Consider the following 51,865-nt stretch of genomic DNA (forward strand, 5'->3'; position numbering starts at 1 on the left):
CACCCCAGGCCGAGACCGACAGACACCCCAGGCCGAGACCGACAGGCACCCCAGGCCGAGACCGACGGGCACCCCAGGCCGAGACCGACAGGCACCCCAGGCCTCCCCTACACCCCAGGCCGAGACCGACAGGCACCCCAGGCCGAGACCGACAGGCACCCCAGGCCGAGACCGACAGACACCCCAGGCCGAGACCGACAGGCACCCCAGGCCTCCCCTACACCCCAGGCCGAGACCGCGTGCGCTGAAATGATTTTACACAGATGATGCATTTCACTGTGTGTGAATCTTTCCAACACAGGGAAGTCAAGCACCACGTTCAGTGGTATTGCCCTCAGCTAGTCCCCCCAGCATCAGCCTCCTTGTCATTACCATTCACAAGAAACGCCATTGCGCCTGGGTTCAAAAGCAGGTTGAGGGCTGGGTGTGGTGTGGTAGACGGCTCTCCTCCTGACACCGAATAAAATGCCACACCGACAAAGGATGCAGTTGTAGAGTGTGATGGAGTACTCTCCACTTGCCTGGGTGAGTGTGATGCTAGCTGGGCGGCAGCACAGAGCAGTGTTACTACACTATAACAGGGCCCGCGACCCTGGCTCAATTCCCGCCACTGTCTAAGGAGTTTCTACGTTCTCCCCGTGACCATGTAGGTTTCCTCCAGGTGCTCCGATTTTCTCCCACTTTCCAAAGACGTACACGTGGTTTCATTGGAGCGTAAAAGGGCTATTTATGTGTGGTATAATCTTTTAAAACTCTGACAGCTTGATGCTAGTGACCGACTAAACAAAAACACACTGAAGCTGTAACTGGGAGATGTAAATGGCTGTATTCAAAACAGCCTTTTTTCAAACTCAGTCAGCTCTGAAGAAGGGTCTCGACCTGAAATGACAACTGTCCATTTCCCTCCACAGACGCTGTCGGATGTATAGACTCCCTCCAGAGTTGTCTGTGACTCCATATTCAAAGCAGTGAATCTACCGTAGGCCTCTCCAGATTCAATGGTCAGAATCAAAATCAGGTTTTGATATCACCAGCATATGTCATGAAGTTTGATAACTTTGTGGCAGCAGTACAGTGCAATATGTAGAATTAGAGAAAAAGAAAACAATTATAGTAAATATATATACATATATATTAAATAGTTAAATAAGTGGTGCAAACAATCTAGGGGTTCAATGTCCATTCAGAAATGGGATGGCGGAGGGAAAGAAACATTGAGTATGTGGCGTCAGGTTTCTGTACCTCCTTCCTGATGGCAGCAATGAAAAGAGGGCATGTCCTGGCTGATGAAAGTCTTTAATGATGGGTACACCCTCTTTGAGGCTCTGCTCCTCGAAGATGTCCTGGATACTATGGAGGCTAGTCCCCATGATGGAGCTGACTAATTTTACAACTCTCTGCAGCTTACTTTGATCCTGGGCAGTAACCCCTGCACTCTCCGCCCACCACCCCCCATGACAAACGGTGATGCAGCCAGTTGGAATGCTCTCTCCAGTACATCTGCAGAAATTTGTAAGTGTTTTTAGTAACATGTCAGATCTCCTCAAATTCTTAAAGAAACATAGCTGCTGTCTTGCCTTTTTTACAGCTGCATTGATATGTTGGGTCCAGGTTAGGTCTTCGATATAGTGACATCCAGGAATTTGAAATTGCTAGCATGAGAAGATCTGCAAATACAAACAAGGGAAAGTCTGCAGATGCTAGAAATCCAAGGGAACACACACTAAATGCTGGAGGAACTCAGCAGACCAGGCAGCATCTATGGAAAAGAGTAAACAGTCAACGTTTCAGGCCGAGACCCTTCTTCAGGACTGGTGAATGGTCTCAGCCCAAAATGTCAACTGTTAGCTCATTTGAAATTGCTCATTCTTTCCACTTCTGAACCCCCTAATGAGGACAGGAGTGTGTTCCCTCCTCTTACCCTTTCTGAAGTCCACAATCAGTTCTTTGGTCTTACTCAAGGCAACACGAGTGAATCTGCAGATGCTGGAAATAAATAAAAACACAAAATGCTGGCAGAACTCAGCAGGCCAGACAGCATCTATGGGAGGAGGTAGTGACGACGTTTTGGGCCGAAACCCTTCATCAGGAGTGAAGTAACATGGGATGGTCGAGGGGGGGATAAGAAGTGGGGGGAGGAATGAAGTAGAGAGCTGGGAAGTGATAGGCTGAAGGGAAATGGGCTGGGGGAAGGTGGAGAATTATGGGAAATAAAAGAAAAAGGTAGGGCTGGGGGGGAGATTATAGTGAGGGGGGGGAAGAGAACCAGACTAAAATTATAGATGGGGATGAGGTAAGGGGGGGCAGGGGCATCAACGGAGGTCTGTGAGTTGAATGTTCATGCTGGCAGGTAGGAGGCTACCTAGGCGGGAGATAAGGTATTGCTCCATCGACCTGCGTGTGGCCTCATCTTGATGGTAGAGGAGGCCATGGACAGACATATCGGAGTGGGAGTGGTCTGTGGAATTGAAGTGTGTGGCCACAGGGAGATCCCGCCAGTGCTGGAGGACTGAGCGCCGGTGTTCAGCGAAACGGTCTCCCAGTCTGCGGCGGGTCTCCCCAATGTATAAATGGCCACATCGGGAGCACCGGATACAGTATATCACCCCAGCTGACTTGCAGATGAAGTGGTGCCTCACCTGAAAGGACTGTCTGGGGCCTGGGATGGTGGTGAGGGAAGAAGTGTGGGGGCAGGTGTAGCACTTCTTCCGTTTGCAGGGATGAGTGCCCGGAGGAAGGTCCGTGAGGAGGGATGGGGGGGGATGAATGGACAAGGGAGTCGCGTAGGGAGTGATCCCTGCGGAAGGCTGAGAGTGGGGGGGAAGGGAAGATGTGGCTGGTGGTGGGATCCCGTAGGAGGTGGCGGAAGTTACGGAGGATTATATGTTGGATCTGTAGGCTGGTAGGGTGATAGGTGAGGACCGGGGGACTCTATCCCTGGTAGGCTGGTGGGGGGATGGGGTGAGGGCAGAGGTGCATGAAATATGGGAGACGCGATGAAGGGCAGAGTTGATAGTGGACAAAGGGAAGCCCCTTTTTTTTAAAAAAAGGAAGACATTTCCTTTGTCCTAGAATGAAAGACCTCATCCTGAGAGCAGATGTGGCGGAGGAATTGAGAGAAAGGGATAACATTTTTGCAGGAGACAGGGTGGGAGGAGGAATAGTCTAGGTAGCTGTGAGAGTCTACTGATGGTTGAGTGCAACTTTTATACTTTTAAGCACAAAGACAAGAATAAATGATTAACAACAGTTTCAAAAGCTATAATCACTTATTTTATCTTTAATGCATTGTGCAGAATAATACATTTACATTTGTAACACTTCCCAACTAGCAGAACCACTTAGAATATTAAAGTGGTGAAAGAGAACCATACATTAACACATTGTTAAAGATGTATCTTAACGCAGGACATTGTTAAAAATGCCTCCCCTGATTTCACCCTGAAGTTTCCAATGGCCACCAATTAACATGAACATTCATCTGTTGTCTTCTCCTGAAGTTGTTTCAATGGGACAGATTCAAAATGTATGATATCCAATTATTAGTTTCCATGGTTTCAAGTATCAGTTGAAGTTAAATTGAGAACAGAGTTTAAAATCAGAATCAGGTTCAATATCACTGGCCTATGTTATGAAATTTGTTGTTTTACAGCAGCAGTACATTGCAATACATAATAATAAAAATGAAGTTATAATGAGTTTTAATAACTGGCCTCAATTGCTTCAGGCAATGAATTCCACAGGTACACCACTCTCTGGCTAAAGAAAGACCTCTTCATTTCTCAATGCCAGCACATCCTTTCTTAGATAATGGCCCCAAAGCCTACTCACAATGCACCGTGAGGTCTTAACATTATATCCTTACCACTATATTCTAGTCCTTTCGAAATGAATGCTAACATTGCATTTGCCTTTCTTGCCACCGACTTAACCTGTAAATTAACCTTTACGAGGATTCTCAAGTTCCTTTGCACTTTGGATATTTGCAGTTTGTCTCCATTCAGAAAATTCTCTATGCTGCAGCATCCCGGCTTCCTCAACACTATTTACCCCTCCACCTATCATCTGCAAACTTGACCACAAAGCCATCGATCCCATCTTCTACATTATTAACATATAACATAATAAGAAGCAGTCCCAACACAGGCCCTGTGGAACACTATTATTCACTGGCAGCCAGCCAGAAAAGGTTCCCGATATTCCCGTTCTTTACCCTCTGCCAATCAACCAATGCTCCATCCATGCGTGTATCTATCCTCTAATACTATGAGCACTTATAGGCAATAGACAGTAGGTGTAGGAGTAGGCCATTCGGCCCTTCTAGCCAGCACTGCCATTCACTGTGATCATGGCTGATCATACACAATCAGTACCCCGTTCCTGCCCTCTCCCCATATCCCTTGACCCTGCTATCTATAAGAGCTCTACCTAACTCTCTCTTGAATACATCCAGAGACTTGGCCTCCACTGCCTTCTGGGGCAGAGCATTCCACATATCCACCACTCTCTGGGTGAAAAAGTTTTTCCGCATCTCTGTTCTAAATGGCCTACCCCTTATTCTTAAACTGTGGCCTCTAGTTCTGGACTCACCCATCAGCAGGAACATGCTTCCTGCCTCCAGCGTGTCCAATCCCTTAATAATCTTATGTTTCAATCAGATCCCCCTCATCCTTCTAAATTCCAGTGTATACAAGCCCAGTCACTCCAATCTTTCAACATATGACAGTCCCGCCATTCCGGGAATTAACCTTGTGAACCTACGCTGCACTCCCTCAATAGCAAGAATGCCCTTCCTCAAATTTGGAGACTAAAACTGCACACAATACTCCAGGTGGGGTCTCACCAGGGCCCTGTACAGCTGCAGAAGGACCTCTTTACTCCTATACTCAATCTCTCTTGTTATAAAGGCCAGCATGCCATTAGCTTTCTTCTCTTGCCTGCTGTACCTGCATGCTTGCTTTCATTGACTGATGTACAAGAACACCTAGATCTTCTTTCACTTCCCCTTTTCCTAACGACTCCATTTAGATAGTAATCTGCCTTCCTGTTCTTGCCACCAAAGTGGATAACCTCACATTTATCCACATTAAACTGTATCTGCCATACATTTGCCCACTCACCTAACCTGTCCAAGTCACCCTGCATTCTCCTAACATCCTCCTGACATTTCACACTGCCACCCAGCTTTGTGTCATCAGCAAATTTGCTAATGTTACTTTTAATCCCTTCATCTAAATCATTAATGTATATTGTAAACAGCTGCGGTCCCAGCACCGAACCTTGTGGTATCCCACTGGTCACAGCCTGCCATTCTGAAATGGACCTTTTAATCGCTACTCTTTGTTTCCTGTCAGCCAACCAATTTTCAATCCATGTCAGTACTCTGCCCCCAATACCATGTGCCCTAATTTTGCCCACTAATCTCCTATGTGGGACTTCATCAAAAGCTTTCTGGAAGTCCAGGTACACTACATCCACTGGCTCTCCCTTGTCCATTTTCATAGTTACATACTCAAAAAAACTCCAGGAAATTAGTCAAGCATGATTTTCCCTTCATAAATCCATGCTGACTCGGACTGATCCTTCTACTGCTATCCAAATGTGTTGTAATTTCCTCTTTTATAATTGACTCCAGCATCTTTCCCACCACTGACATCAGGCTAACCGGTCTATAATTCCCTGTTTTCTCTCTCCCTCCTTTCTTGAAAAGTGGGACAACATTAACCACCCTCCAATCAGCAGGAACTGTTCCTGAATCTATAGAACATTGGATTACCAATGCGTCCACGATTTCTAGAGCCACCTCTTTAAGTACCCTGGGATGCAGACCATCAGGTCCCAGGGACTTATCAGCCTTCAGACTCAACGGTTTATCCAACACCATTTCTCGCCTAATATAAATTTCCTTAACTTAAGTGTTAAGTAAATTCTTAACACTTAACTTGTTAAGTATTTACATGTGTGGCACCTTATCAAAGACCTTTTGAAAATTAAAGTATACAGGATCCACTGATTCTCCTTTGTCTATCCTGCTTGTTATTTCTTCAAAGAATTCCAACAAATTTGTCAGGCAAGATTTTCCCTTAAGGAAACCATAAAGCCATAAGACATAGGAGCAGAATTGGGCCATTTGGCCCATTGTGTCTGCTCCGCCATTCAATAACCATATACCATATAACAATAACAGCACGGAAACAGGCCATCTCGGCCCTTCTAGTCCGTGCCAATGCTTACATTCACCTAGTCCCACTGGCCTGCACTCAGCCCATAACCCTCCATTCCTTTCCTGTCCATATACCTATCCAATTTTACTTTAAATGACAATACCGAACCTGCCTCTACCACTTCTACTTGAAGCTCAATCCACACAGCTACCACTCTCTGAGTAAAGAAATTCCCCCTTGTGTTACCCTTAAACTTTTGCCCCCTAACTCTCAAATCATTTCCTCTTGTTTGAATCTCCCCTACTCTCAATGGAAAAAGCCTATCCATGTCAACTCGATCTATGCCCCTCATTATTTTAAATACCTCTATCAAGTACCCCCTCAACCTTCTACGCTCCAAAGAATAAAGACCTAACTTGTTCAGCCTTTCCCTGTAAATTAGGTGCTGAAACCCAGGTAACATTCTAGTAAATCTTCTCTGTACTCTCTCTATTTTGTTGACATCTTTCCTATAATTCAGTGACCAGAACTGTACACAGTACTCCAAATTTGGCCTCACTAATGCCTTGTACAATTTTAACATTACATCCCAACTCCTATACTCAATGCTCTGATTTATAAAGGCCAGCATACTGTCATGACCCCAGCCCCCTCCTTTGTGAGAATCGCAAGAGAGAGAGAGAGAGCCTTACGGTTTGGAATGTGGGCTGGTCGCTCAGCCAGACAAAAGCCTTGGACATAGCCATTGTCTTGGGAGACACCTTTGTGGAATAAGGAACTGGACTACATGCAAACCCTCAGGGCAATGTGAGATGGGTGATGGGGGAAAGATTGCCTCCCCCCCACCCTGATTGACATCCACAACCCTGCCAGTCCAGATAAAAGGTGGGCTGCCGAGGCGGGGCCTCAGACGCACCAAGGAGACACACGAAGAAGACACGATAGCGCTTCCCGTCGGAGCGGGAAGCCATTCTGAAGGAAGCCACGTGCGTTAGATTCCGGATCGGGAGTCTGTGGCTGAAACCAAAAGGAAAAACCGCTTTAACTAACAACAGGGATTTGCTTCGCAAGGACGACGGGCAAGTGTTCCTTCTCTCTCTCTCCAACATGTGAAATGCCAGCGGTTCCCGAAACGGGGAAGCCTGCAGACTTTGAGTGACTCTTATATTCCATTGGACTCAGTATCCCCTAGACAACGATAGAGCTTATTTTTGATTGATTATTACTATACCTGTGCTTTAGATTGAGTTTTGATGATGTATATGATCTGAATGTTTTGTATTAACCATACGTTTGTGCCCCTTTATAAATAAAACGTTTGAAAATGGTATCATCAGGCTTCAGCGGACCTCTCTATCTTTGCTGGTAAGTCACCCGGTTACTGGGAACGTAACAATACCAAAAGCTTTCTTCACTACCCTATCCACATGAGATTCCACCTTCAGGGAACTATGCACCATTATTCCTAGATCACTCTGTTCTACTGCATTCTTCAATGCCCTACCATTTATGATGTATGTCCTATTTTGATTACTCCTACATAAATGTAGCACCTCACACTTATCAGCTTTAAACTTCATCTGCCATTGTTCAGCCCACTCTTCTAACTGGCCTAAATCTCTCTGCAAGCTTTGAAAACCTGCTTCATTATCCAGAATGCCACCTACCTTAGTATCAGCTGCATACTTACTAATCCAATTTACCACCCCATCATTCAGATCATTAATGTATATGTATATGATAATAATGGTTGATCCTTTTTTCCCCCTCCTCAGCCCACTCCCTGGCCTACTCCCTGTAACCTTTGATGCTATGTCCAATCAAGGACCTATCAATCTCTGCTTTAAATACACCCAACAACCTGGCCTCCACAGCTGCATGTGGTAACATATTCCACAAACTCACCACCCTCTGGCTAAAGAAATTTCTCCATATCTCTGTTGTAAATGGATACCCTCTCTATTCCTGAGGCTGTGCCCTCTTGTCCTAGGTTCTCCCACCATGGGAAACATCCTTTCCACATCTACTCTGTCTAGGCCTTTCAATATTCAAAAGGTTTCAATGAGATCCCTCCTCATCCTAAATTCCAGCGGGTACAGACCTAGATCATCAAACATTCCTCATATGATAACCCTTTCATTTCTGGAATCATCCTTGTGAAGTTCCTCTGAACCCTCTCCAAAGCCAGCACATTGTTTCTTAGATGAGGAGCCCAAAACTGTTCACAATACTCAAGGCGAGGCCTCAGCAGTGCCTTATAAAACTTCAGCATCACATCCCTGCTCTTATATTCTAGACCTCTTGAAATGAATGCTAACATTGCATTTGCCTTCTTCACCTCCGACTCTACCTGCAAGTTAACCCTTAGGGTGTTCTGCACAAAGACTCCCAAGTTCCTTTGCATCTCAGATTTTTGTATTTTCTCCCCATTTAGGAAATAATCTGCACATTTATTTCTAGTACCAAATTGCATGTTGACTTTGACCTATTTTTTCATGTGCCTCTAAATACCCCAAAGCCACATACTTAACAATCGACACCAACAACTTCTTTTACCTTTCTCCCGTCTGAAGGGTGAAGTGACAGTCTGCCGGAACCATGCCAGTATCTATTGATTCTGAAAGATCATTACTAATGCTTCCTCAATCTCTTCAGCCACCTCTTTCAAAACACTGATGGAGTACACCATCTGGTTCAAGTGATTTATCTACCTTCAGACCATTCAGTTTCTCAAGCACTTTTCCCTAGTAATGGCAGCTTCACTCACTTCTGGCCCCTGACACTCTCGAACTTCTCTCGAACTGCTAGTGTCTTCCTCAGTGGAGACTGATGCAAAATACTTATTCTGTCTGTCAGCCATTTTCTTATCCCCAATACTACCTCTCCAGCATTATTTTCCAGTGGTATGATATAAAATCTCACCTCTCATTTGCTCTTAAATATTTAGAGAACATAAAATATAATTTTTGATATTATTGGCTAGCTTACTTTCATATTCCATCTTTTGAAAGCTTCCCAATCCTGTAACTTTCCATTCAATTTTATGCTCTATTATATGCCCTTTCTTTGGCTTTTATGTTGGCTTTGACTTCTCTTGACAATCTTGGTTGTGTCAGCCTGTCTTTAGAATACTTCTTCGGGATGTACCTATCCTGTGCCTTCCGAGTTGCTCCAAGAAATCCCAGCTATTTGCTACCCTGCTGTCTTCCCTGCTTGTGTTCCCTTTCAATTAAATTTGGCCAACTCCTCTCCCATGCCTCTGTAATTCCCTTTAGTCTGCCGTAACACTGATACATCTGACATTCACTTCTCCCTCTCAAATTGCAGAATGAATTCTATCATAGTGTGATCACTAACACAAGAAATTCTGCAGATGCTGGAAATCCAAAGCAACACACACAAAATGCTGGAGGAACTCGACAGGTCAGGCAGCTTCAATGGAAATGAATAAACAGTTGACGTTTCTGGCCAAGACCCTTCTTCAGGACTGAGAAGGAAAAGGGAAAACACCACTAAGGGCTTCTTTACCTTAATCTCTCTACTCTCTAGTTAATTCCAGTTCATTACACAATACACAATCCAGAATAGCTGATCCCAGCCTGGGCTGAACCACAAGCTGCTCTATAATGCCATCTTATAGGCATTCTACAAATTCTCCTTCTTGAGATCCAGTACCAACCTGATTTTCCTAATTTACCTGCAAGTTGAAATCCCCCATCACTATTGTAACATCGCCCTTCTGATATGCCTTTTCTTTCTCCTGTTGTAATTTTGGCTATTGTTCTGAGACCTGTGCATAACTCCCATCAGATCTTTTTAGCTTTGCAGTTTCTTAACTCTACTCACAAGGATTCTACACCTTCTGATCCTATATCACATCTTTCTAAGATGGAGATCTAGTATTCTCAAGTTCATTGTCCATTCAGAAATCCGATTCCAGTTCCAACATCACTCACTGTATTTATTGTTTCTCTTTATTGCTCAGGACATGTATATGTTTTGATTTTACAAATCTATGTTTACATCTCTGCTCCCAGACTGCTATTGTACTGCTTGACTTTTTATATGCCTGCTGCCTTTTATGCATTAGTAATTGATAATGGCTAGTGCACTTAAATTCGTGAGCTGGAATGTAAAGGGATTGAATCACCCTGTTAAAAGGAGGAAGGTATTCTCACATATCAAACAACTCAAAGCTGACATTGCTTTCCTTCAAGAAACTCATATTCATTGTTTTGATAACTCCCGGCTTCTGTCAAAGTGGGCGGGTCAGCATTTTCATTCATCCTTTGCCGCTAAAGCTAGGGGAGTCGCCATTCTTATTAACTCAAATATTCCTTTTGAACTCCATAATAAAATATCTGATACAAATGGCCGTTTTATTATTGTTTCTGGTAAACTATATAACACTAAAGTTGCACTAGCAAACCTGTATGCCCCCAACTTTGATGATGTTAACTTTTTTGAACGGTTTTTTTCCTCACTACCAGACTTAAACTCATACTCTCTTATACTGGGTGGTGACTTCAACTGTTGGTTGGATCCTAAACTGGATCGATCGTCCTCTGTTACCAGATCACCTACTAAATCTGCCTTAGCTATCCAATCGTTTCTCTCTAATTTTGGTATCTCTGATATATGGCGTTTCCTCCATCCTACGGAGAGAGATTATTCTTTTTTCTCACATGTTCACCATACCTTCACTAGAATTGACTATTTCTTACTCGATAACCAACTTATCCCATTTGCCCACTCTTGTGACTATCAGAGTATACTGATTTCTGACCATGCCCCAATTACCCTCTCTCTGAACTTTCCTGGTCTCCCTCAGAGGAACAAACACTGGCGGTTTGATTCAACTTTATTATCGGATGATGATTTTGTAAAATTTATTAAGGATCAGATAACCTTTTATTTTAACACTAATACATCACCTGAAGTGCCACCCCAGATTGTCTGGGATGCCATGAAAGCATATCTAAGGGGTCAAATAATCTCTTACACAGCAAATCTCAATGGAAGATCCCATGCAGATCGATCAGACCTCATTAACCAGATTAAAGATTTGGATCAAATATATGCCCAAACTAAGAACCCTGAATTATACAAGAAGCACGTTGAACTCCAAACTAAATTTAACCTTCTGTCCACTCAACCTGTCGAACGCCAACTTCTCGAAAGCAAGAGTCGCTTTTACATTCATGGGGATAAGTCTGGTAAATTCCTAGCCAATCAGCTGAGGCGTTCCAAAGCCAAACAACATATTACAAAGATCCGGAAGGAGAACGGAGACTTTACATTGGATCATTTAGAAATTAATGACGCATTTAAAAATTTTTATTCTTGGCTTTATTCCTCTGAATCTCTGAATGACAATATCTCTGTTGATCAATTTTTACAGAATCTGAATATCCCCTCACTTTCATCTGATTTCAAAGCCAAACTCAATGCGCCTATATCATCAGAAGAAATATCTTTTGCAATTTCTGCACTGTCCTCAGCGAAATCACCTGGACCTGATGGGTTCCCTGTAGAATTTTATAAATCATTCTCTTCACTTCTTTCTCCTCAGTTACGTTCAGTATTATCTGACTCGTTTAATTACGGCAAATTGCCACCCTCTTTCAATGAGGCATCTATTATTCTTCTTTTAAAAAAGGGCAAAGACCCAACAGAGTGTTCCTCGTACAGGCTGATCTCTCTGCTCAATGTTGATGTAAAGATCTTAGCTAAAGTGTTGGCTCATAGATTAGAAACCGTTATTCCCTCCATTATCTCTGATGACCAAACAAGCTTTATTAAAAACCATCTCCCTTTTTTTAACATTCGGCATCTATTTAATATCTTATACTCAGCTCCAACTGGGACTCCTGAATGTGTTATTTCCCTCGATGCAGAGAAAGCATTTGATCGTATAAAGTGGAACTACCTTTTTGCAGTCTTAGAAAAATTTGACCTCGGCCAAAGTTTCATCTCTTGGATCCAATTGCTGTACCTGTGTCCTACTGCTTCTGTTTTAACTAATTTTCAGAAATCCCAAGTATTTAATCTCAAACGTGGCACCCGTCAGGGATGCCCCTTAAGTCCCTTTCTGTTTGATTTGGCTATAGAACCTCTGGCGATAGCATTTCGAAACTGTCCTGAATTGACCGGGATTTGGAGAGGGGGTGTTGAGCATAAAGTTTCTCTCTATGCTGATGACTTATTACTCTTTCTCTCAAATCCGTCTACGTCCTTACCTCTAATGTTTTCACTTCTTGACCAGTTTAGCCAGATCTCTGGCTATAAACTTAATTTACATAAGAGTGAACTTTTCCCAATTAATAAAGAAGCACAAGAACTAATATTTCGTGATCTCCCTTTTAAAGTAGTCCATAATCAATTTACTTATCTTGGAATTACAGTCACAAGGAAGTTTAAAGATCTCTTTCGTGAAAACTTTGTCAATCTTTCATATGCTATAAAACAGAGTCTGGTACAATGGTCACCTCTATCTATGTCTTTGGTAGGTCGTATTAATGTTGTTAAAATGTATGTTCTCCTCAAATTTTTATACTTATTTCAATCTATCCCAATTTTTATTCCTAAATCTTTTTTTGATTCCTTAGACTCTATTATTTTGTCATATCTGTGGCAGAATAAGCGCTCTAGAATTAATAAAATCCATCTCCAAAAATCTAAAAAAGAGGGTGGCATGGCTTTACCTAACTTTCGCTTATATTACTGGGCAGCTAATATACATTGTGCTGCCTTCTGGTCTTTCTTCCACGGTCAACCCGAGTGCCCTAACTGGGTGGCAATCGAGTTGAGCTCCACTAAAGAATTATCTATATCTGCACTTCTTGGCTCTGCACTCCCTAGTAGTCTGCCCAGATCAATAGCTAATCCTCTTGTTAGACACACTTTGCGTATATGGGCTCAGTTCAGGAAATGCTATGGTTTCCAGGGGTTTTCCGTTTCTAGCCCTGTCGCACATAATCACCTTTTTTTACCTACTACGTACAATTCAGCATTCCATGTTTGGTATAGGAAGGGCATTAGACATTTTGAAGATCTTTTCATTGATAATCGCTTCGCTTCTTTTCAGCAGCTCTCTGTTAAGTTCAACCTGCCTAATGCTCATTTTTTCAGATATCTCCAAATCCAACAATTTATTGCTCCTTTAATTCCTAACTTTCCTGAAATGCCTGCGAAAAATGCTATGGACCTATTTCTTTCCATTAATCCACTAGGTAAAGGTTTAATATCAATTATCCGAGATAAACTAGCAGCCTTACGACGGGCCCCTGTGGATAAAATTAAAATGGCCTGGGAGCAGGATTTAAATATCTGAGGAGTTCTCAAATCAGTTAACTCAACCTCTCTTTGTGCTTGCCATTGCCTTTTACAGTTTAAGATTGTTCATAGAGCCCATATGTCTAAATCTAAACTATCTCGATTCTACCCTGGCATTAGTCCGCTCTGTGATAAATGCAAGAGGGGCGTGGCCTCTCTCATCCATATGTACTGGTTCTGTCCTAGCTTGGAGGAATTCTGGAAAGATGTCTTCACTACACTATCGGGTATTCTGAATCAGCACCTAGAACCAAACCCCTTAATTGCTCTGTTCGGTTTTTGGGGCGAGACAGATTTATGTCTGGGTCCGACCAAATGCCGAATACTATCCTTTGCCTCTCTCCTGGCTAGACGCTTGATCCTCCTTAGATGGAGAGATGTTGCCCCGCTCACTCATGCGCAATGGCTTAATGACATTATGGCCTGCTTGGACCTCGAAAAAATTCATTATTCAGTTCTTAATTCGGATCTAAAGTTCCATAAGGTCTGGGGACCTTTTATCGAGTACTTTCATAACCTTCCTCTTGACTAGGGTTTTTTTTTCTTTTTTTTTCTTCTTTTCGGTCCCTTGCTTTCAGCTCCCTTTTTTTTCTGGTAGTAGGCATTATTATCCTCTGTTGCTAAGTGTATTCACAGTCTGGGAGTTTGACTGTCCTGACTTATACTCTCTATATTGTGTTGTGGTCAGTCTGGAGTTGTTGTTGTTTTTTTCTTGTGTTGTGGGGCTTGGGGAGGACACTAAGCTTACTTGTCTTTAATTTAGGTGCTTTTTTGTTAAATTCTCTTCCTTTGTAGCATATTGTTATTGTATGCTTAATTTTGCACTGTATTAATGCTCCTCATTGGGATTTGGGGTTTTTAATTTGTAAAATGTTTTGAAAAACTAATAAAAAAATTTTTAAAAAAAGAAATCCGATTGCAGGGGGAAAGATGCTGTTCCTAAAACATCCCATAATTCCTCCTTAAGGGTAGTAAGAGAAGTGGGTGATGGGAGTCCTTAATGATGGATGCTGCCGTTTTGAGATAGACAGACAGACATACTTTATTGACCCAGAGGGAAATTGGGTTTCATTACAGTCGCACCAACCAAGAATAGTGTAGAAATATAGCAATATAAAACCATAAATAATTAAATAATAATAAGTAAATTATTCCAAGTGGAAATACTGTTGCAACTAAATGTTAACTATAACTATGTGGTTTTTTGTAGGTTTTTGGTTTGTTGGGTGGTAGTGCTGGTCTCTTGACTTGGTGTGTCTGGGTAGTCTTGTTTTGTCTGGTGGGTTTGGAGCTCCTTTCCGGGAAACGTGCTAAGATGGTAGCGCAATATTAATACACAGCAGCCTCTCCAGACTCTGGATTGGGGATTACCCAACGTTATGTGGTTTTTCTTGTGTGGTCTGTTTTGTCGTGTGCTTTTTTTGTGATATCATTCCGGAGAATGTTGTCTCATTTTTTAATTGCATTGCATTTGTGGTTTCCAAATGACAATAAACTGAATCTGAATCTGAATCTAAATCTGTTAAGTCCAGGACCAGCCTATTGGCTCAGGGTGTCTGACACTCCGAGGGAGGAGTTGTAAAGTTCGATGGCCACAGGCAGGAATGACTTCCAATGACGCTCAGTGTTGCATCTCGGTGGAATGAATCTCTGGCTGAATGTACTCCTGTGCCTAACCAGTACATTATGGAGTGGATGGGAGACATTGTTCAAGATGGCATGCAACTTGGACAGCATCCTCTTTTCAGACACCACAGTCAGAGAGTCCAGTTCTACCCCCACAACATCACTGGCCTTACGAATGAGTTTGTTGATTCTGTTGGTGTCTGCTACCCTCAGCCTGCTGCCCCAGCACACAACAGCAAACATGATAGCACTGGCCACCACAGACTCGTAGAACCTCCTCAGCATCGTCTGGCAGATGTTAAAGGACCTCAGTCTCCTCAGGAAGTAGAGACGGTTCTGTCCCTTCCTGTAGACAGCATCAGTGTTCTTTGAGCAGTCCAGTTTATTGTCCACTCGTATCCCCAGGTATCTGTAATCCTCCACCATGTCCACACTGACCTCTTGGATGGAAACAGGGGTCACCGGTGCCTTAGCCCTCCTCAAGTCCACCACCAGCTCCTTAGTCTTTTTCACATTAAGCTGCAGATGGTTCTGCTCACACCATGTGACAAAGTTTCCCACCGTCGCCCTGTACTCCGCCTCATCTCCCTTGCTGATGCATCCAACTATGGCAGAGTCATCAGAAAACTTCTGAAGATGGCAAGACTCTGTGCAGTAGTTGAAGTCTGAGGTGTAGATCGTGAAGAGATATTGACTTTTGGAGATATTGACTGGGGAGGCTGATGGAGCTGGCTGAGTTTATAATTTTCTGCAGCTTTTTCCGATCCTGTGCAGTCACCCCCCCTATACCAGATGGTACTGCAATGAGTTTAAATGCTCTCCATGGTACAGCTGTAGAAATGTACGAGTATCTTTGCTGTTGTGCCTTCCATGTAATTGCATCAATATGTTTGGCCCAGGATAGATCCTCAGAGATGTTGACACACTGGAAATTGAAACTGCTCACCATCTTCAAGTAACACACAGCAGGCCAGGCAGCATCTATAAGCATCTATGTTTCCGGCCGAGACGTCGACAGTGCTTCTCCTTATAGATGCTGCCCGGCCTGCTGCGTTCCACCAGCATTTTGTGTGTGTTGCTTGAATTTCCAGCATCTGCAGATTTTCTCGTGTTCACCATCTTCAATGCTGTTTCCTCCATGAGGACTGGTGTGTGTTCCCTTGACTTCCCATTCCTGAAGTTCATAATCAATTCCTTGGTCTTATTGATGTTGAGTACAAGGTTGTTGCTGTGACACCACTCAACTAGCTGATCTATTTCGCTCCCGTACTCTGATCTATTTCCTCATCACCAACTGAAATCTGCCACTAATAGTTGTGTCATTGGCAAATTTATAGATGCCGCTTGAGCTGTGCCTAACTGCACAATCATGGGTGTAGAGTGAGTACATATCCCAACGTAGACTGTCAGCAAGGAGGAGATGTTACTTGCATCCCGCAGAGACTGTGGTCTCCTGGTGAGAAAGTTAGGGATCCAGTGGCAGAGGAAGGTACAGAGGCCCAGGTTTAGGAGCTTGTTGATTAGAACTGTGGGTATGATTGTGCTGAATGTTGAGCTGTAATCAATAAACAGTGGCCTGAAGTAGCTGTTGTCCAGGTGATCAAAGGCCACTTGGAGAGCCGGTGAGATTGCATCTGCTGTAGACCTATTGTGGCAATAGGCAAATTGAAGCAATTCCAGATCCTTTTTTAAGCAGGAGCCACTGCTGGCCGTGATCAATCTCTCAAAGCACTTCATCATATTAGATGGGAGTGCCACTGGGTGATAGTCATAGAGGCAGCTCACCCCTGCTCTCGGGCACCGGTATGATTGTCACCCTTTCCAAGCAGATGGGAACCAGCAGTGAGAAATTGAAGGTGTTCTTGAACACTCCCACAAATTGGTTTGCAGTGCCTTACCATGTACATTATCAGGTCCTGACACCTTGCGATGGCTCACCCTCTTGAAAGACGTTCTGATGTTGGCCTCTGAGACAGATGCTACAGGGATTTGTATAAGTGCATAAAAGATTTTGAGTTCATCTGGGAGTGAAGCATCACAGCCTTTAGGATTGCTTTGTTGGAAGTAATGGCCTGCCAATCCTGCCGGAGCTGACATACATCTAGAAACTCAATTTGAATTGTTATATCATCCTTAAAATAGCCTCTGTAGATTATAACTGGACTTCTTGTATAGTACAAGATCCCTGGTCTTGAATGCTACAGATCTAGCCCTCAGCTGACTACAAATCTCCAGGTTCAAACACAGCTTTTGGTTTATGTAGGTCCAGTATGTTCCTGAAGTCACACACTCATCCACTCAGGTCTTGATGAAGTCGGTGACAACTTTGGTGTGTTCATTCAGATTTGAAGATAAATTCCAGAATATTCTCCAGACCACTGATTTGAAGCAGTCCTCCACCTCCCTCGACCGTACCTTCTTGGTCCTCCCCACTGGTACTGCGGTGTTCAGTCTCTTCCTGTACACTAGGATTAGAAGTACAACTAAATCATGGGCATGGTGGTAAAACAGTAGTCAAGTGTGTTAGCTCCTCTGGTTCCAAAGGTGACATGTTGGTGCTAGTTGTTCAGAGACTTCTTCAAGCTGGCCTGGTGGAAATCTCCTGCACTGGCAGGGAAGGCGTCCGAGTGAAGAGTTTTATAACCATATAACAATTACTGCATGGAAACAGGCCATCTCGGCCCTTCTAGTCTATGCCGAACACTTACTCTCACCTAGTCCCACCTACCTGCACTCAGCCCATAACCCTCCATTCCTTTCCTGTCCATATACCTATCCAATTTTTTTTAAATGACAAAATCGAACCTGCCTCTACCACTTCTACTGGAAGCTCGTTCCACACAGCTACCACTCTCTGAGTAAAGAAGTTCCCCCTCGTGTTACCCCTAAACTTTTGCCCCTTAACTCTCAACTCATGTCCTCTTGTTTGAATCTCCCCTACTCTCAATGGAAAAATCTATCCACGTCAACTCTATCTATCCCCCTCATAATTTTAAATACCTCTATCAAGTCCTCCCTCAACCTTCTACACTCCAAAGAATAAAGACCTAATGATTTTAAATACCTCCATCAAGTCCTCCCTTAACCTTCTATGCTCCAAAGAATAAAGACCTAATGTTTTTTTGTCTGCTGATTGTGTTGCTTAGTTCCTCCAGTGCCTGCCTGACTGAGGAGAAAAGTACACCTCAGGTGGTGGAAAACTCCCTTAGCAGGTAAAATGGACGACATTTGACCCATAGATGTTCCGGGTCGGGTGAGCAAGACTGAGACAGAACCACCACGTTTGTGCACTGTGACGAGTTAGTCTTAAAGCAAACTCCAGCTCCTCTGCCATTACAAGACTGAGTTGTCCTGTCTCTGAGGAGAATGGTGAAGCCATCAGGCTGCAGCGCTGTGTTGAAATTGCGACTGTGAGCCATGTTTCCGTAAAGCAGACTACAATCCGTAAAGCAATCCCTGATGTCACTCTGGTACAGCAATCTTGTTATAAGGTTTTAAATTTGATTCTCCAGAAACTGTACATTCACCAACAGGATAGTCAGGAGTGGAAGTCTAAGGCCTCTGTGTTTCAATTGTACCTGTAGACCAGTGCGGCACCCCTAATTCTGGTTCCTTAAAGAGGAACTCCACTGATTAGCAATACAGACAAAACACAAGTCAGGCAACATCTTTGGAAATGAGTGAGCAGTTGACATTTTGAGTCGAGACCCTTCTCCAGGACTGGAAAGGAAGAGGGAAGACAGAAGAAAGGAGGAAGCAACCTGAGCCTGTTGTCTGAGGATTGCCGATAGGTATTTTAAAAGACTTAAAACAATACTGCTTACTGAAGTACTCATGGTTGTGCCTGTGGATTTCAGCTGTAGTGGTCCTAATGGGGAGCTGCATGTAAAAAGAGTAGCCACTTCATGGTGCATTTTTACTGGAACTGGTTCCTGAGGATTGAGAGGGGAAATAAATCAGCCACGAATGAATGGCAGAATAGCCTATGTAGGACGAATGGCCCATTTCTGCTGCTATGTTTCATGGTGTAGTGGGATATTGTGGTTGGGATTGTATAGTTTTGACTGCATTTCGGAGGGTCTTGGTAGGACCGTGCAGGCGGGACGGCGATTATCACCCATCGGCGGCCGCAAGTGACCGACCATGTTGCTGATGCCGACTTGCCAGTTTTGTGCCTTCTTGCCCCCACCCCCACTCAGCTGGTGGCAGAAATATTGTCAAATGTATCTGACCAGAAAACATTTTTCTTAAAGGAAAATGTTTTAGAAAAAAGATGGTATATAATTTTCGTGCAAACAATTTTAGCATGTAAAAAAGCCAGGAAAAAGCCAAACGAATTTTCTGAAGCCAACCAAATTGGGGGGAAAAAAGCCAGTTTTCTGGAATTTGACTTAGAAAAGGCCAATCTGGTAACTCTGATTTTGGGGGTGCAACAGTATTGGGACGGTGTAGTTGGGCAGAAGGACAAACAAACGTGCAACTCCCATACTCGAAAGGCGGGGCCAGGATGTGAATGGCAGAAACCTCCGCCAATAGGAAGGCAGTACTGGCTCTGAGTGACGTGCGGTGGACGGGCCCGCCGGCAGCGGAAGCGGAAGGCAGAGACCGGGAGAAGCCGACCCGAGGAGTGGCGGTAGATGGCGGCGCGGTTAGCGACCGTGTCCCGAACGAGAGCCCGGGGCCGCGATCGATGCCTCGGACCGCAGCAGGCCGCTTGGGACAGCATCCCCACGGTGAGTAAGAGCCCCGAGAACGCCGTGCTGAGGGTCCGGCACTCCAGCTCTGCGGCCGCCGGTATCGCCGGTGACACGTGTGCGGTAGAGGGGCCGGGTGGGGTCCTGGGGCAGGGTGCCGGGGCACGGTTCACGGGACTTCGACTGGCCCGAGAGCCGGGGGTACGGCGACAGGAACGGGTCCTTTCCTGGGTCTTGAGCCAGGGAGCATGGAGCGGGAAGCGGGTTTGTGGTCTCGTCTGGGCCATGACTGGGGGGACGGAGCCGGGGCCGGGAAGTGGGACGGGGTCGAGGGCCGGGCGAGGAGTGGAGGGTGGAGAGGTGGTGGCGGATGAAATCGGGACCGGGAGCCGACTCCTGATTTCGGGCGGCGAGCGCGCAGTTGACACGTGGCTGTCCGGAGTGGAGAGGACACGTGGGTTGGAAGGAGCCGGTGTTGGGAGTGGGGCAGTCGGCCTTCTTCTCCCGTCCCGTTTGGTGGTTTAGTGGTCGCCGCTGGGGCTGCAGTTGCTACGGGCAGCGTTTTGTTAGCGGCAGAGTCCGCCAGCACCCTGCCCGTGTACCAGTTCTTATCAGCTGAACATTGGGTGTGAGACTGACTCCGGTTCCCTGCACTGGTTCGTCACGAATTCCTATTAACCCTCTCATTCCTCACCGTAAGGCCGTCTGAGTTTAGAGTCCTGACACTGAAAACAATTTCTCGCTAACCACCTTATCTGTGCCCCACTTATTTCGGTACCCCTTTATTCCACTTCCCCAAATCTCCTTTGCTTCTGCAATAACAATTCTCCGCATAACCAAACGCACATCCACACATCATGTTACAAACTAGTGCAAATGTGTCTTATTGTGGTGATGAGAACTGCCCTAACTTTAATCTAATCAAAGTTTTATAAAGTTGGACCCAAACAGCAATTTTCTTATCTCTTTGCACTTGTTAATGAAGGCCAGCATTCTGTTTACATTTGTTATTTTATCTAGTTGTCTTTAGGGATCGAAGAGCATTTACGCCAAGGTCCCTCTGTACTTCATTACTCATTATTGGACCATTCACGGTGCAAGTCCTACCCTATCACACCACCTTAAATGTACCAGCTTGCACTTATCAGCATGAAATTCCACCCCCAATGCTTCACCCTAATTACCAAGTGGTCTGTTGCATTCTGTAATCAAGACTACCCCTTCTAACAAGATGTCATTTTTAAGCTTACTAGATCAGCATTCACAGCCTTCATAAATCAAAGTATTTTGAGTGCAGGAGTTGAGATGTTATGTTGAGGTTGCATAAGACATTGGTGGGGCTTAATTTGGAGTATTGTGTGCTGTTCTGGTCTCCTACCTACAGGAGAATTGTCAGAGATTGAAAGTGCAGAGAAAATTTACAAGGATGTTGCCAGCAGCTGATGACCTGAGTTAGAGGGAAAGGTTGAATAGGTTAGAACTTTAATCTCTAGAACGTAGGAGAATGGAGGGAGATTTGATGGAGGTATGCAAAATTATAAGGGGTATAGATGGAGTGAATGCAAGCAGGCTTTTTCCACTGAGGTAGGGTGAGATTAGAGGTCATGGGTTAAGGGTGAAAGGGGAGCATGAGGGGTAGCTGCTTCATTCAGGGTGGTGAGAGTGGATTGAGATGCCAGTAGAACTGGTGGATGCTGGTTCGATTTCAACATTCAGGAGAAATTTGAATAAGTACATGGATGGGAGGGATATGGTCCGGGTGCAGCTCGATGGAACTGGGCAGATGGACGCCACATAGTGTAGCTGTTAGATCGTCGCTAGTACACCTCCCAGAGTTCAGAGTTCAATTCCGGTGCTATTCTGTATGTTCTACCTGTGGAATGTGTGGGTTTCCCTGGATATTCCGGTTCCTTCTCCTCCGTTCTCCTGCACTCTTAGAGAATAAATTGTTCTGTGATTAGTTTAGGGTTAATTCAGTTTGTTGGGGGTTACTGGAGCAGTGTGGTTCGAAGGGCTTACTCCACACTGTTCAAAGTATTTGTATGTCACCACATACATCCTTGATATTCATTCTCTTGCAGGCATACTCAATAAATCCAGCATAGAATAAAACCATAATAAATTCAATGAAAGACCCCATCAACTTGAGCGTGCAACCAGTGTGCAAAAGACAACAAACTTTGCAAATGAAAATAAAGAAAGGATTAGTAAGTAAGCAATAAATATCAAGAACAGGAGATGAAGAATGGGTCTACAGGTTGTGGGAAGATGGGCAAGTGAAGTTTACCCTCTGGTTCAAGAGCCTGATGGTTGGCAGGTAATCATTGTTCCTGAACCTGGTGGTGTGGGTCCTGTGGCTTTTGCCACCTTCCTGGTGGCAGCAGCAAGAAGACCTGAGTGGTGGGTGTCCCACAAGGAGGTATTGAGACCAAGGTCTTGAAGCTTATTGAATAGTTTATGGGGTGATGGTACCACAGAATAAATAACAGTTTGGCACAGACTAGGTGTGCTAAAGGACCTGCTTCTGTGCTGCGGTAATCTATGACTCTAACCTAGGTAGGAAGAGAGATGAGGTCCAGCAAAGAGAATTTAGTGAGCTGGGCAGTTTTTAAAAGGCCAAGACCACTAGCAATGCAATCTGAGGAGTACCTGTGCTATATGCTAGTGGGGCAAGAAATAGGAATATGGTACCAATAAATGTGTGCTGGAGAACTTCTGATGAATAGATCATTGAGGGCAGGAATAACATGCAAAAAAGGCCTAAGCTGGAAGGGCTCCAGTATCTTTGAAGGTTGGTGGTTTTCTTTGCAGGGGATGTAGTGGGCATGGGAACCAGAGCTGTAAGTTAGTGAGTGGAGGGACTGAGGAGAAGGTAGAGGAAGGAAAGGCTGGAAGGCCATGTTATGAACACATGGTGAAGTGAGAGTCAAAACAGGCCTTTTAGCCCTACTCATCCATCCCAACCAAGTTTTCTTCTTGGCACATATCTCTCTGAATCATTCCTCTCCATGTACTGTTGAAATGCCTTTCAAAAATCATAATTGTACCTGCCTCTACAGTTTGTCACATGTAGATTGTGAAATGCATCATTTGTGTCAAATCAAATTAGTAAGGATTGTGCTAGGATTAGATGTCCCACACCTCCAGCACCGACATAGCATGCCCACAATTTGCTAACCCTAACCATATTTACTTGGAAAGCGGGAGGAAGCTGGAGCACTTGGAGGAAACTACGCCTTCACAGGGAGAACATAAAAGTTCTGTACGGACAGTGTTGGGAATTGAAACCTGATTTTACAGCTGGCTGTTATGAAGTACTGCACTGACAGCTATGCACGGTGCCACCCCTACTGTCTGGCCATTCATCTTAGAGAGATGTACAGCATGATAACATCACACTAACTAGTCCTCGCTGATCAAAATGCCCATCTAAACTTGTCCCATTTGCATTTGATATATATGTCTGAAGCAGGGTTCCAACCACAGACCCCCTGCATAATAGTATTGGTACATTGGTTAAAAAACATCAGCAGCACTTGAAAGCTTTCCTATCCATGTACCTGTCTAATATCTTTTAAATTATGTTCTTCCTTCAACCACTTCTGGCAGCTTGTTCCAAAGATGCAACAACCTCTGAGTGGAAAAGGTTCCTCTTCAATCTCTCCCTCTAGCCTTAAATCTTTTTTAAGTTTACCAACAACTTCTAAGACATGTTTGGATCAGATTGTGAACAGGAGGGGCTTTGGGGATTCAGGAACAGTTTCTTCCTCTCTGCAATCCGATTTCTGAACGGACATTGAACCCATGAACACTACCTCACTACATTTTTATTTCTATTATTTTGCACGATTTATTTTAACTTAACTATTTGATAGATATTTACATATTTAATATAATTCAGTTTTTTCTCTATTTATCATGAATTTCATTGTACTGTTGCTGTAAAGTTAGCAAATTTCATGACATATTGAATTGACTTTATTTCTTACATCTTTCACATATATGAGGAGTAAAAATCATTACATTACGTCTCCATCTAAATGTGCAATGTGCAATCCTAGTAATTTATAATTATTATAACAGTCAATGTAACATAGAAATACACTCAAATCAGCGTGAGTTAATCAGTCTGATGGCCTGGTGGAAGAAGCTGTCCCAGAGCCTTTTGGTCTTGGCTTTTATGCTGTGGTACCATTTTCTGGATGGTAGCAGCTGGAATAGATTGTGGTTGGGGTGACTTGGGTCCTCGATGATCCTGCCAACCTACTCTGGTGATATTAATCTGATTGGGCTAAGTGTGAACACGTAGATCTAGCTTGGTGGGCACACGTTGGCAGACGACACGCACAAGTCCTGATGAGGAGTGTTGGCCAGAAACAACTGTTGATTCATTTCCGTAGATGCTGCCTGGCCTGCTGAGTTCCTCCAGCATTTTGTATGTGTTGTTTGAATTTCCAGCGTCTGCAGATTTTCTCTTGTGACGTGCTGGCAGGGATAGTTGGGGATGAAGGGCATCTTTCCATGTTTTATGACCCTATGACATAAGGCCTATTCCTGTAGTCCTTGATTCTCTAACCCGGGGAAAGATACTGTGAATATAACCTGTCTACATTCCTCATTTTTAAAAAAAATACACTCCGAAGTATAAAGTCCAACCTGCCCAATCTCTCCCTATAACTCAGTTCCTTGAATCCTGGCAATACCCATGTAAATCGTTCCAACACTCTTTTCAACTTAATGTTACTTTTCCTGTAGCAGGATGACCAAAATTGGACGGAATACTCAAGCTCTAATTTCACCAGCAAACCCATGTCGATGTTGCCTGATCAATCCCTGTGTGTCTCCATATGTATGTTGATCAGAATTACCAATAACTTCCCCACCACTGATGTAAATAACCTTGCTTATCCTTATTGCCGTCCCTGAATGAAGATCTTTGCTGTCTTTTAACACCTCATCTGTGGCCAGTGCAAATTTAAAAATCCCTTAACAGGATCCCAATGATCTTTCCTTTGTCTTCCATGGCATCTGCGGATGCAGCTTATCTGGGTGATTTATCCATCCTTAAACTCACTAAGACATCTAATACCCCAGTGATAAAGTTCTAGATTTTCACAATGCCCTCTCTGAATTCTCCAAGTACAATCTGCTTATCTTTATTCAGACATGGCTGAGAGCTATTTGTTAAAAGCCTCGAGCTAGATGCACATTATCACCATTTTTGTCTCTAATGGGTCCTGCACTTGCCTTTGTACTCATAAAGTGCTTTGGGATTTCTCACCTATGTTAAGCATACCTTGCACGCCTCCACCATTTCAACACCTACCAATTTCCCAACCCCCACCACTTCATTTTCACTGTACATGTCTGGTCTGTCAACACCTCCAACCCTCCCCACCAACCAGCAACCTGCTGTGCTTGGTTGAACTTGTTCTTGCCCTGAACAAGCTTGACAAAGGAGTCAGTTGATGTCTACTTGGATTTTCAGATGGCCTTAGGGTATGATGCTGCTAAACAAGAGCCTGTGTTATTACAGGAGAGATACTACCATACTACCATGGGATAGAAGATTGACTGGCAAATGATTAAGAGTGGGAATAAAGGGGGACTTTTCTGGTTGGCTGCCAATAACTAGAGGTGTTAGTGTTGGGATTTGGAAGACAGAATTGATGGCTTTGTGACCAAGATTGCAGGCGGTACGAAGATAGGTGAAGGGGCAGGTAGCGTTAAGGAAAGCAGGAGTCTGCAGAAGAACTTTGACAGAATAGGAGATTGGGCAAAGAAATGGAAGATGGAAAATAGTGCAGGGAGGTTCAGTCATTCATTTTGGTAGCAGGATTAAAGGCATAGACTTATTTTCGAAAGTGGGAGGAAATTGAAAAATGGGGTCTTATGGAACTTGGGAGTCTTGTGGGATTTCCTAAAGATTAGCTTGCAAGTGGTGAGGAAGGCAAATACAGTGTTAGCCTTCATTTCAAGAGGACAGGAATATAACAGCAAGGATGTAATCTTTAGGCTTCATAAGGCATTGGTTAGATGCACTTGGAGTATTATGAGCAGCCTTGGATCCCTTATCAAAGAAAGGATGTGCTGGCACCAGAGATGTCTGCAGGTGGCTCATGAGGATGACATGAGGAGCATTTGATGGCTCTGGGCCTGTACTTGCTGGAGTTTAGAAAAAGGAAGAGATCATTGAAACGTATTGGATAGTGAAAGGTCTAGATAAAGTGTATGTGGAGACAATTTTTGCTATAGTAGGGTGTCAGTCGCTATGCCCATTTCTCTGGCTGTATGTTCTAATGCTTATGTGGTTATGGTTACACTTCCCAGTTCTCCATAACATCAATTACATTGGTGCTAATTCCTGCACCCGCCTGGATCTCGTGCTCTCAAATCCACATGGATAATTTCTGACACTTCTCTCCCTTTTTTAGCTCCAGTTGTTTCTATTTCAGGAGACAATTACCCGCTGAGATTTATTATAAACCCACCGACTCCCACAGCTACATAGACTACACCTCTTTTCACCATGTTTCTTGTAAGGATGCCATTCCTTTGTCTCAGTTTCTGTCTCATTTGCACCTGTGATGGGGCATTCCATTCCAGGACATCAGAAGTGTACTCATTTCTCAGCAGAAAGAAACTACTCATTATTTTCACCGCACCTCTGTTCGTACGGAGTGGAAATGGTTCCCCTGATCCTACCTTTCACCTCATTTTCCCCCCAAAACAGAGAGAGTTGCCCCAGTCTCACCTTTCACCCCACTTCCCTTCATGTCCAGCATGTCACATTTTATCAATTCCACCAGTTGTAACAAGATCCTGCTACCAGCCTCATCTCCCTGCTCCTTTCTGCAGGGACCACTCACTCTCTCTGTGACTTCCTAGTCTGCTAATCCTTCCCCCTCTCTCCTCCCCACCCTTCCCTGACTGTCAGAACCTTTCCCTCTGCAGCCACAGGAGGTTCACTGCTTATTCTTACACATCGATAATTTAAATAGCCTCTCCAGGTGAGGCAGATGAACGCACACCTCATCTACTACATTCAGTGCTCCCGATGTGGCCAGTGAGACTGAGTACAGACTATGGACTAATTAGTAGAGCTGACCATCCGAGCTCTGTGTTATTTCACTTCCTCTTCCCATTCCCGCAGTGACCTGTCCATGCTCAGACTCTTCTACTGCAAACTCGAGGATCTAATTCAAGGAAGTTTGTAAGATTTACAGCTGAAATCAGACGTGGCCTTTGAGGAAAAGAATGGCTGAATGATCTCAAAACAGGAAAATAGGAAGGCTAAAAGGGGCCATGAAATGTCCTTTGCTGTAGGATTGAATGAGTTTCCTTACCTGCATTAAAAAGTGTGGGTGATGAGGGAGATGGTAGGACTGCTTAAGGATAAAGGAGAGAATTTATACTTGGAGGCCGGAGTGCTGGGGAAATAATAAGTTCTGTCAGCATTCTGATTTGCTAGGGCATGTTGAGGTTGCATTGGGGCTCTTGAAGAGATTTGGGGTGAATATAAACCCCTAATGTCTGATGAGATTTGACTCACATTTCTATATTTTGTCTAGCTATTGGTGAGGTCCAAGGGGACTGGAGAGTTATCTGGGTTTTTCCTGTTTAAGGGGGAATAATTCAGGAAATAATAGGTGATTGCTGAGGGTAAGGAATTGGATGTTTCCTGCTTGGAATTTTGTAAGCATTTGACAAGGTTCCTCTTGGTAGGTTGAAAAAGTTTTTCCGCATCTCTGTTCGAAATGGCCTACCCCTTATTCTTAAACTGTGGCCTCTAGTTCTGGACTCACCCATCAGCGGGAACATGCTTCCTGCCTCCAGCGTGTCCAATCCCTTAATAATCTTATATGTTTCAATCAGATCCCCTCTCATCCTTCTAAATTCCAGTGTATACAAGCCCAGTCGCTCCAATCTTTCAACATATGACAGTCCCGCCATTCCGGGAATTAACCTTGTGAACCTACGCTGCACTCCCTCAATAGCAAGAATGTCCTTCCTCAAATTTGGAGACCAAAACTGCACACAATACTCCAGGTGGGGTCTCACCAGGGCCCTGTACAGCTGCAGAAGGACCTCTTTACTCCTATACTCAATTCCTCTTGTTATAAAAGCCAGCATGCCATTAACTTTCTTCACTGTCTGCTGTACCTGCATGCTTGCTTTCATTGACTGATGTACAAGAACACCTAGATTTCGTTGTACTTCCTCTTTTCCTAACTTGACTCCATTTAGATTAGTTCTGGGACATCTGCTGTTTGGATGAAAACATAGATAGGGTAGGTAATAAGCTTGCAGGTGATACAAAAGTGTTAGTATATAGTTTTGGGCAGAAAAACGTTGGATGGAGATTAATCCAAGTAAGAGGAGTTGCAGTTTGGAGGTCAAATATTAGGGAGACATGTACAGTTGATGGCAATGTTGTAATGTGAACAAAGTCACCGGAGAGAGAATGAAGCTAATGGATACAGAAGTGATTTATTCAACGAAGACAAGCAGCAAGCATTGTATTGAGAGCCTGTATGACCCAATATCACATGATATTTTATATGGACAATTCTATATTTATTATGTATCTACAGTGCTTCCTTTGAATTACATATAACTTTCACTCTTCATCCTTCGCACCCATACTACAGACACCCAAAATAAATGTTAACTGGCATTGTCTGGTTTTTCAATTAACTGCTGTTCTCAGCTCTAGGAACCTGTTGTCCATGGCTGCATTTTAAATTTAATCTACAGTCCATGTTCAGGTCTGAATGTTGGTTGCTGAAGTTAATGTTTTGCTATATACCCCTAAGTCCAGAATATGCCCCAACAACAGGACCCTTAACAGCAATGATGGACAGATAGATCTCAGGGTTTAAGTCAATAGCTCCTGAAAGTAGCCACACAAGCTGGTAGGGTGATAATTCCCGCCGTTGCTTGTGAAGAGTCTATTATTATAATGGTCTTTTTCCCCCAAGGCAGAATTGCCCAATACTAGAGGGCAAAGCCGAAAGGTGAAGGTAGGTTATGTACGTTTCATACCCAGTGGTGGGTGCAGGAATGAGCTGCTGGGGGTGGGAGTGGAGGGTTGTGTGCAAGAGGTTTTCAGATTTACAGGAGGTGTGAAAACCTGGCAGATAAGGCAGCATCTGCAGAGACAGGACAGATATATGATGGCCCAAACTCTGTTCTTGCACATCTTCATTTTCTGTGCTTTTTCATTTTCTGTAGAAATCATGTGGGGAAGATTTCCTCTCCTCCAGCCTACCTGACCTCGCCATCACAGGGTTGGACACTGGGGAGATTCTGGGAGCTTTCCACAGTTATGTTGATCAGACCATAATCTCCATCATTGAGGACTCCTCATCAGCAGAGGTTAGTTGAATCGTGAAATGGTGCCCGAGGGCCTGGAGATGTGACACTGGGGCTGTCATCTCATCCTGCCAGTTCCAGATCTACACAAGCCCTCACTGGGTAAAGAAATTCCTAATCTGGATTATCTCTTTTAATGCAATTTATTTCTGGATAAGTGCCCAGGGTGTGTTCTGACTAGTTCAGTGTAATGCAGTGCCATTTGTTTTGATTGCTGACACGTCAATGCACCAAGTCCTAGTTTTCCGGCAGTCCACGTATTTGTGAGGAGGGTAGTACTGGGTCTGGAGTGGGAGACATGGGGGAGGCCTTGTGGTCAGAAAGTGTAGGAGGGTTTGCATCCAGGGCTGAGTTGGCGGTGTGAGTGTCTGTAGGGGCGAGGTGCACCGCCTGCCCTAGTGTTTATTTTGACAAAGTTATTTGTATAATTCAGTGGTGTACTGATTGTTATGCTCCATTCGATCTTGCAGGGAAAATATATTCTAGTGCTGTGTAATGTAAGGGAAACGTGATGTAAAAGTGTGGGAGGAGTGTTGGTAGTCACAGCTAGCACCACCAGCTTCCTGGGGCTTGCAAATCCCAAGTTTTACAGAGGCCTTTGCAGTTGTGTGGAACCCTGTGATCCTAGCCTGTGAGAAAGATGCACTCCGAGACTGACACTTGCTCACTGTGACCTGTTTCCAGAGTAAATGCCCATTAGATGAGGAGAGTGAAGCAACGTTACTGACGGCCCTCACTGAGATTCTAGACACTGTCGATGATGAGAATCCCTCTCCGTTTGACACACTTCCTGACAATGAGCTGTTTGCCTCGCCAAAGGGTGTCCGTGAGGGGCCGCTAAGGGTAAGAGTTCTCTCCTTGATGCTACCTCCTTCCTGCCCCCACCTTCCCTTTTCCTCCCTTCACTGTGCACTGCACGGCCTGTCTGGGCCTGCTGCCCCCAGGGTCCGTACCCCTCCTTGGACTGGTGCCACTGCCCACTCTGGGTCACCCTGGTGTGTTTTTTTTTGCTGTCTTGTAGGTAGGGAGATGCTCGTGGGCCTCGTTCCCAGACTCAGAGAAGGACCTCTTCAAATGTGTGGACGCGGCCGTTCCTCAGGATGTCTCGTGGAGTTCTGAGAAGACTGCCGATGAAGACTGCTTTGGGGTGGAGAGTTTGTCAGACCACACTGGTGACACAATTAACGATATTGCAGATGTATCCAAACCTGCTATTGAAATCCTGGACCTGCAGCTGGATGAACAGTTGGATTCTGTTGGCTTCGAGGACAGTGTGACACTTGTGTTTGACCAGAACTCTCCTTGCGTCATCAATGTCGAGCACGTTTCCCTGTCTGACCTGGTCAAGTATGTTCACCCTTATTGCCTGCCCTCTGAGGACAGCACAGACTCCCTAACTAAAGCTGTCAAGTTGGATGTTGAGCTGGTCCAAGAGGGAGAGTTGCTGGATCTGGAAGGTCCGGCAACCTTGTGTGAAAGCCCCCAGCGTCCTTCCGGCACACCACTCTCCACGGCTGGTGAGAGGCCTGTAGCAGCCGGAGACCCTGCCCCAGATGGTCTGCCTCACTCCCCGCTGGGTCAGACTGTTGTTCCTGTAACCTCCCCAGAGCAGGAGCAGCCACCGGCCCCGGTGAGAAAGAGAGGACGGCCGAGGAAAGTGTCCAAACCGGAGGAGAGGGCAGCGGTGGGAATGCAGCGGGGCCGAACTGAGGGCCCTGTCACACGCTCCAGTCTGCGGCGGCAATTACAACCTGAGTCCCAGGACCAGGCTCAGCCTGTGGGGACTAAGGGACCACAGATCAGGCTGAGAGCACGGGGCAGGAGGGACCTGGGCACTGAGCCTGGGTCCAGGCTCCGAGGGAGCAGCAGGGCAGGGGCTGGGTCTGTAGGTGTCCATCCTGGGTCAGAGGGAGGAATGGACAGCCAGGAGGGAGCAGCAGTTTCAGCCGATGGTTCTGCTTCCACCTCCCATGTGGCCCCTCACTCTGTCACGCATCCTGTCTCTCCGCTGGATCCCTCTCCTGATCCTTCTCCCTCTGCCTCCATGGTTTCCAACCCTCCTGCCTCCATCTCTGTACCTTCCCCACCCTCCAGTACCCCTCCTGTCTCCCCACCAGCCTCCCCTGCTAAACCTACCTCTTTTTCCCCACTGGCCTCCTCCCCCTCTGTCTCCCCACTAGCTTCCCTTCCTGAATCCTCTCCCACTGGCTCTCTACTGGCCTCTCCTCTTAAACTCACTCCCTCTGTCTCCCCACTGGCCTCCTCTCCCACTGTCTCCCCACTGGCCTCCTCTCCCTCTGTCTCCCCACTGGCCTCCTCTCCCACTGTCTCCCCACTGGCCTCCTCCCCCTCTGTCTCCCCACTGGCCTCCTCCCCCTCTGTCTCCCCACTGGCCTCCTCCCCCACTGTCTCCCCACTGGCCTCCTCCCCCTCTGTCTCCCCACTGGCCTCCTCCCCCTCTGTCTCCCCACTGGCCTCCTCTCCCTCTGTCTCCCCACTAGCTTCCCTTCCTGAATCCTCTCCCACTGGCTCTCTACTGGCCTCTCCTCATAAACCCTCTCCCTCTGTCTCCCCGCTAGCTTCGCTTCACGAACCCTCTCCTGCTGGCTCCCCACTGGCCTCCCCTCCTAAACCCTCTCCCTCTGTCTCCACTTTGTCTGTCTCTGTACGGTCCAATCCCCCTGCCTCCAACTCAGTAGCTTCCGCACCCTCCAACACCCCTCCCTCTGTACCTCATCCTTCTCTCTCCCCACCGGCCTCCCCCCCTGAATCCTCTCCCTCAGTCTCCACACCAGCCTCCCCTTCTGACCCTTCTCCCTCTGCGTCCCCTTCATCTGTCTCAACAAACTCCAATCCCCCTGCCGCTGGCTCCATAGCTTCCCCTCCCTCTGTCTCTCCACTCTCCATTCAGCCTCCCTCCATACAAGCTGTTTCCCCTCCTACCACTCTCCCTCCAGCGGTCAGCGAACCCCGCCTGCGCCCGATTAGCCTGGAGCAGTACCGGCAGCGGCAACGAGCAGGGGTCTCCTCTGGGCCCCGGGACCCCCGCCCTGCGTCTGGGCCCAGTCCTGGAGCCTGGCCTGTCGTCCCCATCACTTCCATCGTCCAGGGTGAGCTCAGTGTCCTGCCACTGGACAACCTGGGGTCTCCCTTGAGCCCAGCACCCTCGGCGCCACCAGCTGTCCCAAAGGGGCAGGGGCTAGGCCACAGACCCGTACTCCTGCCCCACAGTCAGCCCACAGCTCGCTGGGCTCCATCGCCTACACACAGCCCCTCCCAAGCCCCTGACACAGTCTCGGCCTTGCCCCAGGCACCCCCCTTACATCCCTACCCGGGTTCTGTTGCAGGACCAGCCCAGATGGGGTGGGGCCAGACACAACAGGAGCAGAAGCTGAGTCTGTGCCAGACACCTGGTCCAGGGCAGACACCCAACCCGGCCCAGATGGGATGGAGACAAACACTGGGCCTGGTGCAAGCGGGGCAGGCCCATACACAACAGTCCCTGAAACCAAGCCCGTGCCAGGCGCCCAGCGCAGCCCAGACAACGGCCCCTACCCAGGCGAGATGGGTTCAGCCATCCGGACTGGTCCAGACAGCCAATCCGAAACTGACACGGCAGGGCCAGACGCCCAGTTCAGCCCAGACAACCTCACTGGGAGCCACCGCAGTCCGTGGCCAAGTACTGAGTGTTCAGCAACCCATCCCAGCCTTTCTCCCTGGTGGGGGTCCTGCCTCCGTGCAGGCTGGTGTATACACAGTGACACAGGGTAAGCCATTTCATGCCCCAGTCCCTCCCCCCAAGGGGACCCCAGCCTCTGTGCAGGCCGGTGTAAACACAGTTACACAGGGTAAACCAGGCCCTGTCCCAGCCCCTCTCCCTGAGGGGAGTCCAGCTTCAGTACCTCTTCCCGGGGGAAATCTAGCTTCCGTGCAGGCCGGTGTATACACAGTGACGCAGGGCAAACCAAACCTTGCCTCAGCCCCTCTCCCCAAGGGAAATCCAGCCTCAGTCCCTCTCCCTCAGGGGGGTCCAGTGTCTGTGCAGGCCGGTGTATATACAGTGACACAGGGTCAACCAAGCCCTGTCCCAGTCCCTCTCCCTGAGGGAAATCCAGCCTCAGTGCAGGCCGGTGTATACACAGTGACGCAGAGTAAACCAAACCCTGCCCCAACTCCTCTCCCTGGGGGGAGTCCATCTCCTGTGCTGGCTGGTGTATATACAGTCACACAGGCTAAGCCAAGCCCTCCAGCTTTGGTGCAGGCCGGTGTAGGCACAGTGACGCAAACTAAACCAAGCCCTGCCCCAGCCCCTCTCCCTGCGGGGAGTCCAGCTTTGGTGCAGGCCGGTATGGGCACAGTGACGCAAACTAAACCAAGCCCTGCCCCAGCCCCTCTCCCTGCGGGGAGTCCAGCTTTGGTGCAGGCCGGTATGGGCACAGTGACGCAAACTAAACCAAGCCCTGCCCCAGCCCCTCTCCCTGCGGGGAGTCCAGCTTTGGTGCAGGCCGGTATGGGCACAGTGACGCAAACTAAACCAAGCCCTGCCCCAGCCCCTCTCCCTGCGGGGAGTCCAGCTTTGGTGCACGCCAGTGCCTACACAGTGATGCAAACTAAACCAAGCCCTGCCCCAGCCCCTCTCCCTGCGGGGAGTCCAGCTTTGGTGCAGGCCGGTATGGGCACAGTGACGCAAACTAAACCAAGCCCTGCCCCAGCCCCTCTCCCTGCGGGGAGTCCAGCTTCGGTGCAGACAGTGGTGCAGGGTAAACCAAGTCCTGCCCCAGCCCCTCTCCCTGCGGGGAGTCCAGCTTCGGTGCAGACAGTGGCGCAGGGTAAACCAAGCCCTGCCCCAGCCCCTCTCCCTGGGGGGAGTCCAGCTTCGGTGCAGACAGTGGCGCAGGGTAAACCAAGCCCTGCCCCAGCCCCTCTCCCTGCGGGGAGTCCAGCTTCGGTGCAGACAGTGGTGCAGGGTAAACCAAGCCCTGCCCCAGCCCCTCTCCCTGCGGGGAGTCCAGCTTCGGTGCAGACAGTGGTGCAGGGTAAACCAAGCCCTGCCCCAGCCCCTCTCCCTGCGGGGAGTCCAGCTTCGGTGCAGACAGTGGTGCAGGGTAAACCAAGCCCTGCCCCAGCCCCTCTCCCTGCGGGGAGTCCAGCTTTGGTGCAGACAGTGGCGCAGGGTAAACCAAGCCCTGCCCCAGCCCCTCTCCCTGTGGGGAGTCAAGCTTTGGTACACACCAGTGCCTACACAGTGGTGCAGGGTAAATCAAGCCCTGCCCCAGCCCCTCTCCCTGAGAGGAGTCCAGCTTCCGTGCAGACAGTGGCGCAGGGTAAACCAGCCCCTCCAGCTTCGATGCAAGCTGGTGCCTACACAGTGACTCCAGCTAAACCAAGCCCTGCCCCAGCCCCTCTCTCTGAGGGAAATCTAGCTTCAGTCTCTCTCTCGGGGGGAAATCTAGCTTCGGTGCAGGCCGCTGTATACACAGTGACACAGGGTAAACCAGGCCCTGCTCCAGCCTGTCTTCCCAAGGGGGATACAGCCTCTGTGGCGGAGAACTCACCGGCACTGCTGCACCGGTCCGTACCCATGCAGCAACAGTGCAGCAGGACAGCTGATGCAGAGGAGATCGTACAGCAGCGCAGCCCCTCCCTGCAGGAAGTTCTGACGGAGGACGGTGCTAAAGGTGAGTGGGTGTTGGAATATTCATTGTCTACCTGCAGGACCTGACTTACCCCTTGGGCGACCTGTACTCCCAGCTGCTGCTGAACTGTAGAGGGCATCACAGTTGTGTTAATGGCCATCAGCAGGAGGTTACTGGGGCGGAGAGGAGAGACTGTTCGGTCCCAGCAGATCTCTGCCCTTGAGTTGGGGGCGGCTGGCTACTGACCACTGTCTGTTACTGACTGTTCTAACTTACTGAGGGAGGGAAGCAAGCATGATGTGTGGGGTTAAAGGTTGGAGGGCCATGGGGGAGTTGGCTCATGGGAAGCTCTGGGGGCAGCTGAATTCGGGAATGGCATAACAGCTGATCCTGGGAATTAATGGGCAGAGTTCGAGGTTGAGACTGTCTGCGGGTGGGTGCCCTGCAGTGGGGAGTGACGGACAGTCTCTTTGCTCTCGGCAGGTAGAGGGAGAGGGTCGGGAATGGTGGAGGGGTTTGGGTGTATTGAGGGATTTTGGAGTGACTGATATTCTCTGATCTTGATGGTATTGAGGGGAGGGTTTGTGGAGAGGAAGGTGTCGAGGGATTTTGGAGTGACTGTCTATCTCTGCTCCTGGCAGGTATCGAGGCTGCAGATCTGATGAGCTTGTTGGAACAATTTGAAGTGAATGAGGGTAAAGTAGCTTCAGTTTACCGTTGGGGAGGAGGGTGGAGTTCAGATTGGACCGGTTGGGTTGGGGGCCTGAGTGGTGGGGTTGGGCTGAGAAGACAGGGTGGAGGGGGGGTGGTGCTTGCAGGGACGGTCTGGCCTAACAGCTCTGTTTCTATTGCAGTGAACGAACGGCCGTCACCTCCAGGCAACACTAGGTGAGTTCAGAGCGGCCGTGCCATGTTACCTGAGTGGTGGGAATCGGGAACCGAGGGTGACGGGGTTCAGGGAGAGGCTGACCTCTGATTTCTCGTGCCTGCAGGGTGGCCGAGGCAGACGGCAAGGTCTTTCTGGATCAGGTGTTCGGAGTAGAACTGGCGGGTACAGCTGGTGAGTCCGTGGTCCTCGTGGAGGTGGAATGGGTGGCTGTGAGGGGGGGGGGGTTTGGGGTTTATAATGGAGTGGGCTAGAGTGGGGGGAGGTCTGTCCTGTGAAGGGCCGGGATGTCGTCTCACTGCCGTGGGTGAGATCCTGTTGCGGGGAGTGATGCTGGGGGAGTTGGAGATGGTGTATCCCTGGAAACTTGCTCCTTCTGATGGTCTGTGTGTGCTTGCAGGTTTGACGCCCCCGGCCACCCCCCCTTACCAGCACTCACCAGCCGGTCGCCAGCACCAGGGGGGCGCCAGGCCCCTCCAGAGCTCTCCACCACAGACGCTGAGGGTCACTGAAGCCAAGCATCCGGTGCAGAACAAGGGCAGCAAGTGTGTGGAAGCCCGGAGCCTGACCGGGACCTCAGTCGCGCATGTGGGAACGCAATTCATGACGACAACCACGGGTGTGGGAACACAATCCGTGACCGGTACCTCGACCACGTATGTGGGAACACAGTCTATGACGGGTAGCTTGACCACGTATGTGGGAGCACAGTCTGCGACCGTGGCCTGGGTAGCCCGTGGGGGAACGCAGTCTGCGACCAGGGCCTCGGTAGCCCGCGAGGACACACAGCCTGTAACCAGACCCTCGGTCACACAGATGGATGTACAGTCTGGGACTAGAACATTAACCACAGATGAAGAAGCACAGCCCAGCTTGCTGACCACGCGTATGGGTGTGCAGTCTATGAGCAGGACAGTGTCCACTCCGGCCCCAGGCTTTGGTGACCATGAATACTGCCTGCCCAGTGTTCCGTCTGGATATACTCTGCCGCACAAGGCAATCTCACCACCGGAAACGAGGCCCAGTGTTGCCTGTCGTTGGAATGTGAAGCGGCAATCGAGTATCACCATCAAACCCATCACCTTATTGAACCATCGAGCCTCAAAGGTGCTACAGAAACAGGGAGATGGGAGCTCGTGTGCTGTGCAGGAGCTGCCCAGGGATGGGGTACCCTCTGCTGGAGCGAGAGAGGGCTCCCGGACTTGTTCCCGGATGCTGGAGAGTGGGAGCATTGGCCCAGAGGGAGAAACCTGGACTCTGTCCCCCAGTGGGACTGAAGAATGCAGAGGAGAGCCCTCGGGTTCTGAAAGGGACTGCAACACGACTCAATCCTCCCCCTGCTATCGTCGGCAATACTCTAGCTCCTCCAGCTCCCGATCCCGTTCTCGTTCTCGTTCTCAGTCTCGGTCTTGGTCCCCAGCCCGGAAGCGGAGACGGTGAGGCTTTAATGAGAATTTTAAGTTGTTAATATTCCCTGGGGTGGGGGAGGAGGTGGGGACAAGCTTTCCATATGTAGATTTAATCTTGCATACAGTTGGGGTGCATGGTGGCTGTGCTGTTGTGGGGAAGGAGTGGGGGGGGGGGGGTTATGTCACAGATGCAGGCACTCAGGCAGTGTGTAAATGGACCCCTCACTCACTGGGTCCATGCTAGCCTACATACTTCAGTTTACTTCGATCCTACATTAATCCCAATTTCTCCTCCCCACATTCCTGTTGACAAACCCACCCCAACACCCACTGATCCCATCCCTGTGCACTTTTTGGATGTGGAAGCAAACCAGAGCACCCAGGAAACCCCACGTGATCACCGGGAGAGCGTACAGACTGTGCCAGGGTCAGGAGTAAACCTTGGTCTCTGTGGTTGCAAATGCAAGGAAGCCTCTGCTTTGTTTAAGGCCAAGATGGAGACTGGATCGGGCACAAGAGTACAGATGGTTGTGGAAATTCACCTGGATTGGACTTCAGTTCCAGTGAGAGGTTGGATCGATCGGTGAATGGGGCTGAAGATGATGTGATAGAGGTTTTTAAAACTATAGATCAGGTAGATAGTCCTTCCCCGTGGCAGGGCTTTCATGACAAGAGGATTTAAGGTGAGAGGAAGATGGTTTAAAGGGGGATTTTTATGTATGGTTGCTGTCTAGGAGGCACTGCCCGAGGAGGTGATCTAATTACATTTAGCAGACATTACACGACAACGCTGAACTATGCGAGATACAGAGGATAGGGTCTTGCTGTGGGCTAATGGGATTGGTGTAGTGAGGCAGAATGATTGCATGGGCACCATCGGCTGTACGGCCTATTCTGAATGAGAGGTGACTCGTGTGTGTTTCTCTGGATTCCCACTGGGTTGTTTCTGCAGCTCAGGAGCTTACTGAAATGAAGTTTCATCACAGAGAGTCACTTCCTTCGACCCAGTCTCGAACCTCTCAGTGTCTCCATCTCCACTGCATCTGTTCGCAGGATGAGGCCTTCACCCCAGGCGACAGGGACAGGATTCCCAGGTCCCTGCCCTTCACCCCACCAGTTACCACGTCACTTCTTGTCCTTTCCATCAGCCACATCGTGACCTCATTGCCAGCCACACCTTTACCTCCTTCCTCTCTGCCTTCTGCAGAGACAACTCTCTGTGCGACTCATTCCCACAGCATGGAAATAGGCCCTTTGGCCCATCTGGTCCATGACAGTCTGGTCTGCCTGGAGCCAGACCATAGCCCTCCATACCTCGCCCGTGTACCTGTGGAAGTCGAGTCTGGATAAAGTCACTCAGCGACCGTATGAGTACAAACTCTATTCGACGCACCCGGGGCTTATTCAGTTAGTCACTCAAACAGGATCGGTCTGTGACTTCCTGCCCGATCCACCAACTAACTAACAATTCCCCTTACAACACAGATATATTTGTTCAGATACCCCCCACACAAGACAGGCTGGAGTCAAAGTTATCCACTACATGACAGCCCCAAAAGACAAATTACAAAATCGGCATAATGTACAGAACACACAGAAACAGGCTGGAGTCAAAGTTATCCACTACATGACAGCCCCAAAAGACAAATTACAAAATCGGCATAATGTACAGAACACACAGAAACAGGCTGGAGTGGCCCTATCTCTATGCATGAGTGCACAAGGAGATACGCATCCTAAAACCCTAGCTAGCCACTTTCAAGAAGAAACATGGCTTAGTACATCTGTTGATCATCAGTGGTTTCTTTCAGAAAAACAGGCTGCTATTGTTTAACGAAGTGTTAACCCTTTTACATTATCATTCCTATCCAAACTTCTCTAAAACATTACAATTGAATCTGTGTCTACCCCTTCAGCTCCTTCCACTCTGAGTGGAGGACTAGTGTAACACCGGTCCCTATATCTGCACCCAGCAACTTAAACAGCACTGCCAGGTGAAGGCCCCAATTCACCTGGTCCGACCTTGTCTGCTACATCCGGTGCTCTCAGTGTGACCTCAATGGGTGCCACGCCCAAGGAAGCTCACCAACAGCTCGACTTCCTCGGGAGGCTAAAGAAATTGAGCATTTTGTTATCGACCAGTACCAATCTTTATTGATGTGGGACCATTGAAAGCATCCTGCCCGGATACGCCTACCCATCGCCACAAGAACCTGCAGAGTTATGGGCGCCTTACAGAAACCAGATTCTCTATGGATTCTCCCATTAGGCAGAAGACATAAAAGCACGTACCATCAGGATTAAGGAAAACTTCAACCTGCTGTATTGAATGGCTCCCTACAATAAGATGGGCTTTTGACCTCCTCTTGCACCGTATTGTTTACCTGCACTGTAATGATTTGTATGAAGTCTGCAAGACAAACTTTTCACTGTATATTGATACACTTGCAATAATAAACCAATTTCAATTCCAGCACTGAGACCCACAGTTCCACTGCAGGGTGTAGTGAATTAATCTGTATGAATGACAAGTTTAACATTTTACCTCTGTACATGTGACAATAGTAAAGCAATTCCAATTCATCAGCTTTGGTGAGAGCAGACACTGGCACCTGTACTCCCGTCTGCTGTGGCCACCTAGAGCTCCTGATTATAGGCCACTCCCGATTTTTTCCCCCTCCAATCTGTTGATCCTTGGCCTCCTCACAAATTAGAGGAACAGTCCCCCTGAGCATTTTGCCACTCAACAGCATGAGCACTAAATCCTCTCACTTCCTCCTGGTCTCCCAAGGCTCTCTCACACACACCATTCTTATCCAGCCTTGCTGCCCCCCCCCCCATCTCATTCTGAACCCCAAGCCCCACAACCCCTCCCCCAGGGTCCCTGCCCTCTCCATCTACCCCTCACCCACACCTGGATGAAAATGCAGATGTTAGTAAGTTTGCAGGCAATACGAAGATTGGTGATGTGGATAGCATAGAAGACTGGCGACGAATACAGAGGGATATAGATCAGTTGCCATTGAGGGCAGACAAATGGCAGATAAGAGTTTAAACGCCAAACGTGAGATGTTAGATCAAACGTAAAGAGACAGTTCACTGTTCATGGCAGGACCATTAATAGTATTGAGCAGAGGGATCTTGGAATCCAAGTTCATAGTTCCCTGAAAGAGGCTACACAGGTTGTTAGGGTGGTTAAAGAGGCTTATGACACACTTACCTTTAGTAGTCGAGGCATTGCGTTAAATCAGGAAGTTGTGTTGCAGTTCTATAAAACTAGTTGGGCTGCATCTGGAGTGTTGTATATAGTTCTGGTTGCCACATTATAGGAAGGACGTTGAGGCTTTGCAGGGAGTGCAAACGGGTTTACAGGATGCTGTCTGGATTAGAGAGCATGAGCTATAACAAGAGGCTGGACAAGCTTGGGCTCTTTTCTCGGGAGCAGTGGAGGCTGAGGGGAGATGGAGTAGACAGACGATATCTTCTTCCTGCAGTTGAAATGTCTAATACCAGAGGGCGTGTACTTAAGATGAGAGGGAATAATTTTAAAGGAGATGTGAGGGCAAGTTATTTACACAGAAACTGGTGGGTGCTACAATATGCTGCTTGGGGTGGTGGTAGAGGCATTCACATTAGGAACTTTGAGGAGGAGAATGGATATTGTGTTGGCAGAAGAGTTTAGTTGGCCATTTGATCACTAAATTGGCTCAGCACCATGTGGGCTGAAGTGTCTGTGCTGTACTGTTCTACATTCCTCCCACCGGGTCCCCTCTTGTACTGTTTCAAATTACTCTCTCCATCTCCCTGGCTAGATTCCATGCTCTATAATCCTTACAGATTCCATTACAATCAGCACTATTTCCACTCACCCCTCCTCTACCTGTCTATTGTGCCACCCCCCGCCCCGCCTGATCCTTTGCTTGCCCCCACATACATTCCATCCACCATGTTCCTGCTTTAGCAGCACAGTCTCCATAGCATGACCTTGGCCTCGATCTGTACACAGCCTGCAGTTCCAGTGGCAGCATCCCTGGTTCTCCACTCTTGAACTGCCTGAGGGGCATTTTTAGCTGCTGCCCTGCCATTCAGGGCACTCAGGGGCCTGAGGAGAGATGGGAGCATGGGTTGAGGTAGATCCTTGGCTATCGCTTTGTTAAATGGCAGAGCAGACTCCAAGGATGTGCTCTTGTTACTGTTTCTCAGTGCCTTTGTCTTCACTTCCACCCCATGGGGCTGGCCTCCTGATGCAACAAATTCATCACTCTTCAACAACTGACTCAGAACCGGAGTCTCTGCTTCATCCCTGGTGAAGGACTGTCCACACTTGGAATTTGCAAGCACTCTCAACACTCACATTAATCCAGGTCCAGCTTATCCCCGAGCAGTGGCCCCTAAATTGACAAGTTCCTGCATTAGCATTGAGAAAGTTTTTCTGCGGTTGAACTGTGCCAAGTCCTGTATATGTTGACAAGTATCTGACCTGCTTTGGGACCTGAGTCCATTGGTAGGAGAACCAAATGTGAGGTGTTACATTTTGAGAGATCAAATGTAAAGACACAGTACACTGCTAATGGTTTGCATTAGCATTCTTAATGAGCAGTGGGAAGTTCAGGTGCAAATTCACAGTTCCTTGTAAGTAGCTACACATGATGATAGGATGATTAACAAAACCTGTGGTATTTAATAGTCAAGGCACTAAGTTCAAATGTCAGGAAGTTATGTTGCTACTTTACAACTTCGGTCAGAATGCTGCCTGGATCAGAGGGCATGAGCTATGACGAGCGATTGGACAAACTTGGGGGTTGTTTACACTGGAGTAACAGAGGCTGAGAACACAGTTGATAAGATTTTGAGAAGCAGGAAGTAGACACCTGAGATCTTTATCCCGGAGTTAAAATATCTAATTCTGGAGAGCACACACTAAGTGAGAGGGGTTAGGTTCAGAGATGTGTGGGAAAAGTACTTTATGCAGTGGTGTGTTTCTGAGGTGGAGGTGGAGGCACAGGAATGTGCAGAACTCGAGGGATTTGGACCATATGTCGGTGGAAAGGAATTAGTTGGATGTTAATTGCCAGCTTAATTAGTTTGACACTGCATGAAGGGCTGAATGGTCATCCTGTACTATACCAGGTTCAGCTCTGCAGCATTTGTACAGGAATAACTTGCTCATCAAGGTGCAGTTTTGGTTTACCAGGAGCAAGGAGGAGCTGAACTCGAGGTGAGGCGAGAGTGACTGCCTTTGACAACCGTAACTCTACGGCACCAGCATCCCGGGTTCATTTCCCACCGTTGTCTGTGAGGAGTTTGTTCTCATTATCGTGTGGGTTTCCTCCGAGTGCTCTGACTTCCTCCCTCATCCTAAAGACGTACCGGTTAGTAGGTTAATTGGTGGTGTCGGGAGAGTATCAATTTAAAAAAATAAATGTAAACGCAGCGTTTGGCTAAGCTATATCAAAAGGACACTCGGCAGAAACAGTCCAGCCTCCAACAGTGATCATCACATTGCTGTTGCAAATATCTGTTACGTTTTCACAGCAGTAACCACCCTGCTGGCCTGTCTGGGAGGCTTCCCCAGTAGCGCGTGGTGTTTTGTGGAACCGGTGATGTGGGTGTGATACAAGTCCAGTCTTGGCCATTAACTGCCCCCTCTGCGTACAGGTACTACAGGAGGCGGTCTCGACATTCCCGACACAGTTCCCGCTCAGATTCCAGATCCAGCTCGCGGTCCAGGTCGTTTTCCAGATCCAATTCACGATCCACATCTGGGTCCAGGTCGAGATCTAGGTCTCCGCAGAGGTGTAGTGTCCGGATGAGGTGAGCTGATACTGGGTTTGGTGTGGGATGTGGCTGTGAGGCCTATGGGTGCACTTGTGCTGGGACTGTAAGCACAAAGTTTTCACGTTGTGAGATGATTGTGGGTGCAGGGCTGGGGGTGTGCCAAGGCAAATGTTGTTCCCAGATTCCCAGGCGTTCATTGCCAGAGTTTGCTGAGGAAGGTTCCAGTGGTCTCACACAGTTACTGAAAGGTGAGTTCTAACCACTGCTGCTTCTGTAGTTATTTCACAGATGAGTTTGATCCGTATGATGTGGGGCCAAGGGACAGATATCACTACTCGAGGCGACAGGCTCACGAACACAAGATCAGTCGGAGGAGAGAGCTCGCCATTGTAAGCATAGAGTCTTTGCCTTGTGGGGATGGTTCCTGCCCCGTAGGGTCTGTGCTCCAGGGACTCTGGGTTAGGGTGGGTAATTCACAAGGTGCAGTTGGGTGGGGTCCTCCTGAATGTTGGGTGTACAGAGTTGGAATAAGGAGGAGGTGAGGGGGAATTTCTTCCTGTGACTGTTTAATCTTCTTTCTGGCTTGGAATCACTTACTACTACTGTCATGGGACAGGGTGGGGGGGGGGGGGCATGATTGGTGAGGAGGCCAAGGCCTTCCTCATTTCCTCTTCCCACCCTCCTCTCTGCAGACTGTGCTCAGAATGAGTGGGAATTGGTTCTTGAAGTGGCAAGTTCCTGTAGATGGGCAGTGTTCAACAGTGGGTGCAGACACAGCCATGATTCCATTCACCTGGGAAGTTCTATCCACAGGAGGAGCGGCGAGTTGTTTATGTGGGAAAAATCCGGAATGGCATGATGCGTGAGGAACTCCGGAGACGGTTCGAGGTCTTTGGGGAAATCGAGGATTGCAACATTTACTTCAGAACTCAAGGGTAAGAGTGTGATTTCAGGACAGTGTACCCATCTTGCCCCTCTACCTCCTGCAGAGACACCCACCCCTACCTCATTGTCCATCCCGTCCCTGATAAATTGCACACATCCCCCTGACCTATTGCCTACTTCCCTTGTCTGTCTACCCCGCTCACTCTCTTCTCCCCAACCCCCCCGGTACACAGTGCTTAGCCAGAATTCTTCCCTACCTCATCTGGATCCTCCCCTTTTGTTTGTTCAATTGCAACATCTCCCTGACTGAATGTGTAACTAGTGCTGTTTTGTTGCAGGGATAACTATGGGTTTGTCACCTACCGATACACGTGTGACGCTTTTGCCGCCATCGAGAACGGACAGTCATTGCGCCGGCCCGATGAACTGCCCTTTGACCTCTGTTTTGGTGGCCGACGACAGTTCTGTAAAACCAATTACGCTGACCTGGGTGAGTTTGGAACGAGTGAAGGCCATGATATTTTGGGTGCTTCAGTACTGGGACGACCTGTCTTGGAGGGACCACCGTCACTTTGGGAATCTGCTGATGTGTTCAAACGTAACCGTGGGTTCGTTCTTGTCACTTCCCAAGGGAAATTATCAAACAGATCACACACTTCCATGTGTAATCAGGATGGAGAGAACAGAACGATCCCATCAAATCCTGGAATAGTTGTGGCCTTCCTGCCATCCCACCCTTCCCTCCATTGCAGACAACTTCTAATGTGTTCTGTTGTCTTCTAATGTAACTGTTGTGTTTTCTTTCCAGATTCCAGTCACAGTGATGTCAGCTCCTATTCAAGCAAAAGCAAGTTTGATTCTGTAGACTTTGACACTTTACTGAAGCAAGCCAAACGAAGCCTGCAGAGGTGACGCAGAGCCCTTGTGGGAGAAGAGGCGCTGACAGACCAGGACTGTGCTCCCTGCTGATTCATGCTGCTACTGGAGTTATTCAGATTTATATAAACTCAGGCTGCTGTGTGTCGCTCTGGATGGTTATGTCATCGGGGAGTTGAACGGAGGAGCACCGAGTCAGGAAAACAAAAACCCACTTAAAAAAATCTAATAAAATGTTACATGAAATAATTGCTGTTGCTTGTTAAAGGCCTATCCCTGGGGTTGAGGGAGAGACGGGTGAGAAGGGGTTCACTGAGCCATCAATTTTCTTGACGGTCCTGCAGGGACCCAGTAATGCTGATGCTTGTGAGTTAAATTCTATTGAAGACTCACAACATAAAGTTGTTTATAATGGGGGTTCAACATCATCAGCCCCTCTCTATTAAGGAACAAAACTTGGTCCTCTGTAACTCGATCCATGACACCCTCAGCAGGAGGCCAGGCAGTGCAGTTCAGAAATAACATTCGCAATCAACACCAGTCACCTCAAGGATGTGCATTTGACCCACTGCTCTACTCTGCACTCATCTATGTGGCCAGGCACAGCTCAAATGCCATCTATATATTTGCCAATGATGCGATTGTTGGCAGAATCTCAGATGGTGACAAGGAGGTGTACGGGAGTGAGATTGATTGGCTGGTTGATTGGTGTTGCGACAACAAGCTTGTACTCAGTGTAAGACCAAGGAATTGATTATGAACTTGAAGTTGAAGGTAGGCGAACATACAAGGCATCAGCAGTGGAAGTGGTGAGCAGCTTCAAATTCCTGAGCAGCATCTCCATGCAGTCATGGAGAAGACATGCCAGTGGCTCATTCATTGAGTCTGAGGAGGTTTGATAATGCCACCAAAAACTTGCAAATTCCTGTAGATGTCTGGTTGCATCTCAGCCTGATGTTGTTTCTTTTAAACTCGCAATCTCTAACTTCCCATTAATTTTTGCTCTACTATATGCTGTCTCTTTTGCATTGATTCCCCTTGTCATGACGGTTGTGTCATCCTGCCTTTAGAATACTACCTTGTGATTTATCATACTGCACCTTCTGAATTGCTCCCAGAAACTTCAGCTGTTGCTGCTCTGCTGTAATCCCTGCTAGTGTCCTTTTCCTATTAACCTTGGCCAGCTCCTCTCTGGTGCTTCTGTAATTCCCTATACTCCACCGTAATACTGACATAACTGACTTCCCTTTCAAGTTGTAGGGTAAATTCTAACATATCAATTAACCTAAGGGTTTCATATTATGATAATTTACCTTAAGTCCCTTAATTGTATCCAGTTCACTACACAATACCCAATGCAGAATCGCTGATCTCCTAGGGGACTCGACCACTAGCTGCTCCAAAAAGGCAATCCACAGTTCTCTCTGCGACTCCAGCTTCAACTTCATTTTCCTGGCTCTATTTGAAGGTCCCATCTGGGTCATCTTACCCTTAAATTTTATCCAAAAGGATTCTACATCTTCCACTGCTTTTTCTAAGGAATTGATTTCATTTTGTTTTGCCAGGAGAGTCACTGTCCTTTAGATTGTGTATCATTGGATGTCAAGTTCCCAAATACAATCCAGAGCTCTGTGCTACTCACAGATCATACCTGCCTGTCTCTAACAGCAGTTTAAGATCATGTGCATTAAAATATAACACCTTTATTCCTGTATTTGTCACCTTTTCAATTGTCTCCCTGATACACTACAACAATCAGACTGACTATAATTATCTGCCTGTCCTTCCCAGCAGTCTCACTATACATGACCTCCGCTTGTAAACCAAGATTCCTATGCTCACCCTGCCAAGTTAGTTTAAACCCTCCCCAACAGCTCTAAGAAACTTGCCTGCAATTACTTTGGTCCCTCATCACAGGCACACTGCATAAGAAAATCAATCTTTACAAGAAAGAACACAACAAAAAAAGGCAACACGAGCGAATCTGCAGATGCTGGAAATAAATAAAAACACAAAATGCTGGCAGAACTCAGCAGGCCAGACAGCATTTATGGGAGGAGGTAGTGACGACGTTTCGGTCGGAAACCCTTCATCAGGAGTGAAGTAACATGGGATGGTCGAGGGAGGGATGAAGTAGAGAGCTGGGAAGTGATGGGCTGGGGGATGGTGGAGAATTATGGGAAATGAAAGAAAGGTAGGGCAGGGGGGAGATTATAGTGAGGGGGGGAAGAGAGATAAAGAGAACCAGACTAAAATTATAGATGGGGGGGGGGGGTAGGGGTATCAACGGAGGTCTGTGAGTTGAATGTTCGTGCCGGCAGGAAGGAGGCTACCTAGGCGGGAGATAAGGTATTGCTCCATCGACCTGCGTGTGGCCTCATCTTGACGGTCGAGGAGGCCATGGACAGACATATCGGAGTGGGAGCGGTCTGTGGAATTGAAGTGTGTGGCCACAGGGAGATCCCGCCACTGCTGGAGGACTGAGCGCCGGTGTTCAGCGAAACAGTCTCCCAGTCTGCGGCGGGTCTCCCCAATGTATAAATGGCCACATCGGGAGCACCGGATACAGTACATCACCCCAGCTGACTTGCAGATGAAGTGGTGCCTCACCTGAAAGGACTGTCCGGGGCCTAGGATGGTGGTGAGGGAAGAAGTGTGGGGGCAGGTGTAGCACTTCTTCCGTTTGCAGGGATAAGTGCCTGGAGGGAGGTCGGTGGGGAGGGATGGGGGGGATGAATGGACAAGGGAGTCGCGTTGGGAGCGATCCCTGCGGAAAGCCGAGAGTGGGGGGGAGGGAAAGATGTGTCTGGTGGTGGGATCCCGTAGGAGGTGGCGGAAGTTACGGAGGATAACGGAAAAAGTCAATTTTAATACAAAGTTGCTATATTGAGCTAGTGATTAGGGTTATCCCAAAATATTGACTCTACTCTTTTCCATAGACGCTGCCTGGCCTACTGAGTTCCTCCAGCATTTTGTGTGTGTTGTTTGCATTTCCAGCATCTGCAGATTTCCTCGTGTTAAGTGATTTAGGGTTGTGCTGTTTTGTTCAAGAACTGAATGGTTGAACTGTAACTTGAGGCTTCTGTACCTCCTACCAATGGAGAAGATAGCAAATCCTACCTAGAAAGTGAAGACCTTTGATGAATGTTGCTTTTCTGATGGAACGCTTCCTGTAGATACATGCCTCCCCACCATCGATAGTGTCTATGGTGTATTGGGTTGAGTCTACTGCTCTCTACAGTTCTTTACAACTCTCTGCACTTGAGTTACTGTACTAGACTAAGTCAAGTCAAGTCACTTTTATTGTCATTTTGACCATAACTGCTGGTACAGTACATAGTAAAAATGAGACAATGTTTTTCAGGACCATGGTGTTACATGGCACAGTACAAAAACTAGACTGAACTATGTAAAAAAAAAACACAGAGAAAGCTACACTAGACTACAGACCTACACAGGACTGCGTAAAGTGCACAGAAACAGTGCAGGCATTACAATAAATAATAAACAGGACTATAGGGCAAGGTGTCAGTCCAGGCTTCGGGTATTGAGGAGTCTAATAGCTTGGGGGAAGAAACTGTTACATAGTGTGGTCGTGAGAGCCTGAATGCTTCGGAGCCTTTTCCCAGACGGCAGGAGGGAGAAGAGATTGTATGAGGGGTGCATGGGGTCCTTCATAATGCTGTTTGCTTTGCGGATGCAGCGTGTGGTGTAAATGTCTGTAATGGCGGGAAGAGAGACCCCGATGATCTTCTCAGCTGACTTCACTATCCACTGCAGGGTCTTGCGATCTGAGATGGTGCAATTTCCGAACCAGGCAGTGATGCAGCTGCTCAGGATGCTCTCAGTACAACCCCTGTAGAATGTGATGAGGATGGGGGGTGGGAGATGGACTTTCCTCAGCCTTTGCAGAAGGCAGAGATGCTGCTGGGCTTTCTTTGCTATGGAGCTGGTGTTGAGGGAACAGATGAGATTCTCCGTAAGGTGAAAACCAAGAAATTTGGTGCTCTTTACGATCTTTACCGAGGAGTCGTCGATGTTCAACGGGGAGTGGTTGCTCCTGAAGTCAACAACCATCTCTTTTGTTCACATTCAGAGGCTGGTTGTTGGCTCTGCACCAGTCCATTAGTCGCTGCACCTCCTCTCTGTAAGCTGACTCGTTGTTCTGATGCAACCAATCAGGACATTTCCATCAGTACATCTGCAGGTTTATTTTAAAGTGTTGAGTATTAAGCTAAGCCTCCTTAATGTAAGAACATAAAGATACCAGCCCACCTTGCTGGGCACATGACAGGCCATCTGGTATGTTAATGTCCAGGAATTTAAAACTGGATTCCCCTAGTGTAGACTGATGTATATTGTATTTACCCCCCTCCCAAAGTCAACAATCAGCTGTTTAGTTTCGCTGATGGTGAGTTGTGATACCACTCGAGCAGGTGTCAAGTTGCACAGAAGCAGTCAGGTTTGGGCAGTTTTGTGATTTAGCGCTGCTCTGTGCACACCACACAATGACAGTCAGACCGCCACCTTCACAGCCGTCCCACTACCCAGGGGAGTATTGTAGCACCGTTCCCCTACTGGTCACCAGTGGAACTGCAGGTCCCACATACTCCTGCTGGTCACCAGTGGTACTGCAGTACCCCCTCCCACCTTCCTCTGCTGGTCAGCAGTGGTACTGCAGGTCCCACATACTCCTGTCGGTCAGCAGTGGTACTGGAGCCCCCACATCGAACATGACCTTTCCACCACAACCTGCTACCTTCTCCACAACTAGCTCCTGAGAGTCATGAATCAAATATAATCAAATACAAGTTTAATTATCATTTAACCTATAAAGCTGAACAAAACAGCGTTTCGCTGGGGCCAAGTTGCAAAACATACTCAGCACATTGAAAATAGCAAAGATAGTCACGCCAAAAAAAAATCTATGACTTAAACCCTTTGTCTGGGAGGTGATAACTCTTGCAGTTTTCTTTTGGTGACTCAAGTAAGTCATTGCTAATCTTAATTCTGCTTCATATTATAACAAAGGAAAATCTGCAGATGCTGAAAATCCAAGCAACACACACAAAATGCTGGAGGAACTCAGTAGGCCAGGCAGCATCTATGGAAAAGAGTATAACTAACGTTTCAGGCCAAGACAATTCATCAGGACTGGAGAAAGAAAGATGAATCTGAGTTAGACGGTGGGGGGGGGGGGAGGCAGGAAGAAACATGAGGTGATAGGTGAAACTGTGGGGGTGCAGTCCTTCCAGGTGAGGCGACTCTTCATCTGTGAGTCTCTTGGGGGGGGCATCTACTATATCTGGTGCTCCCGGTGTGGCCTCCTGTGTATCGGTGAAACCCAACATAGATTGGGGGACCACTTCACCAAGTACCTCTGCTCTGAGCACCAGATAAAGTGGGATCTCCCAGTGGCCACCCATTTTAATTCCACTTCCCATTCCAAAATGCCAGTCAATGGCCTCTACTGTCATGATGAGGCCACACTCAGGTTGGAGGAGAATCACCTTATATTCCATCTGAATAACCTCCAACCTGACGGCATGAACATTGATTTCTTGAACTTCCGGTAATGCCCCTGCCCTTCACCATTCCCCATTCCCATTTCCCTCTCTCACCTTATCCCCTTACCCACCCATCCCCTCCCTCTGGTGCTCCTCTCCTTTTCTTTCTTCCATGGCCTTCTGTCCTCTCCTATCAGATCCCTCCTTCTCCAGCTCTGTAACTCTTTCACCAATCTACTTTCCAGCTCTTTACCTCACTCCTCCCCATTTCACCTATCACTTTGTGTTTCTTCCTCCCCTCCCCCCACCTTCCAGCTCTAACTTCTCATCTTTATTTTCTCTAGTCCTGATGAATCAGAATCAGGTTATTATTACTGGCATGTGTCATGAAATTTGTTAACCTAGCAGCAGCAGTTCAATTCAATGCATAATGTAGAAGAAAAGATAAAATAATTTTAAAAAATTACAGTATATGTATATTGAATAGATTAAAATTGCACAAAAACAGAAATACTGTATATTAAAAAAAAGTGAGGTAGTGTCCAAAGTTTCAATGTCCATTTAAGAATCAGATGTCAGAGGGGAAGAAGCTGTTCTTGAATCGCTGAGTGTGTGCTTTCAGGCTTCCGTACCTCCTACTTGATGGTAACAGTGAGAAAAGGGCATGCCTTGGGTGCTGGAGGTCCTTAATAATGGATGCTGCCTTTCTGAGACACCGCTCCCTAAAGATGTCTTGGCACTTTGTAGGCTAATGTCCAAGATGGAGCTGACTAGATTTATAAACTTCTGCAGCTTCTTTCGGTACTGCGGAGATCCAATTGCAGAGGGAGGTACAGGGGCCCAGGTTCTGCAACTTCTCAATCAGGATTGTGGGAATGATGGTATTAAATGCTGAGCTATAGTTAATGAACAGCATCCTGACGTAGGTGTTTGTGTTGTCCAGGTGGTCTAAAGCTGTGTGGAGAGCCATTGAGACTGCATCTGCCATTGACCTATTGTGGCGATAGGCAAATTGCAATGGGTCCAGGTCCTTGCTGAGGTTAGATCCTCAGAGATCTTGACACCCAGGAACTTGAAACTGCTCACTCTGTCCACTTCTGATCCCTCTGTAAGGATTGGTATGTGTTCCTTCATCTTACCCTTCCTGAAGTCCACAATCAGCTCTTTCGTCTAATTGACATTGAGTACCAGGATGTTGCTGCAACACCACTCCACTAGTTGGCATATCTTACTCCAGTACACCCTCTCGTCACCATCTGAGATTCTACCAACAATGGTTGTATAATCAACAAATTTATATATGGTATTTGAGTTATGCCTAGTCACACAGTCATGTGTATATAGAGAGTACAGCAGTGAATAAGCACACACCTCTGAGATACGCCAGTGTTGATCATCAGCGAGGAGGAGATATTATCACCAATCCACACAGATTGTGATCTTCTGGTTAGGAAGTCAAGGATCCAATTGCAGAGGGAGGTACAGGGGCCCAGGTTATGTAATTTATCAATCAGGATTGTGGGAATGAAGGTGTTAAATGCTGAGCTATAGTCGATGAACAGCATCCTGACATAGGTGTTTGTATTGTCCAGGTGGACTAAGGCCACGTGAAGACCCATTGAGATTGTGTCTGCTGTTGACCTATAGTGGCAAAGGGCAAATTGCAGTGGGTCCAAATGTTTGCTGAGGCAGAA

General features: G+C 47.3%; 1 protein-coding gene across 2 annotated transcripts; it reads left to right on the forward strand.

Moving 5' to 3' along the window:
- The first annotated feature begins 19,728 nt into the window (after window positions 1–19,728).
- On the forward strand, window positions 19,729–44,913 carry LOC140715231 (uncharacterized). Of its 2 annotated transcripts, none has more exons than XM_073027122.1 (13): window positions 19,729–19,858; window positions 29,054–29,197; window positions 29,879–30,037; window positions 30,216–34,872; window positions 35,472–35,525; window positions 35,685–35,718; window positions 35,823–35,890; window positions 36,117–37,152; window positions 42,784–42,939; window positions 43,181–43,292; window positions 43,705–43,838; window positions 44,127–44,278; window positions 44,597–44,913. In XM_073027122.1, the coding sequence occupies exons 1-13, from the start codon at window positions 19,763–19,765 to the stop codon at window positions 44,698–44,700; spliced, it is 6,906 nt and encodes a 2,301-aa protein (XP_072883223.1). In that variant the 5' UTR covers window positions 19,729–19,762; the 3' UTR covers window positions 44,701–44,913. The 2 variants fall into 2 exon arrangements, with proteins under 2 accessions (XP_072883223.1, XP_072883224.1); XM_073027123.1 differs by having other exon boundaries at window positions 43,717–43,838.
- Window positions 44,914–51,865: the final 6,952 nt, after the last annotated feature.

The sequence above is a fragment of the Hemitrygon akajei genome, chromosome 23 (assembly GCF_048418815.1).
Source record: "Hemitrygon akajei chromosome 23, sHemAka1.3, whole genome shotgun sequence".
NCBI classification, from domain to species: Eukaryota; Metazoa; Chordata; class Chondrichthyes; order Myliobatiformes; family Dasyatidae; genus Hemitrygon; species Hemitrygon akajei.

Excerpts from the sequence above, each read along its gene's own strand:
- LOC140715231 (XM_073027122.1), top strand. The coding sequence starts at position 19,763 with ATGGCGGCGCGGTTAGCGACCGTGTCCCGAACGAGAGCCCGGGGCCGC. Across the intron at positions 42,940-43,180 it reads AGGTGTAGTGTCCGGATGAG|TTATTTCACAGATGAGTTTG; the intron begins GTGAGCTGATAC and ends CTGCTTCTGTAG. Across the intron at positions 43,293-43,704 it reads GGAGGAGAGAGCTCGCCATT|TTCTATCCACAGGAGGAGCG; the intron begins GTAAGCATAGAG and ends TCACCTGGGAAG.